Here is a 72,089-nt window from a genome sequence, read left to right as displayed (position 1 = left end):
TTCGGATTAATTTACACTGTTTTTCTATTAAATTATTATTATAGTTTATTTTTTTCGTTTTTGATTGTAAATTAATTTTTTCTTTTCTGTTTTCAATTAGTTCTTAGTAGGTATACAACACGGGTTCTAACCCAGGGGCAATGAGGGGGGGGGGGGGAATCGGGGGTAAGGGGAGTGACGTCACGCGGGGGAGGGAGTCTTATCAGCAGATAAGCTTATCTTATCAGCTCAAGTTACCTGATAAGGGGCTCAGGTTACCTGATATGTTTATAAACAAAAGATAAACATTCCAGCGATATCTATTACAAGATAAGATAAGTTTGTGCAATATCTATTACAAGATAAGATAAGCGGCGTCTTTGTGCGATATCTAAATTTTCTCTGAAAATGCAAGATAAGATAAGCTTGTACGATATCTATTACAAGATAAGTTTATTTATTACAAGATAAACGGCATCTTTGTGCGATATCTAAATTTTCGTAGAAAATCCAAGATAAGTTTATTTATTACAAGATAAGCTTGTAAGATATTTAAATTTTCTCTGAAAATCCAAGATAAGATAAGGTAAAAAATTCTGGTTAATCAAATTCTACGAATTATTAATGGCTGCTGCTTGGTGAGCGCCGACATTCAGATATCTATTACAAGATAAGATATCTATTACAGCGATATCTAAATTTTCTCTGAAATTCCAAGATAAGATAAGGTAAAAATTCTGCGAATTATTAAGAACAAAAGGACTGCCACTAAATCCATGCTTGAATCTGAGCGCTGACAATCAAGCGGGTTGATACGTAATCTATACGTATATTTCTAAAAAATATCAGTGGGGGCGAACGCGTTGCGACATGTCTTCGCAGGTTGTGACGGACGGGGAATCTATGTATTTCTATCAGCGGGTAGATATCGCAAATATTTCTTGCAAATTAACAATCGTTGAGAGTTGATCAAGATATATAATAAAAGAAGGTTCAGACATATCGTCGCTGCCTCGAACATTACAATCGACCGTGGATGCGAACGCATATTGACAGTCCAGCGTCGATGATCAGGGATTGCAGCGAATGTCAGCGAAAATAGGCTGAGGTTACAAGTGTAATAAGTGTGAAAAGTGACAGACAATAAAAATGGAGAATGCAGTAAAATCATTCAGGTATTATGAGAATATCGAGATATAGTATAATCATCTCCAGGAATGTGATCATGGTGAAAAAAAAGATAACCCGTTTTGTTTTAAACGTGAAAAGAAGAACATTCCGGTGACTTCGGTTGTACAATTGTTAAGAAATCGCGAACTTGGTGTGCAAAAACCGCATACAAGAGATGTTGCCGATTTTCTGGAAATTTACAAAGACATTTTAAGAGTGACTGGTAATTTATCTAAATGCACCAAATCGTCTAAACGACACAAGCGAGTCGCATGTTTTCAGTGTCGCTACAAAAATTGTGCCAATTATTTTACTGTAGAAAACCTTTATTTTGGTAGCATGGATATGCTTTCACCATCGACGTCATGTAAATCGCAATTATCTGAATATGATACAGATTCGGATCAAGAAATAGAGAAGTCAGATATGAGAGGAAACCGAGACCATCACCGTCATTGTCATTGTCATCATCGTCAGATTACTTGTCGCAACCTATTTATTTGCTTGATTAAATAGGTGTACAACATATGCAAAAAGTAGATATGTATATGTCTTCGCGGAAGATGTAAGAGACATGTCTTCGCGGAAGGTGTAAACATGACGATAGTCAACTACTGAGCAGCCGCTATTTTTTGTTTCGGCGAAGATCATCTTTCGGAGATAATTGCAATTGCGCGTTGAAGAACAAAGGGATAATCGGGATATATAATGAGGACCGATGCCGCTGCCGGGTCATAGTACGGTGACATTCGCGAGCATATTAGTGAGCATAGTGAATGAATTGTACAAAATGGAGAATGGCGAGCGAGACTTGGTGGTGATCTCTGATGACGAGATGGAGGTCATCACGATCTCTGATGACGAGATGAAGGTCATCACGATCTCTGATAACAAGATGGAGATCATCACAATCTCTGATGACGAGATGGAGGTCGTCACGATGTCCGACGACAGCGACAGCGACAGCGACGACGAGATGTACGACCCCGAATATGACAGGGAGGTCAATATCATCTTCAATGATATTGAAGAGATGGATATTGATGTACCCATCGTTGAAGAAGACAATGGTGGCGATGAATTAGAAGATTTCCAACCACTGCACGACGATGGGTACGACAGTGGAAATGGTGTTCGCGAGGTATACCACTCACGTACGTTAGACGTACGGGCCATCGCAACCCTCGACGTAGACACGTGGGTATACATTATAATGGCATATGTCTCGCCATGGGGGTCAGTAAGAATCTGCATTCCCTGTTTTATGAGAAACAGGGAAAGATTCGCGACAATCACACTCATCCAGAGGCACGTGACGATGCGGTACAGAGATGTACCGCATCTTCACTGCATTGATTGCCAGGAAAGAGTATTCACACTTTTCCTGGCCAACTTGTGCCCAATATGTCAAGGCTGTGAGTATATATACATATGTCAAAATATAAAAATAGTACAATAATTTATTATATTTCTATGTGCAGGTGCCGAGGCACAGTCTGACAGCGATGGTTAACGCGACCCCCTCTCTCGCAGTCGCCGCATGGATACGGCCCGCTGGCTCTCTCTCGCCGGCTCTCTATCCGCACCGTTGAATCCCGAGCCGCCGTACCTCTCTCGCCTCCGACTTTTTTTTTATATTTATTTTTATATATTTATATATATATCGTTTTATATAGTTTTACATTAGGGGTGCGAATGGTTGGTGTGGCCACAGTGAGGCACGTCCTGCTGAAGGACGTGCATCTATAAAAAACTGTGAAGAGCCGAGCTGCATACGAACAGCAGCTCAATCAACCAACAAGTCCAATCCTCTAGCGTCCTAGTCGCGCATCCCGGGCAATGTGACTTTAGTCATAGCAAATAGAGATGAGCGAAAGGCGGAACTCTGGCGCCTAAAAACGAGAGCAATCCAGCTAAGGGAAGGAAAACCCCGACAGAAAAACCATGGAGGAAAGCGACGGGAAACCACTTCCATTACCCCCATCCCAAGAGAATCACATGACTGCGTTCAACTCGAAATATTCCGGAGGTTTAAATAGTTCCCCAATCGGATCTCCGGGGGGAACAGATTTGAGCGAGGTCAAGTCGGCAGATATACGTAAGAAGATCAATATAGGCACATGGAACGTGCAAAGTCTATTCGAAGCAGGAAAACTAGCCAATCTAATCCAGGAAATGAAGAGACTGGACATCGACATAATGGGAGTAGCGGAGACTTGGTGGCCAGATGCAGAAGTGTGTAGTACTGGAGGAGGCGCGTTCTATTATTCAGGCAATCAAGACAAGAATCATCGAAAAGGAGTTGGAATTATTGTGTCAGATCGTTTTAAGAATTGCATCATCGACTTCATACCATACTCAGATAGAATAGCGCTGATAAAGATTAATGCCAGGCCAACCAATTTAAACATTATCCAGATATATGCGCCAACTGCTGATGCACCGGATGAGGAGATGGAAATATTCTACGAGCAAATAAAGGAAATGTTGAAGCTCACCAAGAAACATGATATGAATATAATTATGGGCGATTTCAACTCTAGGATAGGAAAAGAGAGATATGAGGATCTGGTGGGACCATTCGGATTGGGAATAAGAAATGAGAGGGGCGAACGCCTGGTGCAATTCTGCCAAGAAGAAGATATGAGAGTTACTAACACATGGTATCAATTACCACCCAGGAGATTATATACGTGGAGATCTCCTAGAGACAGTCCGGAGAACATAAGTCGCAACCAGATAGATTTCATACTTATCAATAAACGTTTTGGATCCTCAATTAACAGAGTAAGCACTTATCCTGGAGCGGACGTGCCCTCTGACCACATACTACTACGGGCAACTATCAAAATCAAACTAACAAAGTATGTAAAACCAGTCTCAAAGCGAGGAATTGCCTACAAAAGGCTCAAACAAGGAGACATAAAAGCTGCAATGCGCCATGAGATAAATAACAACATAGAGGAGATGTTAAGCTCGAGAAGAAATGAGCACAATCCAACCAAAATATGAGAAGAGTTAAAAAATGACATGATAAACACCGCAAAAAGCCATTTGGGATATCGAGAGAAGAACCGAAGGCAGAACTGGATGACGGACGAGATCCTCTCGCTCATGGACGAACGACGGACATATAAGAATCAAGCAGACCCACACAAATATAATGAAATGCAGAGGGAAATAAGAGCCAAGATTAGGACAGCAAAGAACATGTGGTTAAAGCAGGAATGCGAGGAAATGGAAAAGTTACAAACCCTGCACGATGATTTCAATCTACATAAAAAACTAAAGGAAATAGCCGGAATATACCGTAAAAGGACTTTTTCTGCAATAGTCGATGAAAATAACAACTTAGCCAACGACATACAAGAAAAAAAGAAAATATGGGAAAAATATGTAGGAAGCCTCTTTGCAGACGAGAGACCAGACAGACAAATGGAAGCAGACAGTGACAACCTCACGGGTCCACCGATCATAATGGAAGAAATTAAAAAAGCAATAAACACCGCAAAAACTAACACAGCAGCAGGCCCAGACGAAGTGCCATCGGAACTACTAAAGTTACTGAATGAGAAGGGATTAGCACTTCTCCTGAAAATTTTTAACAAAATATACGACACAGGAATATATCCTGAACAGTGGCTTTCCTCAACTTTTGTTCCGTTACAAAAGAAAAACAAAGCGAAAAAATGCACAGACCACAGGCTAATAAGTCTTATGAGCCATACCCTATAATTAATTATTCTTGAAAATCTTACATCAAAGAATTTTTAAAAAGTGCGAGGGAAACCTCAGCGACTCACAATTTGGGTTCAGACAAGGGTTAGGCACGAGGGAATCAATAGTAGCAACACACGCCCTGATGCAAAATTGTTATGACCAGAGGAAGGATGTATGCCTGTGCTTTATAGATTATGAGAAAGCGTTCGACAGAGTTCAACATCATAGACTTATGGAGGTTCTCAGAAAAACAGATATAAATACAAAGGACATTTAATGTATTGAAAGCTTATATTGGAATCAAAAGGCACGAATCAGGATTGACGGAGAAGAAACCAACGCGGTTGAAATCTGCAGAGGTGTCCGACAAGGATGTGTTCTCTCACCCCTTCTGTTTAACCTATACTCTGAGGTTATTTTCCGAGAGGCACTCGAGGATATTGAGAAGGGCATAAAAGTAAATGGAGAATGACTAAACAATATTTGATACGCAGACGACACAATGGTAATTACAGACAACATGGACGATCTAGAACAACTTCTTGACATAGTAGGACAGCACAGTAAAGACATGGGATTGAACATCAACATTAAGAAAACAAAATTCATGGTTATCACCAGAGAACCGGACAAGTTCAGAAACGCTAGCTTAAAACTAGAAGGCAGACCGATAGAACGAGTAAATAGATTTAAGTATTTGGGAACGTGGATGTGCGAGGATTGGACGTCGGAGATGGAAGTAAAATGCCGAATAGAAATGGCTCGCAAGGCATTCATGAAATTTAAAAAAGTCTTTACCAATACGGACTTCAATCAAAATCTGAGAATGAGATTCATTAGGTGCTACATATGGCCGGTGCTTCTATATGGAATGGAGGGATGGACACTGAAAGTTTCTGAAATGAATAGACTAGAGGCCTTCGAAATGTGGGTCTACCGCAGAGTCCTAAAGATACCGTGGACGGCGAGAACCACCAATGGAGATGTCTTGAAACGATTGGGCAAGGATCGGGAAATATTGACTACAATAAAAAGGAGGAAAACGGCATACTTGGGCCAAATTATGCGTAATACAAAGTATGAGCTGCTACAAAGAATTATACAGGGAAAGATCGAAGGGAAAAGAGGATTAGGACGCAAAAAACTGTCTTGGCTTCGAAATATTAGACAGTGGACAGGACTGCGCACGGTGGAGGAGTTGATCCATGTGGCGAGAGACGCAGAGAGGATGCAGAAAGTGGTCGCAAACATTCATTAGTGGATAGGCATACGAAGAAGAAGAAGATAGTTTTACATAATTTTTATTTCATATATCTTTTTATATTTAATAAAATTAGTAATTAGCTCTGTTAAATTAATAATTGTAATCAAAGAAGGGCTATAAGAGCTATTAAACATAACAAGTTGTCAATTAATATTAAAAAATATAACAAAACTTCATTTGAACGTAGCAAGAAATAAATAAGAAGTAATCATTTATTCGCATTTTAACGAAATAATATATACATAAGAAATACACATTAGAGCGAACGTTTCGGCTGACATTTCGAGCCTTCCTCAGCGCAATACAAATATTATATAAATTGAAGTGTAATATTGAACATTAAAGACGGCAATCAACGATGTCAAGATAATAAAAAGTCAGTTTTTTGTCTCATTACATATGTTTCTAAATAAGTCATCGCGTGTGACAAGTGCAAATTTTTGATACATACTGAGATCGAGCGACAGTGCCATGTAATCACTGTGTATAGGCCTCCTGATTTATTGGTCAAGGGAGATATCTTGATTAAATCGTCATATTGAAATGTTGTTAGACATTAAATGGAGATCTAAATAGATAATATTCAATTATTCACTATACTTTTGAAAAATAACATGCACCGTACACTCACTCAAATAAAATTGGCGATTATTTAATAGAAGTTACAAGTATCAGACGCGAGATCTCATAGACACAGTTTTTTTCCAAAAACAAAAGTTTACTAAAGACAGAACGTCTTTACCGTCTCAACTCCCAATCACAAATGAGGCAGTAACTCGGTGTTTCACCTTTATTATACATATCAAGGTCTGTTTGCAAACCCTGGCAATTTTGGCAAAGAATCTATAATATTATTGTATATATCAGGCAAAAATTCAGTGTCGTTTTGTAGATTCAATCCATTAGTTTGTCTTTTTATATATAACATTTCTGATATAAGTCTTTTATTGTAAAATGGTTTTTTATCTAAAATTATTACCTCATCCCAATCAAATTCATGAGAGAACTCTAATCTATGATCAGTAACAACTGATTTATTGGAACACTTTCTGTTAATATGTTTTTTATGTTCAGTTATCCTAGTATTCAGTTTTCTGCTGGTTTGACCCACATATGAGGCATCACAGTTTTTACAGTTAATTTTATAAACTACATTCGTATTCGCTCCTTTAGGTATTTTGTCTTTGTGTGTTTTAATAAATTTACCTAATTTATTCATGCTCATGTAGGAGAGTCTAGTATCGACTTTTTTTGTAATACCTATCAATTGTTCAGTAGCCTTTGGTAAGTAAGGCACAGTAAAAAACAAATGAGAATCCTTCGACTGATTTTGACTGTTGTTGTTAACATTACTTCTAGTATAAAAAAGAGTTTTGAGTCTATCGTTAATAGTGTCAAAAATGAATTTTATCGGGTAATTATTATTTATTAAGATGTTAATAATCAATTCTATATTATCCTGGTGAAATGAAGGATGAGATAATAAAATTACCCTATCAATCAGACCGATGATCGTTCCTCTTTTTTGACATATAGGGTGTTGTGAAAGAAAATTCAAGTATCTTCCAGAAAACGTCGGCTTTCTAAACCAATCACATGTAATTTTATTGTCTTTTGATATTAACTTGATGTCCAAAAAACTCAAACTATGGTTTTTTTCTTTTTCCATTGTGAATTGAATACGCGGGTGTAGCGAATTGAAAGTGTTTAACGTATGTTCAATATATTTATTAGGTACTGACAAAATAAGGTCGTCGACATATCTGTGGAAAAAAACCGGTTTATAGTTAAGTAGGTTCAGAGCTTTAGATTCCAAATCTTGTAATACTATATCAGCGACTATGGGAGAAAGAGGGAAGCCCATCGGAGTTCCATAGGTTTGTTTGTATATGGTGTTATTAAAAGTAAAAAATGTAGAGTTTAATATTAAACTAATGCCATTTAGAAACTCTGATTTATTAAGACTGCAATTGTCAGAGATGAAATGCCATCTCTCAGATAAACCTTCCAATACTAAGTCTATCGGTATATTAGTAAAGAGTGACACAACATCCAATAAAATCAAACTCGAGTTATTTTCTAATTGTAATGTAGAAAATTTTTCTACCAATTTAAAGCTGTTTTCTGTATGGCTACTCGCTTTTGGAATACTTTTTATTAATACGATCAATTAAAATTAATATCAATCAAAATTAATATTTGTCGCTAGTGGTGAAAATAAGCTTAAACGACTTGACTACGACGTAACTAGCAATTTTATTTGATTATTTCACGACGTTTCGACCATTTGGTTGTGGTCCTTTTCAAGTGAAATTTCTACAACATAATGTTACACAATATTTTTTAACAATATATTTTATCAGTTCCTATACGCTGTTGACGTAATTCTTACTTCAACGAGTTTTCAATTTAACGAGCAGTATTATGAACAAATTTATGGAAGCCCTATGGGATCCCCTCTATCACCGATACTAGCTGACTTAGTAATGGATGACTTGGAAACAAATTGTTTAAATTCTTTAAGTTTTAAAGTTCAGACTTAGATATGTGGACGACATTTTTGTTATTTTACCTAACTCTAAAATAAATGAAATTTTAAGTACATTTAATAATTATCATGAACGTTTAAAATTCACACATGAAATAGAGACCAATTCTTCTATTAATTTTTTAAATTCTACAGTTATCCGCAATGGGAATAAATTGACAACTAATTGGTTTAGGAAACCTACATGTTCTGGCAGATACATCAATTTTCTTTCGAGTCATCCTATTAAGTACAAAATTAATACGATTTACAATTTAGTAGACCATGCAATTTTACTTTCTAACGAACAATTTCATAATACGAATATTGAGATTGTAAAGAACATTTTAATTAATAATTGTTTTCCGGATCATATTATTAATAAGTATGTAAATAAAAGAATTAATGTACTGAAGAACAACAGGAATGGTAACGGTCACAATGCGGATAATAACGACAGTTTGAGTAACGATTTAGATAATAACGTTAATGTGAATTCGGCTCAAGATAAGAATTATGTAATTCCACTCCCATACGTTAAAGACGTTAGCGACAGTATTAAAAGGTCACTTAATAGTGCTAACATAAATGTCGTTTATAGTTTGCCAAAAAAGTTGAATAGGCTGATAAAACGAGGTAAAGATTTAACAACTAATGATATTAAAACGAATGTAGTTTACAAGATTAACTGTGAAAATTGTAATGCATCATACATTGGACAAACAAAAAGACATTTATGCACTTGTGATTACATGGCACTGTCGCTCGATCTCAGTATGTATCAAAAATTTGCACTTGTCACACGCGATGACTTATTTAGAAACATATGTAATGAGACAAAAAACTGACTTTTTATTATCTTGACATCGTTGATTGCCGTCTTTAATGTTCAATATTACACTTCAATTTATATAATATTTGTATTGCGCTGAGGAAGGCTCGAAATGTCAGCCGAAACGTTCGCTCTAATGTGTAATTCTTATGTATATATTATTTCGTTAAAATGCGAATAAATGATCACTTCTTATTTATTTCTTGCTACGTTCAAATGAAGTTTTGTTATATTTTTTAATATTAATTGACAACTTGTTATGTTTAATAGCTCTTATAGCCCTTCTTTGAATACACTTTTTATATTTGTTTTTTTTCATTATATATTTTTATTTTATAAATTTTAATACATTTTATATAATTTTATTTTATATAATTAATATATCTTTTATACTTTTATATATTTTTATATATCGTTTATACATTTTTTATTTTATACATTTTTAATTTTTATTTCATATCTTTTTATATTTGTATCTTTTTATTATATATTTTTATTTTATAAATTTTAATACATTTTATATAATTTTATTTTATATAATTGTATATAATTAATATATCTTTTATACTTTTATATATATATTTTTTATATATCGTTTATACATTTTATATAATTTTATATAATTGTATATAATTGTATATAATTTTATTTTATATAATTGTATATAATTAATATATCTTTTATAATTTTATTTATTTTTTATATATCGTTTATACATTTTTTTATTTTTTATATATCGTTTATACATTTTTTATTTTATACATTTTTACACACACACTCATATAAATGTAAATTTACTCATATTTTATAGATTCAAAAAATATTATTATCAAATAAGTGTATTTATTTTAGATTAAAATGTCCTCCTTACCTCTTGTTCCCTTTTAAATTATAAGACAATATATAAAGAAATTATTAAAAATTATTATAAATTAATTTAAAAGCTCTCCTATGAACGTCCCTATTGCATGCGTCTCTCTCACACGCCTCTCTTTTCTCCTTCACATCTTCTCTCTCGCGCTCGCGTCTTATTTCGCCGTCTCTCTCTCTCTCCTTCACATCTTCTTTCTCGCCGCCGCAGGCTTGAGCCGCCGAATCTTTCTCGCCGTTACTTCGCCGTCTCTCTCTCACTCTCGAATGCGTGCGTCTTCTCTCTCGCGCTGAAGCCCGTCTTCTTTCTCACTCTCAAATGCGTGCGTCTTCTCTCTTTCACTCTCGAATGCGTGCGTCTTCTCTCTCGCGCTGCAGCCCGTCTTCTTTCTCTCTTAATGAGACGGTCCCGTGCACTTCGTAAGATAAAATTATCGATTTTCTCTCGCCGCGTCAACTTTGTAGGATAAAAAATATCGATTTTTTCTCGCTGCGACAATGTCTTTGACACGATAATTATCTCTCGCAAATTATGTAATGGGTTGCGCGCAAATAAAGTACACCATGATATATACATATAAGTATTTATTCGTTTTATATTTAATACATAATTATATATAAAGTTTTATTACATATTAAGAGGATGCCGGAGGTCTACTTTTACCGGCCGAACCGATTATATTTTGCCAACACCAAAAAGTTTTTATTGCGTTAATAGAATAACAAATGCTTCTCCACGATTAAAGTTAATACAATAATAAAGTAGGAAGCTGTCTGAATTTGTGATAAAAAGACAAAAAATTTTTAAATACGAGTTTTTTTTCTGGCTTCTCGCGTCACGTCATAACAATATTTGCTTGTATAAAAGTTTTACAATTTATACGTACAAAATAAGACAACTTCCTACAAAAGATTGCATAAAGGAATATTAGTGAGCTTGCACAGAAATAAGTTTAGAAGTCTAATAAAAAAGATCTTGGTTGTGGAATATTTTATTCACATGTGTATGTGCGAAATGACATTTGGGAATAATACAGAGCAGAAAATTAGTTGCGCGATGTCGCGATAGATGGAGCTGCAATCGTGCAGTTAGACAAGGACAGACAGTCATATTATCATCGTCTCTCTCATGCTGTCTTGTCTTCTGACCACGGTGTGTATACGACCGTGCTTCTGACACACTCTCTCTCTCTCTCTCTCTCTCTCTCTCTTTCTCTTTCTTTTTTTCTCTCAAATTGCTCGTTCATAATTGTATGCGAGTGATTTGAGAGAGAGAAAATATGCTTTCTAAAAATTAAAGTATGTAGGTATAATATGCCAATATTATATATATGTGTGTATATATATATATATATATGTATATATATATATATATATATATAATTAGACGTAAAAGCTTGATTTGATTTACTAATATTTATCACGAACATCTGTTTAAAAGAGTTATGCCGGAATATAATTCTGTGATATGATCTATATTAATTTGATCAATTTTTTTTAAATAATATAGTAATAAATATTAATAAATATAATAAATATTAATTAATAAATATTAATAGATATTAATAAATTTATAATTTTATAGTATATAAAACTGAAGATATAAAGAAAATGGAATACAAATAAATATTTTTTTCCGTCAAGCTATCACTACATTTTGCACATGTCTAGTGGATTTTAGTAATTATCTTAATTATTTTATATCATATTAATATAATCATTTTTGTTATTATATTGACTTTTAATTTAATCATCCCTTTTATGAATCAAAATTTTGCAATGTAAAAAGACGAACATAACGTTGAATAGTAAATCGTAAAAAAATTAAATGTGAACTTGTGTGCATGTATGTGTATTGCTATTTTTCATAAATATTAAAGTGATCGCAAATTTTGTTTGTAACAGCTCTTTTCTCAAAACTCGACACATAAGCCTGAATAATACCTTTTTTCAACAATAGAAACTATATTATAGTGAATAAAGGAATACGCAAAAATTTTGTATAATGATATGTATTATGTATTATACATAATTATTCAAAAACGTTTGTTACAACATTTTATACTTTTCCGTCTTAAGAGAATATATATATTTATTAAACAAAGTTGTATATTGTACGTCCTGTTTCCCTTAAAATATCATAGAGATTAATTTAATAATCTTGTCACATTCTGTTGTAATTAAATATTCGTTATTATTAAGTCAATTACAATCGTGGTCATTTTAATATAATTAATTTTCAATTTTCACTCCTTTACAATTGATGCTGATTTTCGTTGGCCTACTGAAATTCTTCATTTCTAAGTGCAGCCAAAAATTTGCCACATATATGCTAGCATGGTTCGGTGATAGCAGAGTGTATACAATATTTACTAGTAAAACCTGTAAGTTTTTCCGCGTATTTATATTTTGTAGCAATCAAGCAAATATGATCAAATTTCTCAGCAGACAAATTATATTCCTTCAACAATCGTTGATTATTTGCAATGCATGACGTGACCTGATCACGCTGAAAAAATATTAGTTATAAAACAGATGTAGTTCTTATTAGTTAATTATGTATTGCAGAATCATGCAAACGCAGCAAGACTAAAGAATATAATATAATAAATTGAATAATATAATTGTTCAATAAAAAAAAGATACCACTGAATTAATGTCAGCAGAAGGCTCTTGATGTAATTGGACTTGTCTGATGATATTACTTAGTGAAAGTCTTTCACTAAGTTAACTGGTCGCGAGACACTACCGTGTCTCTTGATTATATACATGTAACATAGCAGTTATATTTTGTGTTTACTGGGTGCATTTTCTTTACACCAAATTGGTCTCATTATTATGTGCATAAAAATAAAAAGTATGATAACGTAAAACTGAATATTTTACAAAGATATAATTTTATGTCAAACAATTGCTTCGAATCTTTATAATTCAAAAAGTACTTCATGAAAAAATGTTTTATTATAATACTTTGGAAAGCTGTCGAGATAAACTACAAGAATATCTAATAAAAAATAAAGGATTTTAATTTAAAAAATTAATATTAATAAGAATATTTGTAAGTCAGCTCTCCAATTGTTTTTAAAAACTCCATATTCATCTCGACTAAGAGCCAAACGCGATGTTATTGCGACAAATTAAGATAAGAAAATTTTTGGAAACTGAGGAATTTGAATCCTATGGTTGGGATCTCAGAAATTCCCCTTGTTCCTTCTCTAAACATCCCCTGTAAGAAAAAGACGAGAAAAATATTGGTCCGAAAGTCGGCTGAATCGGGAATCGAACCCGAGACCTTCCGCTTGCCGGGCGACTGCTCTTCCAACCGGCAAGCGGAAGGTCTCGGGTTCGATTCCCGATTCAGCCGACTTTCGGACCAATATTTTTCTCGTCTTTTTCTTACAGGGGATGTTTAGAGAAGGAACAAGGGGAATTTCTGAGATCCCAACCATAGGATTCAAATTCCTCAGTTTCCAAAAATTTTCTTATCTTAATTTGTCGCAATAACATCGCGTTTGGCTCTTAGTCGAGATGAATATGGAGTTTTTAAAAACAATTGGAGAGCTGACTTACAAATATTCTTATTAATATTTGTTGCGTTTGGACCAGGTACGACGCCTTGGTGGGGGGGTGGGGGGTTATAAACATTGAGAGAAATATTGATTTGTAAGTGTCTGAATAGCTCAGTTGGAAGAGCAGTCGCCCGGCAAGCGGAAGGTCTCGGGTTCGATTCCCGATTCAGCCGACTTTCGGACCAATATTTTTCTCGTCTTTTTCTTACAGGGGATGTTTAGAGAAGGAACAAGGGGAATCCCATTCTGAGATCCCAACCATAGGATTCAAATTCCTCAGTTTCCAAAAATTTTCTTATCTTAATTTGTCGCAATAACATCACGTTTGGCTCTTAGTCGAGATGAATATGGAGTTTTTAAAAAATTAAGTTGACCTATAAATGATCTCAAAATTTGACATCTAGGTAAAAATCAACACCTTTAGTATTTTTTTCATAAGACCACTATTTTCGGAGATAATTGGCCATTGCTAGACTTTTGAATCACCATGTACTGTGACGTGACGCTTTTGGAGCGCCGTCACAAGGGCGAAAAACCTGATCGGGTAGGACGCGGGGATCTGGAGCGCCCCTCATTTCGGGGAGGGTGCGATCCGTTTCTTTTGTTTTATTTTATTTTTGCGAGAATCGCAATTACACGCAGCATCGGCCTGTCGAGAGCGACGGCGACGGTCCGAGAGAGCCGGAGAACATTTTGTGAAGCAAGAGGAAGAGAGACGAAAGATGCCGGAATACCGCAGCAGAGAGAGAGAGAGATGGGGCGAGAGTGAGAGAGCACGGGACCTCGCGCAGATAAGTATCGAGTGGTCGAAATTCAATTAAATATCTCTCGCGCAATATTCATGCGATTAACATCTTCTAGAGTACCGAGAGAACTCTGAGCCTTATCAATCCCGGGGCCGATCCTGGAGAGAGACGACGGAGGGCCCGGCCAGCCTACCGCCTGTTCCCCCAGGAGAGAGGCCAGAGGAGCAAACTCGGAGAAACATCCTCTCGTGCAGCGTGGAACATACCGGCGAGAAATTACCCCAGCTAGGGGGAGAGTCAGGGAGACACTAGGACCCCCGCCATCGACCCTATCATCGATGGAATGCGCGAGAGATCGGCGCGGCGCTTAAGGTACCAAGGCGCGCGAGGCCCGGCTCTTCACTGTTCAGTGTGCCATAAGCCAGAGAGGGTGCCTCCAGATCTCAAGTTGGGCGACCAGAGGACCAATCTTCACGTCAAATACTGTAAGCCGCCTCTCGGGTAGCCGTACGTAATTGTTGGTTGGTGCCGTGGGTATCGAGAACATAGAGTAATTACCGTGAGTATTGTGTCCTCTCGTATCGTATCGTTTTGTGTTAGAGAGAGCGGTCTCTCTCTCTCTCTCTCTGAGTATCGTACCGCGGGGCCAGCCGATTTCGAGTTTCGCGAGCCGAACCCTCTCCGAAAAAGTGCCGCCGACAGTCAATCGTTCCGAGAGCGAGAATCGTAAATTCTTGTGTGTCGATATATTCAAAGTAACGTTAATTATATATTTGATCATTAGATTTTCGGAATTTGCGTGCAGTCGTTCTCCGCGATTGTGTTAAATATTTCAATTTTCGAGCGGCGAGAGAGTCGTGCGAGAGAGTCACGAAATTATCGTTATCTCATTGTTACCTTTTTTTTGTATACCGCGCCGTGTCTTGAATTATATTTACGTGACCTCTGTATATACCGTGTGTCCGCGATAATAAGTTTGAACAGCACAACGTTTACCGATTTTTCTTTGTGAATTCCGTTCGTATAATATTGTCGCGCAATTGTTTAAAGAATTTAATATTGTTATAATTAATGAGAATGTAATAGATCGATTTCTTTATACCGACATATCCGCCTATATATTAATATTATATTTTTCCATATCGCTAGCCTCTATGTTAATGTTTGTTATATAATTATATTGTCCATTTATACTTATTACATGTAAAATTGTTAGTCCTAAGTATTTGAAATATATATATGTCTATTTATGTCAACATGTGTATATCTCACTAACTACCTCTCTCTCTCAACCATAGACTAACATCCTATAGACCCGCGACTCACTGCCGAATTTTAAAGCTACTTTAAGTACCGTTTTCATTAATATCGTGGCGCATTTACATGCGCCTGGCGCCCAACTTTATCGTGAATTACCGAAAGCACTGAAGTACGAGTAATTAACTCTTTTGTTACCGCTTTTTAACGTTTTATTGTTTGAACTAGTAGAATATTTAAATTGAACGCTCCCCTGTCCAAACTTGGCGTTTCGGAGCAGGAAAAGACGTTGCAGTACATATTATATATATGTTTGTGCATGGATATATGCATCTATATACATGTATACGAGGGCAGTCCGATAAGTACTTAGCCTTATCGCCCGATGGTGCCAGTATCGCAAGAGAGTTTTACTATCGTGTAGTACATTCTCGTAGACGGCTACTGTCAAAATTTCAGCCAAATCGGACTCGTAGTTTTGTTTTGACCGCGTGTGGAAGCGGGCGTGTCCGCGGATTTTAGAAAAATGGAAAAAGAGCAATATCGGTCGGTGATTCGATTCTTGTTTTTGGAAGGGAAATCTCGCAGCAAAATAAAAAATGTCGAAATGAAGAATCTTTGATTTCGCTGCGCGATTTTCCTTCCAAAAATAAGAATCGAATCACCGACCGATATTGCTTTTTTTCTATTTTTCTAAAATCCGCGGACACGCCCGCTTCCACACGCGGTCAAAACAAAACTACGAGTCTGATTCGGCTGAAATTTTGACAGTAGCCGTCTACGAGAATGTACTACACGATAGTAAAACTCTCTTGCGATACTGGCACCATCGGGCGATGAGGCTAACAAGTAAACCTACGGAAGTGTCACTTTCCGATTTTTCTGAAATTTGAATATGTTATAATACATGAAAAACTAAGGGAAACGTATTTTTTTTTAGCTGCGGAAAAACATATTTAGGGGGTGAAATGACCCCCCCAAAATAGGGGGTAAAATGGAAAAATTACGATATCTTTGAGATCAGTGAAGCGATCTTATTGATTTTTGGTATGAAAGTATCTTTTGATAGAAGACGAAAATCGGCCTAGGTATGTTGGAAAGGGAGTGAAAATTAGGGGGCTAACTACCCCTAAAGTGACCAATTTTTTGGTGCAAAAAATCAGTTTTGATCTAATCGAAGTGAAATCTATTAAAACTTCAAAAGGAAAGCTAATTAAGGAACATGTATTTTTTGTTTTTTTTTTATATATAAATATTTGAGGGGTAAATAATCTATATATTGCCGTGCTCGTTTGACATTGCGCATGAAACACCTTGTGAAACTATATTTTTGAACTGTTCGATCTTTATAATATATTGGTTTTTGAAGTCGCTGAATCCGAATCTGAAATCAGATTTTCAAAATTCAATATGGCGGATCCAATATGGCGGACAAAAACTCTAAAAATTACTTGAATAGGCAGTAACTCGACATGCGACTTTCAAAATACAATAAAATCAACTTATGACATTTATTGTTAGTTATGTGAAGTGAATTAAACATGTTAAAAATATTAATTGTTTATAACCGCCGGCGTTAGCGTTACCCGAGATGTACCGCGCGGAGGTCGCACGGTCGGATTTACATCTCTTCGGGGTGCTTGATTAGAGTGAGTCCCCTTGCCTCTCACTATTTTCTGTAAGTGTGTCAGAACACGATTCATTATTAGAACGCTTATGTACAGGTAACGAAAGATTGGTTTTTGTTATTTCAATTTTGTTATGTTTTTGTCGTTTTAATTTTATTATTTTGTGTTTTTATTTCATTAATTTTTTATTATTACTGTTATTTTATAAATGGCTGATTTGACGATTAAATCATTGTTTGAAAATTTTGCATACATGATATTCTTTAAAAAAATGTATTATGCACAAAGATTTTTTGCACCAAGCACATTTTATTACTGCACACACATTGCAGAACCCGCAAGATGTCTCACAATTTTTAAAACAGAAGTCAACAGGATTATCAAATTCCAACGGTTTTTCTTTTATATACCCACTTTTATATCATGAGTATTTAATGAGATTTTGAAATCGAGGAGAAGCAAACTGATTGTGTATCAGCGATTACAGTTTAATGACGTTATTTCGATGGTGCAAATGTCATATTGACAGTTGTGTAAAATGACATTATCTGAAAAATACCTAACAAAATTCTTCCAAGGTCGAAAGAAAAAGACATCTAGGGGTTGAATCATCCCCGTTGTACCAGCAGGAATGGTTTTAATTAGAACAGATTTTTCAGACGTTGATAAAGTATTAAGCATTTGTGCATTCTGTCCACTCCAAGAATCTAACAATAGAATATTTTCATTGTTAGTTGATGGCAGGAAAACCTCTTTAAATCATTCTTGGACTATGTTTGACGTTAATTTACCTGATTTAGAAGCAAGTACATGGACATTTTCAGGAGTGAATAAATTCTGTTTTATTCTCGGGTCGAATATACCATCTTTTTCTTGGAGTACAATTAACAACGGAGATAATAAAGTACCATTAGCAGAAATAAGAGGTTGAATAGTGTAACTGTGAGTCATCGAATTTAAAGATTGCGCCAGTGCTTCGATTTTTAGTTCTCCTTTAAATGACAGAGTGCGCCCAGTATGCATCTCTAAATTAAATCCAGATTGATCAGTATTAAATACATTACATTCCCCTACTTCTGAAATAAGTCTGCTTATATCATCAACGAATTCTGTAGCTTGTTCTTTAAGTTTAACTTGATCAAGTAGAGAGTTTTGCGTTATAAACTTATTAACTTTTCTTGACACAATCTTGTACTTTGTTTTAAAAGTGTGAAGCCATTTCGATGATGCTGTGAATAAATCAGGCGAAAGTGAAAAGTTATCTCGAGCTTTTAAAGCCCATCTACGAATATCAACATCGTGAATTGTTATTGACTTTTCAACCGCTTCTTGAAATTGGGATATAACAAATTCAGAAATTTTCTTCAATTTCTCATTCCTAGTTCCACCTTTTTCAAGTTGAGCTTCCCAACGATATAACTGACGCTTTGATTTTAATCGCCTAAATTTACTTTGAACGTTTTCAAATTTTGCTCTTCTTTTTTTTCCTGATTTCCAATATTTAATGACTTTTCGTTTATATTCATCATCAACTTCATCATCTTTGGAAAAATCTAACTGTAAGTCAAAAGATGTTTCATCCGCAAAATCAGAAATGTCGTCATCTGTGATTAAAATAGAACCTTGAATATCATTTTGATCTTTAAAAATTAAGGTTTCATGTGTTTCTACAAAAAAGGCATCATTTATTGAATCTTTTATTAGAGTTTCTAATTGAAAACTAAAAGTCCTCTCATCGTCGTTTACAGCAGATTCAAAATCATACTGCGGTTGATCAAACGCTTCTTGCAAAAGCCGTATAATATTTTTTGGATTTATAAGTAGGTATACTAGGCGGGTTCTAACCCGGGAGCGATGAGGGGGGGTGCGGGGCGGGGAGAGGGGAATCAGGGGCGAGGAGGGTGACGTCACGCGGGGGAGGGGGTCTTATCAGCAGATAAGCTTATCTTATCAGCTCAGGTTACCTGATAGGGGATCATGTTACCTGATATGTTTATAAACAAGATAAGCGGATATCTGTTACAAGATAAGATAAGCGGATATCTGTTACAAGATAAGATAAGCGGCGTCTTTGAGCGATATCTAAGTTTTCCTAAACAAGATAAGATAAGCTTGAGCAATATTTAAGTTTTCATAAACATGATAAGATAAGCGGCGTCTTTAGCGATATCTAAGTTTTCCTAAACAAGATAAGATAAGCTTGAGCGATATTTAAGTTTTCATAAACAAGATAAGATAAGCGGCGTTTTTGTAAGGTATCAAAGTTTGCAGATAAGATAAGCGGATATCTGAGTTTTCGTACAAAATCCAAGATAAGCGGCGTCTTTGTAAGGTATCTAAGTTTGCAGATAAGATAAATTCTACGAAGGGCTGCCGCATGAATCGAGCGCCGACAAATATTTATTACCCCAAGATAAGATAAATTCTGCGAATGGCTGCCGCTTAATCCAAATCCAAGCTTGGATCGAGCGCCGACATTCAGATATCTATTACTAAGGGGGTTGCGTTTCTTCATCTAAATTTTCTCCGAAGATAAGATAAAAATTCTGCGAAGAACTGCCACCGATTCAGGCTTGGATCGAGCGCCGACAATCAAGCAGGTTGATACGTATATTTCTAAGAAATATCAGCGGGGGCGAACGCGGAATCCAGGCTTCACAGGTTGCGACATGTCAATCCGATCCGACGTGTCAATCCGACTCGAATGAAATGAAAAGTAACGGGCGGCTTTATCTATGAATTTCTAAGAATTATCAGCGATATCTAAGTTTTCGAATCCAAGATAAGATATCGCAAATATTTCTTGCGAATTAACAATTGCATCATCGCACGAACAAAGGGATGGATCGGGATATATAATGAGGACCGATGCCGCTGCCGGGTCATAGTACTACTGGCGAGCGCACGCTCTCTTCATTCGGGGTGCAGAATGTTTGTAATACTATCAAGTGCTTCCGACATTCTCAGTTTAAGTGCCGAACAGTTACAATATATTCCGAAGATTATTTTATTGCAAAAGTGTGGCTATTTTATAGAGCATTTGTGGGACAAGCTTCCGGAGCACATCAAAACGGATCCGGAGGTTCAGACATATCGTCGCTGCCTCAAACATTACAATCGACCGTGGATGCGAATGCATATTGACGGTCCAGCACCGATGATCAGGGATTGCAGCGAATGTCAGCGAAAATAGGCTGAGGTTACAAGCGTAATACAGTGCGAATAAGTGCCAGACATTAAAAATGGAGAACGCGGTAAAAAATCATTCAAGGTGTTTTGAGAATGTTGAGAGATGGTATAGACATCTCGAGGAATGCTATGATGAAAAAAAAGATAACCCGTTTCATTTTAAACGTGAAGCGGTGACATCAGTTGTACAATTCGTAAGAAATCGCGAACTTGGTGTACAAAAACTGAATACAAGAGATGTTGCCTATTTCCTGGAAATGCACGAAGACATTTTAAGAGTGACTGGTGGGTTATCCAAATGCACCAGATCGTCTAAACGACACAAGCGAGTCGCATGTTATTAGCGTCGCTACAAAAATTGTGCAGAATATTTCACTGTAAACAACCTTTATTTTGCCGACATGGATATGCCTTCATCATCGGTGTCATGCAAAACACAATCATCTGATTATGATTCGGACCAAAAAATAGAGGAGTCAGATATGAGAGAACCGAGGCCATCATCATCGTCGTCATCATCATCGTCAGATTACTTGTTGCAACCTATTTATTTGTCTGATTAAATAGGTGTACAACATATGCGAAGAGTAGATATGTCTTCGCGGAAGGTGTAAACATGCCGATAGTCAACAGCCGCTATTTTTGTTTCGGCGAAGATCATCTTTCGGAGATAATAGCAAATCTTTCGGAGATAATTGCATCATCGCACGAACAAAGGGATGATCGAAGTATATAATGAGGACCAATGCCACTGCCAGGTCATAGTACGGTGACATTTGCGAGCATTTATTAGTGAGCGAGTGAATAGTTTTTTTGCGATAAAAAATGGAGAACGCAGCGCGTAAGAGTGAGAGCAACGATGAGATGATCACGATCTCAGACGATGAGATGGAGGTGATAACAATTGCTGATGACGAGATGGAGGTCGTCACAATCTCTGATGACGAGATGAAGGTCATCACGATCTCTGATAACAAGATGGAGGTCATCACAATCTCTGATGACGAGATGGAGGTCGTCACGATGTCCGACGACAACGACAGCGACAGCGATGTTGCGATGTACGACCCCAACTATGACAGGGAGGTCTTAGACGATATTGAGGAGATGGAGGTCGATATCGTACCCATCGTTGATGAAGACCAAGAAGAGGATGATAATGATGACGAAGAAGAAGAAGAGGAGGAAGAAGAGGACGAATTGCACGATGATGGGTACGATAACGAAAACGCTGTTCGGGAGTCGTGCCGCTCGCACATGTTGGACATACGAGCAGTTGCATCTCTCGACGAACACACGAGGGTATGCACTGTAATGTCGTATGTCATGGCATACGTCGCACCATGGGGGTCAGTGCGAATCTGTATGCCCTGTTTTATGAGAAACAGGGACAGATTCATTACGATCACAACCATCGAGAGCCACATGACGGCGCGGTATATTGATGTACCACATCTGCGTTGCGCCGATTGCCGGGGGAGACTATACATATTCTACCTGACCAACGCATGTCCCACCTGTCAAGGACGTGAGTATATATATATAATATGTCAAAAATTTGAGTAATAAAAAAATTTATTATATTTTTGTGCACAGATGCCGAGTCTGATGACAGCGATGGTTGATGCAACCCCCTTTCTTCACATGGATGCAACGCGCTGGCTCTCTCTCTCGTTGGCTCTCTCCGCTCACTCTCGCCGTCACCGTACATAAGGATTATTTTACATTTTTTTATATATTTTATATTTTTTTATATTTTTTTTATATTTTTTATATATATATTTTTTTTATATTTTATATTTTATATTTTATATTTTTTTATATTTTACATATATTATTTTTTATTTTTTATTTACACACACAGTAGAGAGGATTTGGAGTCGGTAAATACCGCGGAAGTGACGAACCGTGGGGTCCTTATCTCTACTGTAACACATGTACAAGTACACACGCACATACACATACATATGAGGTGTAAATCCGACCGGCAACCTCCACGTGGTACACCTCGGGTAATGCCAATGCCGGCAGTAATGTAAAAATTATGAATAAAATATATATTATTAATATACAAAAATTGTATTAATTTAAAAATGTTTCCCTCCCTCGATATCCTTATAAAAAATAATGTACAAAAAAATAATAAAAAAAAATGTACAAAAAATAATGAAAAAAATAATGTACAAAAAATAATGTACAAAAATAATGTACAAAAAAATGTACAAAAAAAAAAATAATGTACAACAAATAATGAAAAAAATAATGTACAAAAATAATGTACAAAAAATAATAAAAAATATGTACAAAAAATATGTATAAAAAAATAATGAAAAAAATAATGAATAAAAAATATTGAATAAAATATATATTTTATTAAATTAAAAAAAAAATGTTTCCCCTCCTCTCCTTCGCATCCCTCTCCCGCCGAATCTCTCTTGCCGCTTAATTCAGGCGCGAGCCGCCGAATCTCTTTCACCGCGAGCCGTCGACTCTCTCGCCACAGCATCTCTCGCCGCTTAATCCAGGAGTGGATCCCGAGCCGCCGTACCTCTCTTGCTCTGACGGGAGAGCCCGTATACCGCCGCAGCATCTCTCTCTCTCTCTCTCGCTCCGACGGGAGAGCGCGTATACCGCCGCGCGCTACTTCTCTCTCTTGCTCTGACTGCGCGCTACCTCCTTCTCTCTCAAATGTGTGCATCTCTCTTACTCTCGCGCGCTGCGTCTTCTCTCTCGAATGCGTGCGTCTTCTCTCTCGCCTCCGACCTTTTTTTTTTATTTGTATTAATTTTATTTTATACTATTATACTTTTATATAATTTTATTTTAATACATTTTATATAATTTTATGTTATTTTATTTTTATATTTGTATCTTTTATTATATTTCTATTTTATAAATTAATATCCTCCTTACCTCTTGTTCCCTTTTAAATTATAAGACAATATAAAGAAATTATTAAAAATTATTTGAAAAGCTCTCTTTTCTCCTTCGCGTCTTATTTCGCCGGCTCTCTCGCCGTACCTCTCTCGCCGCCGGCCCGAGCCGCCCACCCGCTTTCGAATGCGTGTGTCTTCTGTCTCTTAATGTCGCGTGCGTCATGTAAGATAAAATTATCGATTCTGCCGCCGCATGGATGCGGCCCGTCTTATCTCGTAAGATAATAATATCGATTTTTTCTTACTGAAAACAGGCTTGGATACGACAATGTCCTTGACACGATAATTATCTCTCGCAAAGTATGTAACGGGTGGCGCGCAAATAAAGTACACCATGATATATACATATAGGTATTTATTCGTCTTATATTTAATACATAATTATATTTAATACATAATTATATATAAAGTTTTATTACATATTAAAAACTAAAGCCACCAGCTCACAATGGACAAGTTGGTGCTTGTTGAAGGCGTCGCTAGCGCGTATCGCATTCGGCAATTCTCTAGCATCCGTTACAGTGGATGCAATATTGGAGAATTGTGTATATTTGATATCGACCGTTGCGATGAGCCTCGTCAATTGATCGAACATTATTTCGATGCATGAATCGAGCTCGAACATACGACGTAACGTCGATTCGACCATCATCATGCGCACGTCCGCCGATTCGAGACTTATGAGCTTAGTGTCGTTTATCTTGTGAAAACGTACTGTTAGCGGCCCGACACTTATGAAATTATACACATCGTTGCTGGGAGAGTCATTGTTCAGATAATTGTGAATAGCGTGACGTTGCTCGTAGAGTCCTTTCCACGTTTCAAGAGATAGTATTAGCTGTTTTCCTCGATGATCTCCTATGGCGATCTCCACGTAACTCGGCGGATCCACTTTGATGCCGATTTCGAAAAATTTGAATTCCGTGGCCGTTAATGCGTATCGTCTTCCAAGTATACGAACCGCACGAGGCTCCAGCGAAACGCTGTAAAAATTAGATAAAAATTATAACTCGTAAAAAATATAAAAAAAATAAAAGTATATAATATAAAATATAAAATATATAAAATATATAAAATATATATAATATAAAAAAATTATACTTACTCGTCGCATTTCTTCTCGCACGTTTCATCATGTCTCGGCATGTAGTAATTCATGCTGCTTCTTTGAACCGAGGGTATTAAAAAAAGTGAACCGTCAGTCAGAACAGTCGACGAGAGACTGATCGTATAAAAAGAACTAATAATCGAGTAACGATCATTTTTAAAATATTAGGAGAAGGGGATTCTTAGAAATATATCAGGAGGGAAAAACAAATATTTAAAAGTAGTGGGGGTAAAAGAACTTCTTAGAAATACGATTGCGTAAGAAATTTTTTAAAATATTAGGAGAAGGGATTTCTTAAAAATATCTGATGAAGGAAATAACAAAAAGTGGTGAGAGTAAAGGAATTTTTAGAAAAACGATTGCGTGAGAAATTTTTTAACATATTAGGAGAAGGGGTAAATCGAATTCTTAGAAATATATCTGGAGGGAAAGACAAATATATAAAAGTAGTGAGGGTAAAAGAAATTCTTAGAAATATCTGGTGAGGGAAATAACAAAGAGAATAGTATGTAAACAATATGTTTATTAAAAAAAAAACGGATAATCGTCGGATCCAAGCCTGGATTCTGCGGCCGACCACTAATTAAATAATTTAAATACATTTTGTAACGCGCAATTTTTTACATGTTTATTACACCGTAGAGTATATGTGGGATTTAATTTATTTAATGCAGGCACTTCTTCATATATGGCATCCAAGGTCTCAATGATGAAACTGCTGCTCGCATCGTCCACTATTTCAACCAGCCATTCTCGCTTTTCGAGTCCTTTTACATACACGAGAGAGGACTCCTCGTCCTCTTCGTCTTGTTCATTTATGCCAATGATAGCTGCCGTGATCAAGCGCTGAGTCATGCAGTATGGAACATTTCCATCCTCCCATTGCAAGCTGTGATGATGCTGAGTTATCCATGAGGCCTGGCGCCTTTCCGACTTTATAAACACGCTCCATGGCACAGGGCATGCGAAGAAATAGTGCGACAGGATATATCCTCTTCTCAGGATTGCCGCTTCCATGTGTGTGAAGTTAGCATCAAAACTGTCAGCATCTCACAAATAAACGTCAAATGTTCTTGCATCCAGCATAGTTCTACAGTTCTTGATAAGTTTTAACAATAGTTCCGTCGAATTGACTATTAATATATAGATTTGACGAAATGAGATGCCAACTTCCAAAAACACCTTATAGCATCTCATCATATTTCAAATATTTGGTCACAAAGCAGTAATATTCCGCAGAGTTCTATCGCTTACACACATTCTGTCAATAGTTCTGTCGATAAAACACCAAAGAAAATAATTTGTCATTACAAAACGAATTTACGTACAGGTGTAAGATGCGTTTCGATAGTTCTGTCGATTCTAAAACAGTTCTGATATTTTTACATAGTAAAAAAATTAGTTTCTAAAGAGTTCCGAGCAATGGTTGCTTGAAATTATTTACGAAAAATTTTTTACTTGCGCGCGAGATCGCATATACGTGTATAGATGTGAGATGCCGGTCGATTTTCAACAGTTCTGTCGATTTTAAAATAATTCTGATATTCTTACTCAAACAGAGAATTATTTTCTAAAGAGTTCCGAGCGATAGAGGCTTGAAATTATTTACAAAAAATTTTTTACTTGCACGCGAGACCGCATATACGCGTATAGATGTGAGATGCCGGTCGTTTTTCAACAGTTCTGTCGATTTTAAAATAATTCTGATATTCTTACTTAAACAGAGAATTAGTTTCTAAAGAGTTCCGAGCGATAGAGGCTTAAAATTATTTACAAAAAATTTTTTACTTGCATGCGAGACCGCATACAGGGTTTGTCCGGAAAGTAATGCGTCGCATTTTTTTAAAAAAGAATTTATTGATCGCATAGGTAAAACAACTTAAAATTGTTCGAAGTATGACCCTTCTGCGTCAATACATTTTTGCCAACGCGATTTCCATGCGTCATAAGATTTCTGGAACTCCTTGACTGGGATGCTGTTCAGGGAGGCCGTCGAAGTAGCTTGTACGTTGTCAACCGACTCGAGCTGTTGTCCTTTGAGCTCCCTTTTCAGCCGAGGAAATAAAAAAAAGTCCGCCGGGGCCAAGTCGGGACTGTAGGGCGGCTGCGGCACCGTTGCCACACCGATCCGGGTCAGGTAGGCCGTAATAACAAAGGCGGTGTGAGCCGGCGCGTTGTCGTGATGGAGTTTCCATGAAGCGCGGATCTCCTTTCGGACGCGGGCGATCCTGTGATTCAGTCTCTGAAGCACTTCCTTGTAAAATTGAGCGTTGACAGTCTGGCCGGGGGGTACGAATTCATGGTGCACTATCCCCTTTGCATCAAAAAAAACAATGAGCATTGACTTCACCCGGGACTTGCTCATGCGAGCCTTCTTCTGGCGCGGCGACGACGTCGTGTGCCATTCCGCACTCTGCCTCTTTGACTCCGGATCGTACTGAAAGACCCATGACTCATCCCCAGTGATAACGTTGTTCAGGAAATTGGGATTATCTGCACAGAGTTGCTTGAGTCTTGTCCAGCTTCACGCAAAACTTTATCGCATAGCGTTGCTCTATCGTTCTCTCCATCACAAGTTCGACGCGACCACTAAGCAGAGGTTCACAGAATAAGCCGTCCTAACCCTCCAAGCGCATGGAAACAATTGAGCGACCTACCGTTGGAAAGCTAAGGGTACCCCCCTTCCTTCCCAACCGGTCCCATCGCTCTGCGATGTATAGTCGCGTCACAAAAAAATGCGACGCATTACTTTCCGGACAAACCCTGTATACGCGTATAGATGTGAGATGCCGGTCGATTTTCAACTAGTTCTGTCAATTTTAAAATAATTCTGATATTCTTACTTAAACAGAGAATTACTTTCTAAAGAGTTCCGAGCGATGGAGGCTTGAAATTATTTACGAAAAATTTTTTACTTGCGCGCGAGATCGCATATACGTGTATAGATGTGAGATGCCGGTCGATTTTCAACAGTTCTGTCGATTTTAAAATAATTCTGATATTCTTACTTAAACAGAGAATTAGTTTCTAAAGAGTTCCGAGCGATAGAGGCTTGAAATTATTTACAAAAAATTTTTTACTTGCACGCGAGACCGCATATATGCGTATAGATGTGAGATGCCGGTCGATTTTCAACAGTTCTGTCGATTTTAAAATAATTCTGATATTCTTACTTAAACGGAGAATTAGTTTCTAAAGAGTTCCGAGCGATGGAGGCTTGAAATTATTTACAAAAAATTTTTTACTTGCACGCGAGACCGCATATACGCGTATAGATGTGAGATGCTCCAATTGATTTTTGTGCTTGTATTTTAAAATTTTCTATGTATTGCATGTTTTGATATTTTATTTGTCGGATTTTCTTACTCTTGGCACTACCCGGAACCAACGACGGGGACGTGGTAAGATTTGGCTCCATTTTTTTCGTTTTTTTGGGGTTTTAAAAATTTTTTTGTTTTTTTTTTAATTTTTTTTATTTTTTTTTATTTTTTTTTTTTAGTGTTATTTTATGCTTTAATATTTTATAAATTTTTTTAGCTATCTTAAAATTTTGCACTGAAAGATCACGTAATAAATGAAAAATAAAATTCACGTAATAAAACAAAAATAAAATTCACGTAATTAAACAAAAATAAAATTCACGTAATAAAACAAATAAAATCACGTAATAAAACAAATTATAATATTAATTGTACCATTAGCAATAGTAATTTCAGTAAAAATAATAATAGTGATCTTTTCATAAGTCTCATATTTAATCTCAGATCTGAAATGCAAGAGACCTGCTACCTTTGTATCATCATACAATCCCTTACTGTTTTTCGCCTGAAAATATATAAAAAATTAAATGTGGTTGGATTTTTTTGTTTGGATTTACGCTCTCACAAGTTGGTCCAAGATCATTGTATTCATGCCAGTACAAACCAGATTTGGCATAACCAATATAATGCCCCGGCTTCCAACCTACAACCCCGGCTAATATGTATATTCTGTTGTGAACAACGACGGTTTGAGCTATTGATCCAAGAGTGTGATTAAGAATTTTGTTTGGGATTTTGTATCTATCATCTGTTAAAACTGTTGTGTCAATAATTATGTGCGGTCCGTATTCATTTTTGTCCTCAATCAGTGTAGAACATTTTAAGCATGTACGTTTAGTTTTGTGTCCATCGTCTATTGCTTGTTGCATTATACCAAAGCCTTGGGACAGTATAAGGTCCACGTTAATATTGAGGGTAATGTTTTGTCTATTGAAATTATAGCCGCATTGGCAGAAAACTTCTGTTTTATAGCTTGGCAGGTCACTAAAAAGGTACTGTGCTAGATGGACTACATTGCACTCAGCATCTAACCGTTTTATTGTTCTTGTGAATGATTCGACTTTAAATAATCCTATGTCGGAAAGTATTTGTGCTCTTTTTCGGTAATCATCCGCCATTAGTTTCTGTTTATCTGTAAGTATTTTCATAGCTAATTGTGCGGTTTTGTTCGCTGATTTATCAATTATTTCGCGATAAATTTGATTTGATGCTATTGCACTCATAACAACTTGAAATAAAGAGTCAAATGCGCAGGTGTTTCGTACGTTGAGCCTAAGCTTTCCGAGAATTACGGGATTACAAAATAAGCCATTTTTAAATGCCGGCTGCTTTGATACCTTTGTGTTCTTGATAAATTCCCATTCCGGACATTTATCCAAATATGAAGGCTTTACTCTTTTCTTTATCGGAGAGTTATTTAATTCAGCAGTACATTTTAATTCGGCTTTTCCACGCCAGTTTTCGCATGTATTCCATATATTACAATCATTGGCTGTACTTGAACGTATATCAATGCTGTGCATGTCCAAATCACTTATCGATTTTTCATCAGCATCGTCGTTATTAGTAAAAGTAGAAACTTTACTGTTAAAATTGTTTGTCGACTGTGTATATTCATGTTGATTTACTGGTGACTTATCATTTTTTTGTGATATGTGGCTTTCTTTATATCTTCCGTTTTCCAAATCTTTTTCTGATTTATTAACGGATGATATGCTTAGCACATCTGTTGCAGAATCGATTTCGGATTTTAGAAAACTGTGGATTTCTGATTTAGATTCGTCTCCTTGAGTGATCATTCTATTCTTTAAGTCCGTTTCATTTTTTTCTGATAAATCATGTTCGTTTGAAGCCAATTTTATTTTCCCATCAAGATAATCAAGATGTTGGAAAACGAACTTGTCAATACGCATTGGCAATTTAATGTTAAAAGCTCGATGTTTTATATCGGCAAACACGGATTCAACTGACGCAGACGTTGCGATTATCGAACTATCTTCGAAGAAGCGTCGCATAATGCCAGTCCATAGTGGAATATATGGTAATAAACGATTTATCAAACAACGAGCGAATTCGGGATTGTAACATCCGTTAATTATGTTTCCGGTATTCGATTTTCTACCTATATTCTCCGCATTAGAATATATTTTATTCGTCCATATCTGCCAATCCGAATCAATGATGTCGTCCTTCTCATCACTATTCTCTTCAAAATCTTCATTAGAATTTTGGGCACTATCTTCGTCCTCTATCAAAACTATTCCCTTAATCATGTTATTGAGAGATTGAATGCATATATCAGCTGGTACAGGCGTTCCATCACTCGTATTGCCAATCGTTTCGCTTAACGCCACAGCTAACATCGACTCTATAAAATCTGTTAATTTGTCGAAATCCTGCATTTGATACGCTTGGGAAATACAGCGTATGTAAAATCGCCGGGCCGCTATTATCTTTTTATCCAAACATTTCCACCGAGACACCATTGAAATAAAATGACTCACGTCGAGTCTTACATATGCCGCTGGTAATACCGATGAACCCTGTACAGTTACATCATAACATTTTTGCAAATAGTCACGCAAATCGGAACATCTGCCGAATACTTCTGCAACAGCATTTACTAAAGCTCGCCCAAAATCACACACAACTATAGATGGTCGTAGCATATTTTTTGTTAAAATGAAACGTAAAAAATGGGCAATTATGAACGACCTTTGATCTGCAGAAACCATCTGAAAAACTGGCACACTGCCTTCCTTTGTTACAAGCATGTACTGATACAAAAACACGTGCGGGTCGCTCTTCGTTATCCGTGTCGCTATACTTCCTGTTGCATCGATTGTTAAGATAGCATTTCGATTTTTTTTACACCGAGAAGTATATATTTGTTGTTGTTCTGGCGACCAATAGATGCAATAAAATTTTAATAAACTTATACTATGGATACAACCCGCATATTTTCCGCATTCCGATTGATGGAGCAGATTTATAAGAGGATTTATGAACTCCAGTCCATGTAGCTTTAATAATTGATTTCCTTTGCTTTGCGTAAGGTAGCGGTATTCGGAATGATTGCAAGATTTTTTCCTCCAAATTTTTTCAAACGTCTTGCCTCTTCGCGTTGGAAAGTAATTGCGTCTTTCCGTTGTTGAATTAATTGATTGGCGATTTTTTCGCGACGTTTGCCTCTCAATTGTCTTTTTCGTTTTCCAGTATGGATGTGCGGCCAAATATTTTCTATGCGACAAGTGAATATCACGTCAACATCATCCATTGGGGACTTGTGTAATAGCCCAGTTAATTTGGCCTTGCATTCCGTACAATAACCAAAAAATCTTGCAAAGCATTTAGCAGTTGCTGCTGGTGTTATTAAATTATTTTTGAATGAGAATACACAGTCAATCAATTCATGCTGTTGATATATTCGCTCTGCAATAATATCAGCCCATCCTTCTTGAAGTTTCCAATAAACTCGCCCACTAGAAATTTTCTTTTTTGGACAAATTTCCAACCACTTTTGGGGCGATAGAATTAATTTTATTTTTTTGGAAAAAACGCTCCCCGATGAATTGGAAATGGAACCAACATTATTAGAATCATCGACACTATCGCTTATATCGAAACTTTTTTTACCCTCTGGTTTTATGTTATGTGTCGTCGTAATTAAAGTTTTGAACTCATTGCGATCTTCATTTACAATTGTATATACGTGACGTGGTTTAATATGTGAACCACGTAACGCCATACGATTAGCAATCAACCGATAAACAGAGTTGGATGGAGGTAAGATTCTGCCATTAATATCGAGAGTTCGGCATTCATTCTGCAATAAAATTTCTTTTAATATCAGTTTATCGTACGGCATTTTATCAGTTTACAACAGATATAAAATGTATATTAGAACTAAAAAGTATAATAAACTGATATTTTTCAATTCAATTCAACTGTATTAATTAATTACGTGAATTGAAGCATACAAAGAAGTAATTAGGAAGAACATTGAAGATAATGTTTTAATAATATTGTATAAAACAATCTCAGAACATCTCGACAGCTCACGGACACAAGTATTCTGTGTACGGTGAATCTATCAAATGTAAATTAGTAAATTTAACATATAGGTTACTTTAAGAGAGATAGTGAAAATGAGACTCGTGGGACGAGTGTTCTGTCCGTAAGTCGAAGCAGAAAAAAGGAATCGCGCCGCTGTCCGTAAGTCGAAGCAGAAAGAAGGAATCGCGCCGCCGCGTCGTGAGTGGAGGGGCGCGCAAGCGTACGTTGGCGTACGATACGTCCGAACGGACGGTCCAAATGCTTCTGTCACTTTCTACGCGTAAATAAGACCACACGCGCAAGTAAAAATTTTTCGTAAATAATTTCAAGCCTCCATCGCTCGGAACTCTTTAGAAACTAATTCTCTGTTTAAGTGAGAATATCAGAATTATTTTAAAATCGACAGAACTGTTGAAAATCGACCGGCATCTCACATCTATACACGTATATACGGTCTCGCGCGCAAGTAAAAATTTTTTGTAAATAATGAGACTTATGAAAAGATCACTATTATTATTTTTACTGAAATTACTATTGCTAATGGTACAATTAATATTATAATTTGTTTTATTACGTGATTTTATTTGTTTTATTACGTGAATTTTATTTTTGTTTAATTACGTGAATTTTATTTTTGTTTTATTACGTGAATTTTATTTTTCATTTATTACGTGATCTTTCAGTGCAAAATTTTAAGATAGCTAAAAAAATTTATAAAATATTAAAGCATAAAATAACACTAAAAAAAAAAAAATAAAAAAAAATAAAAAAAATTAAAAAAAAAACAAAAAAATTTTTAAAACCCCAAAAAAACGAAAAAAATGGAGCCAAATCTTACCACGTCCCCGTCGTTGGTTCCGGGTAGTGCCAAGAGTAAGAAAATCCGACAAATAAAATATCAAAACATGCAATACATAGAAAATTTTAAAATACAAGCACAAAAATCAATTGGAGCATCTCACATCTATACGCGTATATGCGGTCTCGCGTGCAAGTAAAAAATTTTTTGTAAATAATTTCAAGCCTCCATCGCTCGGAACTCTTTAGAAACTAATTCTCCGTTTAAGTAAGAATATCAGAATTATTTTAAAATCGACAGAACTGTTGAAAATCGACCGGCATCTCACATCTATACGCATATATGCGGTCTCGCGTGCAAGTAAAAAATTTTTTGTAAATAATTTCAAGCCTCTATCGCTCGGAACTCTTTAGAAACTAATTCTCTGTTTAAGTAAGAATATCAGAATTATTTTAAAATCGACAGAACTGTTGAAAATCGACCGGCATCTCACATCTATACACGTATATGCGATCTCGCGCGCAAGTAAAAAATTTTTCGTAAATAATTTCAAGCCTCCATCGCTCGGAACTCTTTAGAAAGTAATTCTCTGTTTAAGTAAGAATATCAGAATTATTTTAAAATTGACAGAACTGTTGAAAATCGACCGGCATCTCACATCTATACGCGTATATGCGGTCTCGCATGCAGGTAAAAAATTTTTTGTAAATAATTTTAAGCCTCTATCGCTCGGAACTCTTTAGAAACTAATTCTCTGTTTGAGTAAGAATATCAGAATTATTTTAAAATCGACAGAACTGTTGAAAAACGACCGGCATCTCACATCTATACGCGTATATGCGGTCTCGCGTGCAAGTAAAAAATTTTTTGTAAATAATTTCAAGCCTCTATCGCTCGGAACTCTTTAGAAAATAATTCTCTGTTTGAGTAAGAATATCAGAATTATTTTAAAATCGACAGAACTGTTGAAAATCGACCGGCATCTCACATCTATACACGTATATGCGATCTCGCGCGCAAGTAAAAAATTTTTCGTAAATAATTTCAAGCAACCATTGCTCGGAACTCTTTAGAAACTAATTCTTTTACTATGTAAGAATATCAGAACTGTTTTAGAATCGACAGAACTATCGAAACGCATCTTACACCTGTACGTAAATTCGTTTTGTAATGACAAATTATTTTCTATGGTGTTTTATCGACAGAACTATTGACAGAATGTGTGTAAGCGATAGAACTCTGCGGAATATTACTGCTTTGTGATCAAATATTTGAAATATGATGAGATGCTATGAGGTGTTTTTGGAAGTTGGCATCTCATTTCGTCAAATCTATATATTAATAGTTAATTCGACGGAACTATTGTTAAAACTTATCAAGAACTGTAGAACTATGCTGGATGCAAGAAAATTTGACGTTTATTTGTGAGATGCTGACATTTGAGACGCTAACTTCACACACATGCCGCTTCCTTCACGATAAATCGTTTGTTTAGGATAAATCCTTGCAGGTCGACAAACGTTGGTGCGGACATGATCTCTTCGATGTGAGTCAGTCGAGAGGTATTACAATACTCTTCAGACATCTTGCATCATCATGATTATGTATCCTCCTTCTCTCTCTCTCACGCGTAGTTGTGTAAACATTTTTAGGTGATTTTGCGCACAACGTTGGTCAACGGGTTGTACTGGATCACGCGATCGTGCATGATGAGACAATATGCTGTGGTATTATTAGGTATATTCTCCTCGTACGGATAACATTCCAAGTTCAGATAGAGTTTCACGTTGGTTAATTTACAGTTGTCGAATCGACTCGTATCCTCGGACATGTTTTTCCGCCCTGTCTGCAGGGCACAAATTACATATCGCGGCTTTTCCAGTTGAGTCGCCGTCTTAATGGCCCACGAATGCTTGGTCGTACGCTGCAATAGAGAAAATTCGTATAGATCCCACAAGCGGAAACCCATGCTGAGGTAACGTTCTCTTTCCAGAGCGCGCAGCATCGACAGCTTCTTAATCTCGCTCAATAACACGTGTAGCATTCGCCATTGTATCTTGAATATGTTGATCGCAGGCTCCAGTGCAGAATCTCCATACAGACAATTATTGTCGTTGCACGCTCGTATTAAGATCAACTCATGACGCGCATTAATAACCACGCGTTTGTAATTCTTGCAAAATCCCAGCAACATGTGCAGCGGCACACAAAAATTAAAGTATCCATTCACAGTAGTTGGGCTATCCCAGCCTGCATTTCGCATAATCACGCTTCTATCGGATGACATTGTTACATAGTTTTTCAGCAGACTTGTTATTCCCACATTCCTGTTGCGATCAATCTCCACACTATCGAGCTCATAGCGAATTTCGTCAAACATGAATGCGACGAAATTATTTCCCAGCGCCATATTGGATCTCTCAACTGGATGATTTATCCGCAGTTCTCCCTCGATGTAGAGAAAAATCTCATACGGCAACGTATATAAATCCTGTTGTTGTATGGGTATTCTTATTTCGTCGCTGTATCCAAATGTTGTGTTGGCAAACGGGTTGTATGTGTAAGTCTCAATCTTGACGATGCGATCGTCAAAGACTGGCTCTTCCTCGATGTTGAGAATCTCAGTCATTGTTCAGATGGCGCGCACCGCAAATCCCAAAGATTGTAAAAACGGAACGTTTGACGACGTGAGTCTCTTCTTCGCGGCTGATTTGATATTAGCGAATGATGTTGCCGCTGGCCTGATTGTGTTCTTCGTGTCTTTATTCAACACGAGCATCCCGTCGCACGAGGGTGGCCCGCCGTCGTACGTGCAATCTAACTGTTATCTCTTTACCTCGAAAATCGAGCAATCGTCCTTCCTGGTCAGCAACGCGTAACACTAAATCAGTAATGCTCCGTACGAAGACCGGCAGGTAAATGATCTGCGCCGGCGTTTCCGATATCTTATATCCTGGTGGTACCCTCGGTTAAAATTCATGTATCGTGTGAACGAGTTTATCGTTGCTGTATGCACCCGCGGTCACGTTACACTCTATGCGGATAATGTTCACATTGATAATATTAATCGCCGTTCGATTTGTGCCATTTTCGCGGTTGCAGTATACGATTCGAAAATCCCAGCAGTGATCCAATGTTGTTGGGCATGCTAAAGTTTACTCTGTAGGCACACTTGATCTCGCTTCTCATCGTATTGTGATTAGCGCGGAGTACGATTGGGTAACTTTATCGTCGACACTTTTATCGCTAACAGCATTATGTTTTCGAGAAAGTGCACGTTTCAAAAATTCATGTATCGCTTGCAGCTCGTACGATCCCTCGGGAATCGTAATTTCCGCGTCGTCTGTGCCGTAGTAAAATTTATTATTCGAGGAATTCACATTCGATACAGTGTGATAAGTTTCAAAATCCGTCAAACCGAGCTCGTAGTCCGCGTCGCTCAAATCTATGGGCGGAAAGTAGGTCGCCGCGAGGACGCTACTCTTCCCAGTCAATGTTAGTGTTAGCGACATGTTGACAAAGCTGAGTTAAATAGCGCAATGTCAGTCTTTAAATTTGCGGCGAGAAATCTCGGAGAAACTGCAAGCACAATTGTCCACAGATACTCTGATCATACGTTTGATAAAAGGTGTAATTGTATTCCAATTTCGGCACATTTATATATCGCACCAATTCCTCGGGTGGTCGAAGATTGCCAAAACTGTCGAAATAGATTGCGCGATTTCCCCTTTTTGCATATGCTACCCAATGAGTGCCAGGACCGTCTGTGTTGTCCAGATTGACGATACCGCTCTCATTTTCTCGCGCGCCATTTATTGGTAAATTATTGCGCATAAATACATCTTTAAAATATGGAATGTGCATACGTTTTGCAAGTTGTAGCAATTGCACATTTGTAGTTACACCTTGCGGCATTTTTAACGTTTTTTTTTTCGCTCCTCCATATTTGTAAGGGGCGAGATACAGTCCGCGGCCTTCCATGGCGCGATTGTGGCGTAGTATCTCTTGCAACCGACGTTGCGCGGCTTTATTGTCGTTCACCGCTTTTGCTACGCCAGCCGCTCCGCCGACCAGGGATCCGAACGCGCCCAGCATTGGTAAAATCGGTAAAAATCCACCTCGTTTCGCTGCCGAAAGTATCCTTCTCTTCTTCGTCCTCTTTTTCGTCCTTTTCTTCAAGCCCATGCCAAGCTTGGTCTTGGCTTACATCGCTGCCCAGACAACTGCGGCCGCGGCTCTCTCACCGAGACTCGAGTCTTTCGCGACGATACGAGTTTTCGCTTTTTCGGTGAGTACCTTATCCGCCGCGTGTCTCTCGGTGAGTTTGCTGCTCCGAGAGTACGCTATATCGTGTTCACGACACGCCGCGTCTAATGGGTTGACGCCTTGATCACCTCTAGCCAAACGCTTTTTTAAACGAGTTCCTGGGCTGCAAAATTGATATCCGGGAATATGAAGCTCGACCGGAAGTGCGTTTATCGCACGATTTAATACACCTGTGCTTATTTTCGCTGACATCCGCCGCAATCTCTAGACAATATTGAGCAAAGCGTGAGTCCGCGCAGACAAGTGAAATCGACTCGTCGCGTCAAGTCACCGTCGATTTTTCCGGTTAAAATTTTTATCGCCGCATTTACAACTCTCACGTCACAGCGTACCCGATTAAAACTTTTCTGTATTTTTTTTACCCCTTCCTTCTCTTCAACTTCCATTCGTCGACAAGTTTTACAAGAAGAAAATCTTACGATGTTACGAAAAGAAATAGTCAGTTTTCTTCGAGACACGCACGTTGACGGTTTGTGAAAAGCTTAAACCTCGCCTACAAAAAGCGTAGAAATTTTTCATCACAACATGGATATAGTCATCGACATACAAGGCTTCCGCGATGCGGACGAGAAGTTTCTACCTAAGGAAATCGCGGTTGTCGCGATTGTCGACCATTGGATTATGATGGCTCCGTATCCGTTTGGAAAATTACTCGAAAAAGTAAGGCGGCAAAACACATGGCTCACGCGAAATTACTACGGTATCGAATGGTTCGACGGCAAAGATAATTCAAAATATTTTACGTTGCGTTTACGAGAAATTATAAGATACTCGAGGCACATATACGTCAGAGGCAGCGAAAAAGCATATTACGTACGGATTCTACTTTCCGAAAGATATATAATTTAGAAGATATTTCTCCAGCATTCACAAATCTAACGGCGGAGAGAGAGTGCGGACAATATTGCACGCACGGATTTCGAAAAATTTTTTATTGCGCATTACATAACGCTTACAAATTAAAGTGCTGGCTACTGGAGCAAAATAATAGCGGCAGCAGTAATATTCTCAGCGTTAGCCAACCCACTAGTTGTAGTTCTCTCGAAAATTTTCAATCGAGCAGTGACGACAACAACGACAGCGGTCACGTAAGCGAGAAAACCTGCTACGGTAAAAATTACTTTATTAGCAGCGTAAATGATAACTCTGTTCTAATTCATAATATAAAAACTCGAGCAAATAGTATAATAGAAACAAAAGATTTGTCAAGCGTCGACTAGTCAATTAAGAAAAAAGAAGAAGAAGAAGAAAGATTTACGGAGCGCAAATCGTCGTGCAGAAACGTTACAGCGGGAAAAGTAAAAACTGAAGTTATTCAAATAATACCAGGATCCACGCGTTTATCTTCGCGTCAAAAAAATGAACTCTTGCGAAATTCTACGGGCATTGCGTCATATCGATGTCAAGCATGCGGAAGTTTATTCTGTCGACAGAGTTCCGAGGGTGTGGACGAGGTCGACGGCTATCGTCGCTAATACATACGATTATAATAGTCCTGGTGAACACTAGGTCGCCTTCTTTTTCGACAAACATGGAAAAAGCATCTACTTTGATAGCTACGAACTACCTCCTCTGGAACCAGGATTTTTCCTTCGACTTCGACAAAACTCCGTCATTCATTGTAACGTCCAGACAAATTTCAAAATCTCAATCTTTTTCAAAAACTTCTTTAAACATTCTTTAAACTATTAGTCATGACAATCTTTGACCTGGTGAACACTGAGTCGCTTTCTTCCTCGACAAACATGGAAGAAGCATCTACTTTGATAGCTACGAACTACCTCCTCTGGAACCAGGATTTTTCCTTCGACTTCGACAAAACTCCGTCATTCATTGTAACGTCCAGACAAATTTCAAAATCTCAATCTTTTTCAAAAACTTCTTTAAACATTCTTTAAACTATTAGTCATGACAATCTTTAGCCTGCATGAAAGACTGGTAATAACGGATATTTAATCACACATATAATTACTCATAGGTTAAAACATGTCTTTTTACAAATGACAATGAGAGTAGCAACCTACTTTTAAATAATAATATTAATATCATAAAAAGCATAATCAACAAGGGTGCTCTGCTCTTGATCATTCGTTAGGAAACATAAATAAAAGTTAGAGAATAAGCGCGCCTAAGTAAGACAACGAATGTATGTTCTAATTTCTGAAACACCTTACATACTGTATGCGACTAAGCCTCTGTATATCTTACACTATACTTGCGAGCCCCTAAGCGCCGTACACATTGCATGTCGTATAACCCCTTATATCCGTCATACGCTCTAACCCCTGAGTGTCTTATACACTCCATACAGCCACGAATATGTAGGAGTATTCTTTAGGCGTCACTTCACTGACCAACACACAACACTGACAAAATCTACAATACCGATTACCGACATTAAGGACAGAATAACTAACTTACCTGCCTAAGATGAATATAGAAATCGACATTACCGACCAATGATAAAACAAAAGCATCAATTTACATTCAACTAATAAATAAGAATGTAAGTTGACGTAAATCAGATTAATTTATTATTTACTTTGGAGTAAAGATACTTAATTATGATCAATTAAAATTAATATTAATCAAAATTAATATTTGTCGCTAGTGGTGAAAATAAGCTTAAACAACTTGACTACGACGTAACTAGCAATTTTATTTCATTATTTCACGACGTTTCGACCATTTGGTTGTGGTCCTTTTCAAGTGAAATTTCATCAATTAAACCGAGGTTAACATAACATCACACCGGTGTTATTTGAAATCGAAAGTTAAACGTTAAAAGAGGAACACGTCCCATCGTTATGATGTTAAAAGTTAAAAGTTAAAAGAGGAACACGTCCCATCGTTATGATGTTTCGTCAACGACGTCGTTAAAAGTTAAAAGTTAAAAGTTAAAAGAGGAACACGTCCCATCGTTATGATGTTTCGTCAACGACGTCGTTGACGAAACATCATAACGATGGGACGTGTTCCTCTTTTAACTTTTAACTTTTAACATCATAACGATGGGACGTGTTCCTCTTTTAACGTTTAACTTTCGATTTCAAATAACACCGGTGTGATGTTATGTTAACCTCGGTTTAATTGATGAAATTTCACTTGAAAAGGACCACAACCAAATGGTCGAAACGTCGTGAAATAATGAAATAAAATTGCTAGTTACGTCGTAGTCAAGCTGTTTAATACTTAATTATCATTTTTAGAATTATGAAGAAAACTAAAGTAGTTGGTTGATTTACATTTAACTAATAAATAGGAATGTAAATTGACGCAAATCAGATCAGTTTATTGTTTACTTTGAATTCGTGATTAATAAATAAAGGTACTTGATTATTATTTTTAGAATCACAAAGTGGTTGGTCAATTTACATTCAGTTAAAGAATAAAAATGTAAATCAAAGAAGATAAAATCATTTTATTTTAGTTATACAATTTTTGTTTTTATCTAACGTTAAATTCACAGATTATCGACCAAATAACTTTTAATTTATTTTAACGTTGAAATATGAAATAATTCAAAGTAAGTTGATAAACAATATTTAATAAATATATATTGATAACAATATTAATATTTTATAGTTGTTTTACAATTATAAAAATAGCGAAATTAAGTTTAAAAGATCTCAAATGTATAAAATACATATATATATTTTATAAATTAAACTTCGGCTTGTATACAATTAAAATATGTGATATAATAAAAGGCCAACTTAACGAGCTTATATGATATTAATTGAAAAAATTTTTTTATTAATTTACGTCATAATATACAAAAGTTAAGATAAACGTTTCGACTGTACGACAGTCTTTTTCAATATCCTGCTAATATGTCAAAAAATTAATTTAGTCATATCGACCTTCTTATAAATACAACATTTATGAGATTATCATATGACGAACGCAGTACAAAATTCATGTTTGTTGGCTTGAGTTAGAGCGTCAGATTTATGTATGTCATGCTGTTATATTATGTAACGACACTGTGAACAAATTAATATATCCGCTCAAATATTACATTTTAGATTTTTAATAAATAGTATTAACTTACTTTTTTATAATATAACTTTTATAATATATTACTTTTTATATAATATAAACTAGGTATAGATATATAAACTAGGATTCTTGAAACTATAAATGTTAATATAAGGTTTTACTATCGCTACGTCGATGATATCTTGCTTTGCTTGCCGGAAGATCAAGTCACATATCTAGTAGAAAAATTTAATGATTGTCACGATAGATTAAAATTCACAATAAAAAGAGAGGATAACCGTAGCATAAGTTTTTTAGATATCTCACTCAAAATTATAAATAACATAATATATATAGATTGGTTTCAGAAAAAAACATTTTCGGGTAGAACACTCTCATATCATTCAAATCATCCTATATGCCACAAAAAAAGTGTAATATATAATTTAGTAGACCGGTCAATATTATTATCACATCCCCGTTTTCATAGTAAAAATTTAACATTAATCATAGAGATTTTATTGAGCAATAGTTATCCTCTTGATCTCATTTTCTCAGAAATCAATAATAGACTGAAGTTCCTTATTGTTAATAGATTAAACAAAGAAATGACTCAAGATATAAATAACGAAATCATAAATAATGACAATAATAAAAAATTCATAGCGATACCATATATTGAAAGAAGCTCGGAACTAGTAGCATCAGAATTAAAGAAATCAAATATAACAGTAGGATACAGATGTCTAAAGAAATTAAACAGAGTCATAAAAACGCAAAAAGACAGGGATAAGCTCCAAAATAATTCGGGGGTCATATATAAGATTTCGTGTAATAATTGTGATGCTACATATGTAGGACAGACGAAAAGACAATTAGGTACAAGAGTAAATGAACATAAAAATAATATTAGATTAGATTCAGCAAGGCACTCGGTGGTTTCTGATCATATTGTAAAATTTACACACAATTTCAATTGGAACGACACAAAAATCCTAGATTATGAAAAGAATTATTATAAAAGGTTGATATCAGAAATGATATATATTAAAGAAGAAAACAACAGTATCAACCTAAAAAAGGACACCGAGCGTCTTGACGGTTCTTATTTTGATATTCTAAAAAAATTGTCTACGTCATCTTAAAAATTGGGTATATATACAGCGCGCCGACATTGTAAGATACAGATATCGATTTGTTTTTTAAAAAAGTACACATTGTGATTATGTTAAATAAAAAAATATAATTTTTTAAAAAAAGTGTTATGTTCGTGACAAAAAAGTAAGTTAATACTATTTATTAAAAATCTAAAATGTAATATTTGAGCGGATATATTAATTTGTTCACAGTGTCGTTACATAATATAACAGCATGACATACATAAATCTGACGCTCTAACTCAAGCCAACAAACATGAATTTTGTACTGCGTTCGTCATATGATAATCTCATAAATGTTGTATTTATGATAAGGTCGATATGACTAAATTAATTTTTTGACATATTAGCAGGATATTGAAAAAGACTGTCGTACAGTCGAAACGTTTATCTTAACTTTTGTATATTATGACGTAAATTAATAAAAAAATTTTTTCAATTAATATCATATAAGCTCGTTAAGTTGGCCTTTTATTATATCACATATTTTAATTGTATACAAGCCGAAGTTTAATTTATAAAATATATATATGTATTTTATACATTTGAGATCTTTTAAATTTAATTTCGCTATTTTTATAATTGTAAAACAACTATAAAATATTAATATTGTTATCAATATATATTTATTAAATATTGTTTATCAACTTACTTTGAATTATTTCATATTTCAACGTTAAAATAAATTAAAAGTTATTTGGTCGATAATCTGTGAATTTAACGTTAGATAAAAACAAAAATTGTATAACTAAAATAAAATGATTTTATCTTCTTTGATTTACATTTTTATTCTTTAACTGAATGTAAATTGACCAACCACTTTGTGATTCTAAAAATAATAATCAAGTACCTTTATTTATTAATCACGAATTCAAAGTAAACAATAAACTGATCTGATTTGCGTCAATTTACATTCCTATTTATTAGTTAAATGTAAATCAACCAACTACTTTAGTTTTCTTCATAATTCTAAAAATGATAATTAAGTATTAAACAGCTTGACTACGACGTAACTAGCAATTTTATTTCATTATTTCACGACGTTTCGACCATTTGGTTGTGGTCCTTTTCAAGTGAAATTTCATCAATTAAACCGAGGTTAACATAACATCACACCGGTGTTATTTGAAATCGAAAGTTAAACGTTAAAAGAGGAACACGTCCCATCGTTATGATGTTAAAAGTTAAAAGTTAAAAGAGGAACACGTCCCATTGTTATGATGTTTCGTCAACGACGTCGTTGACGAAACATCATAACGATGGGACGTGTTCTTCTTTTAACTTTTAACTTTTAACTTTTAACGACGTCGTTGACGAAACATCATAACGATGGGACGTGTTCCTCTTTTAACTTTTAACTTTTAATATCATAACGATGGGACGTGTTCCTCTTTTAACGTTTAACTTTCGATTTCAAATAACACCGGTGTGATGTTATGTTAACCTCGGTTTAATTGATGAAATTTCACTTGAAAAGGACCACAACCAAATGGTCGAAACGTCGTGAAATAATGAAATAAAATTGCTAGTTACGTTGTAGTCAAGTTGTTTAAGCTTATTTTCACCACTAGCGACAAATATTAATTTTGATTAATATTAATTTTAATTGATCATAATTAAGTATCTTTACTCAAAAGTAAATAATAAATTAATCTGATTTACGTCAACTTACATTCTTATTTATTAGTTGAATGTAAATTGATGCTTTTGTTTTATCATTGGTCGGTAATGTCGATTTCCATATTCATCTTAGGCAGGTAAGTTAGTTATTCTGTCCTTAATGTCGGTAATCGGTATTGTAGATTTTGTCAGTGTTGTGTGTTGGTCAGTGAAGTGACGCCTAAAGAATACTCCTACATATTCGTGGCTGTATGGAGTGTATAAGACACTCAGGGGTTAGAGCGTATGACGGATATAAGGGGTTATACGACATGCAATGTGTACGGCGCTTAGGGGCTCGCAAGTATAGTGTAAGATATACAGAGGCTTAGTCGCATACAGTATGTAAGGTGTTTCAGAAATTAGAACATACATTCGTTGTCTTACTTAGGCGCGCTTATTCTCTAACCTTTATTTATGTTTCCTAGCGAATGATCAAGAGCAGAGCACCCTTGTTGATTATGCTTTTTATGATATTAATATTATTATTTAAAAGTAGGTTGCTACTCTCATTGTCATTTGTAAAAAGACATGTTTTAACCTATGAGTAATTATATGTGTGATTAAATATCCGTTATTACCAGTCTTTCATGCAGGCTAAAGATTGTCATGACTAATAGTTTAAAGAATGTTTAAAGAAGTTTTTGAAAAAGATTGAGATTTTGAAATTTGTCTGGACGTTACAATGAATGACGGAGTTTTGTCGAAGTCGAAGGAAAAATCCTGGTTCCAGAGGAGGTAGTTCGTAGCTATCAAAGTAGATGCTTCTTCCATGTTTGTCGAGGAAGAAAGCGACTCAGTGTTCACCAGGTCTATTATAATCGTCTGTATTAGCGACGATAGCCGTCGACCTCGTCCACACCCTCGGAACTCTGTCGGCGGAATAAACTTCCGCATGCTTGACATCGATATGACGCAATGCCCGTAGAATTTCGCAAGAGTTCATTTTTTTGACGCGAAGATAAACGCGCGGATCCTGGTATTATTTGAATAACTTCAGTTTTTACTTCTCCCGCTGTAACGTTTCTGCACGACAATTTGCGCTCCGTAAATCTTTCTTCTTCTTCTTCTTTCTCAATTGACTGCTCGACGCTTGACAAATCTTTTGTTTCTATTATACTATTTGCTCGAGTTTTTATATTATGAATTAGAACAGGGTTATCATTTACGCTGCTAACAAAGTAATTTTTACCGTAGCAGGTTTTCTCGCTTTCGTGACCGCTGTCGTCGTTGTCGTCGTCACTGCTCAATTGAAAATTTTTAAAAGAACTACAACTAGTGGGTTGGCTAACACTGAAAATATCACTGCTGACACTATTATTTTGCTCCAGTAGCCAGCGCTTTAATTTGTAAGCGTTATGTAATGCGCAATAAAAAATTTTTCGAAATCCGTGCGTGCAATATTGTCCGCACTCTCTCTCCGCCGTTAGATTTTTGAATGCTGGAGAAATATCTTCTAAATTATATATCTTTCGGAAAGTAGAATCCATACGTAATATGCTTTTTCGCTGCCTCTGACGTATATGTGCCTCGAGTATCTTATAATCTCTCGTAAACGCAACGTAAAATATTTTGAATTAGCTTTGCCGTCGAACCATTCGATACCGTAGTAATTTTGCGTGAGCCATGTGTTTTGCCGCCTTACTTTTTCGAGTAATTTTCCAAACGGATACGGAGCCATCATAATCCAATGGTCGACAATCGCGACAACCGCGATTTCCTTAGGTAGAAACTTCTCGTCCGCATCGCGGAAGCCTTGTATGTCGATGACTATATCCATGTTGTGATGAAAAATTTCTACGCTTTTTGTAGGCGAGGTTTAAGCTTTTCACAAACCGTCAACGTGCGTGTCTCGAAGAAAACTGACTATTTCTTTTCGTAACATCGTAAGATTTTCTTCTTGTAAAACTTGTCGACGAATGGAAGTTGAAGAGAAGGAAGGGGTAAAAAAAATACAGAAAAGTTTTAATCGGGTACGCTGTGACGTAAGAGTTGTAAATGCGGCGATAAAAATTTTAACCGGAAAAATCGACGGTGACTTGACGCGACGAGTCGATTTCAATTACATTATCAAATTCGGCGTAAACAATACAGTTAATTGTTTCGGTAAGTGGCTTTTCGAATCGTACTTCTAATCGTAAACTGCCATGTCTCACGAGATTCCAATGCCCGGCGCAATTTGCAGACAAATCAAGTGTGAGATCAAAAGCGAAAAGCGTGTATCCCTTGGAATAATCGTTTCTACTTATAGAATTTCCCTCATTCAAGAAATGGATACCTGTTCCCGCGAAGAGTGTTTGATAAGCTTTGACGTAAAGCGGTTCTTCCGACAAAAAAATCGGTTGTAATGGCCTACTGGAAATTTGCATATCGTCGACGTACAGAGAGAAGAAATTTATACCGTAATTTTTAAAATTAAACGGATTTAATTTTCTATTTCTATTAAATGCTTTATTATTAACGAATCCTACTATTATTTGTTTCGATAATTGGCCTAGTATTACATTATCTAATGATTCACCCGCAACGCTACTGTGAATCGTGAATGTTTTAACCTCGACTCTCGTAAGCGGATACTTGGCCGTAACTTTACTCAGCATTCTAGCCAGCGCAAGTAACACTCCAGAGCTTATTTTCGCTCTTCTCACTAGTAAGCTAGCATTGAGAATATGTATTTTCGACGCATCGTTATTTTCCATGAGGCAAAACGAATCTTTCGAGCGGACGAGTCTCAGACGTACTTCCACACCGTTAATTAAGAATTTGTCTTGATTGAAGACGTCGCAATGGAGATCGTATAAGATCTATCGCTCGCCCGCCTCGAATGTAATGGGCGCGTCTCGCGAGAGCGGTATTGTTTTTCGACTCTAGCGAATCGTCCATATGACTTGGTGTATCAGCGTTCCATAGACATGACGTTAGATGGGAAGTTTTTGCGGGTGAAGAATAATTTAACAATTCCTCGATGTACGCGCGGTACGTGTAAGCGTTGTTTGGAGGTGACACGAGCTTTTGATTGAAATACACGTCGACCTGATTTAAGATGGAATGCAGTAGATGATTTACGGGGCCTGCGACTCTCTCCGTGCCAGCGCTGCCGCTCGTTCCTGTCGCCTGATTTCACGCGCACGCAAAGACTCAGCAGGGTATGCGTGAGATCTAGATATTCTTCTCCGTGTCCCGGGATGACGAATTCTATCGGTGAATTGTCCGAGAGAGAGGTCACGGGTTTGTAATGAATCCATTGCGAATTCTCGATACTGGTTTGCGTAGGCGGTAAAGAAAAGAGATCGAGCTCACTCTTTAAGCACTCGCTTGAATATGTATGAAGAAAAGACATACTTATTCTCCGGCGATTGTTTCGTCGTCGTCGTCCTCGTCATGGTTAAATGTGAGCGAATTAAAATATCGTTATTTAAGAAAATATGTCGGATACGGTACGTTTCTTGCCAATTTTACGTCGTTTTGCCGATGTCTTGAGTCTTTCTACACCCGCACGGGTTTTCCTCGTCCTCTTATTCTTCATAGATTTTGTACTCTTCTTCTTCTTTCTCGTTTTGATTTTCGATGAATTTCTCTTACTCGCGCGACGACGTTTAACGATGCGCTTGTCGTGCCCGGCAAAAGGAAAATGCGCTACGTGCATTTTCGTATCTGCTTTATATCCCGAGCCTTTCATGAGACTAGTTATTTTTTCTTTAGCTTGTCTTTTGAGTTCGTTACGCGAACTTCAACGCGTTCTTCAAAACGATGTCTAGTCGTTACCTTAAGCGGCGTACTATTTTTTACATCCTCTATTATATTAATACCCACGCGTAAAGCTTCTTTACTAACAGCCCGCGCGGCAACGCCTAGATAAGGCAGCACGCGTCTGAATAATCCTCCGAGAAAACTCTCGATACCGTGCCTGCGTTGATAGGGCGATCCGACGAAAACTCGGAATTCCACCACCGCGAGCTCCTCCCAATCTGTAATTCGTCGTAATATGTCGAATAATAATCCATCGACAAAGAACGAACAAATTTTTTTTTCTTTTCTTTTCCCTTTCTCGTTTTCTCTGTCATAGACAGCGAATGTTTTTACGATATCTATTAGATACGTCTAAAGTGCAATGTCACCGTCAGCGTCCCGAATTCGAATGGTATACTTTGTCTCAGATGATCTCTTATATCTATTTCTATCGTACGGAAACACGTTTGACGCAGCGTGATGTATTGAGCGGGCGAGAAATGTTTTATCCGAGTTGATGCGAACGCGTAATCATTTTGCGAGTCGAGCGCAACTATTTGAAGAAGAGGAGACTGTACGTCGCAATGGTATAAGGTTCGCAAATGTCACAATAAACAAAGAGTTTGTCGGAAATACCGCGCAATAAACTATCCGGTTCGTCGGCTATTAACATTCGTGTGAAAGTGAGTTCGTAAAATAGCAGAGAATGCATTTTTTTCATCGTAGATCCACAACGGTAAAATGTTGGGTATGACGGCGCTACTTTCGATTTTAACGAGCTTTTCGTCGTCGTCATTATATTGAATCTTTATACCGATTTCGTGATAAAACCACGCAGGCAATGAAGTAGGTACAGCGGGCTCGCTATTGAGTTGAACAAGATCGTTACATTTAATGTGTATATCGAAGTCGAGTATGCGACGCAGTTTGTCGGAAAAACTTATATAATGTATTATATTACAACCATTTTCTTTACAGTTAAGTTTGATGAAAACTTTACCAATCACGAAATCGCCATAATGAAAAACGATATGCGAATCGACAGATTTAGCTGCAAAATTTACACCAGCAACAATATTTTGCATACTCGAGTACTTGAGGACCCGCGGGTACTTGAGATCTCATAGCCGTAACTGATGTATTGTTTTCGTCGATATCGATAAATCTGATTATTCCTTTATTATCGCGTATATGTAAAAAAATACACGGGAAATGAATCTCCGTAAGCGCTACTTCCCAACGCCCGTGCAATTCTATACGTTGGGGTAATTCGGTGGTCAAACACGTGGTTGTATTTTCCGGGAAGTAACGTATGCTACTGTTGCTCGGGAGAATCATATAAAATTCGTTCTCCCTCATTTTTTTAATTCAAAGATCTTAAACTTGAAGCGAGTGTCCAAGAGTCGAATTTTGAGGGATATCCTTACCAACTAACTAGCAATTGTTTATTGTTGCCGCGACTCCTGCTTTTTATTATCCGCTCGACGATAAATTTTTCCTTTTGCAAATCTTTATTGACCGGAGTTAATTCTTGTTCCTAAAATATGCCGTCTATATTCTCACCCGCTAAATCGCTTAATTCGTATACGCGAGGTTTTCTCCATTCGAGAACGCGGTGAATTCGAAATATTTCCTCGCTCCACTTTGCCTCGTATTCTTTCTCAAAGACTACTTTTGCCTTACTGACACGCACGAGATCTCCCTGATTGTATTTAGCCTTTTGTTTATCGCTGTGCTTTTTTTTCTTCTCGATGTTGTTGTCGTTGTCGTCGTCGTCATTGACTTTCCATCGCCGATTCATATTTTCACGCGCGATACGGGCATTTTCCCGCGTGACGGCAGCGGGTTGCATTTTAATAGAGGTATGTCGGGTATGATTATAAGAGTGAACGATATCCTGTAAAACATCGATGTAACGTCGCGTATTTTTATGAGTAAAATAACGCCACATCCGTTCCTTGAGTGTCCTATTAAAACGCTCAACTACAGCTGCTTTAACATCGGGATTACGCGCCACGCAAAAACGAATGTCTTTTTCTTTTAAGAACTTTTGTGCAGGTTGAGCTATAAATTCTTTACCTTTATCCGTCTGCAGGTAGACGAGTCGACGCTCTTTGTTTCTCAAAAGTATACGTTGGAAGGCTTTTGTCACGCAGGTAGCTGTTTTGTCGCGTAATGGTTCTACCCAAACGAACTTACTAAAAACATCGATAATAACGAGTAAGTAAGAATATCCGTCTTATAACTCTTGAGATTACGAATATCGATTAAATCTGCTTCCCATAAATCGTCGATATTTGACACGTTTTAATGTAAACGTGGAAATTTTCGACGCACCGAACGATGTAGCGTAGATGCATCCTGAGATTTAAGCCATTCGACGACATCGTTACGCGTAAAATTCGGTTTAGCAGCTCGAGATAAATTCTCCGTTGCGGAATAACCAGCGTAATGCGAGGGAACGTAATATAATTTTTCGAGTTCCATTATTATAATTTACGCCAATGAAATAAACCCTTTTTTTTCTCAGGCGATGAATTCCCGTCACTTAATGTTTTATTATTGTCACTGTCGTCAGTGACGGATAAATACACTGATTGTGAGTCTCCTTCGGTCTCGTCTAACTTTCGTCTGAACGATCTTGAATGCGCGAGCGGAATTTTCGAAGTGGAGCTTCCGCGCAGTAGTGACTTTTTAATACGCGGAGATCTACGCGAGTGCATAGTCATCAAATCACGATTTCCTATAAGGCCGGATGTCATTCAGCAATTGAGCAAACTGAATTCTTCCGACTGCTTTCACCGTTTTTCTCTCGCGTATCGCTTCGTTTATAAGATCGCCAATTTTCGACCCTTCTACAACGACACCGTCTATAGTCACGAGTCCGTGTTTATCCCAGCTAATCTTCGATGACGGAATTTTTAGCAAATATTTCAATAGCGTGTTTGCTTTAGAACGATATGTTCGCAGTATGCTGCTGAGTATTTCTTTGATCTTTTCCGCGGATTGTGCACGTTTCTTCCCGAAACTACTTTCGCTAACAGCACCGCTACTGCTGATCAAAATATTATCATGAGTTTGTATTTCCATAAAGTCGTCATCTGTGCGCGACTCGATATTTTTATCCTGATCGTCGTCGTCGTCGACATTAGTAACGTCATCGGAGTTATTGCGCATATTGTCACGTAAGCGCTTTTTCGCTTCTGGGACAAAATGAAGATAACGCTGAAGTACTTCTTTATACAATTTCCATCTTTCGCCTTCATCGCGGGGAGTCGCAAGGTTAATAATACGCCACATTTCCGCGTCAAGTCACGATAAGAGAATTCCAGGAGTTCGTATGCTAAAATTATTATTATTATCATTTTCCTCATTCGTTATCGTTGTATTTTTTTTTTTTGGCAAATTATTCATTAATGTTTCCGTTATTTCCGGCTGTATTTGACGTTGTTGCATTTGCCGCATTCTTTCGAGATTTTCCGTAGAAATCAATACTATTTTTTTCGCTCGCTCCATTTTTCCGTATGACGAACGAACGTGTTAAATATTTTTATAACTTTTTCTAACCCAGAGAGAATCAATATTTAAAGCGCTATATATTTTTTATTCGCCGATAATTCTGGCTAATATAGCGCTTAACAATGGAGCAATAAGGTAGGGTAAAAAACCTCCGCGTTGTACCAACAAATTTCTTTTAGTTTTCCAATTGCCGCGTCTTACTGCAATGCGTCGAAGGATAGATTTATGCTTGGCTAAACGTGACTTTTCATGATTTTCGAGCGATACATTTCCCTCGAGCGTATTATAAACACACTATTGAATACACTTTATCAGATTATTGTCAACAGTACGTAAAAACAACGTCTTTCGATTTTTTTTTATATAACAAAGAGTTTTCAAAAAGCAGACGTTTCTCTCGCCGATAGACCGCCTGGCGAACTTTATGGCGGACGAATTTTTTCGACGACGTCGACGTCTCTCTTTGTTATCCTTTTCTTCACGTGTTACCATTACGATAAAATTGCGCAATTGACAAGTCTCACGTATAAATGCAGCCTTTTTATACGTCCTCCGTTACTGCTCTATTTATCGATCTACGAGAAATGTAGACGTAATGTGTTGTATCGTTGGGAAAAATACACGTGCGAAATCGATATTCGTCTGGAGTCGATTGTTTCAGATCGAACAATAAATACCCGTGAGGTCGTAAGGTAGCATCGTAGTATGCTTCTTCCAGAAATTTCGGATCGTCTGGGTATACTTGACGCGCGAGATGGCGAATTTGAGCGCGATCGCGCGGATTTTTGAAAACTATAATTAGCGTTGAGAGATATATCCCGTTGCCCGCGGCCTTGATGGAAAAGATTTTGCGAAATGAGTATAACGCTGAGATTCTAATGGTGGCTTTCTTTAGTAAATAGATCTACGATAGTGTCGCACGATGACGATTCTCTCATAAGGTCGTCGATTATAACTAATTTTGGAAATAGCGGATCGCTTGAATAATCTTCCGGACGCGGTAACCCCTCGCGAAATTCGATTATATTTTTCTTCGATTTTAACAGAGTATTACCGTATCCGTTCCTATGTATATCATTTGTAACTTCTTCTTTATTTTTACTCGTGTCGCATTGAAGACGTTGATACGCATCTTGCCATTCGGCGTAATAAAATAAAATTCTCTCGGATCGAACATCGGACATGTCGGATAAGTGCCGAAGAAAAGTTTTCACAAAAATTGTTTTTCCGCATCCCGTAGATCCGCAGACGATCGACGTCCACGGATGTTTCCAGCGCGCGTCCATTTCGCAAAATTATTAATTTAGGTTATATTTGCGAGTTCATAAATGAAAAAATTGCTGCGTAAAATTTAGTAATTATTACGCACGCGTGTGAGTGCGTGTGTGAGAGTGTAAATGCATGAACGAATGTGTGTATGTGTATGTGTGTGTGTGTGTAAATATATTTAAAAATGTACGCAAGTGTCACGTGTTTTTTTAAAAATATTAAAGAGAAGGTTTGGCGGGGAGAGAATATAACCTTATCTTTACGCTCCGGGGCTTCATCCGCGGCAGCCACATGCTCGCGCCAGCGTTTTCTTACACGCATACGAGCGAATACCGCGGCGAATTTTAACCGATACGTTGCCGCGGGGTGACGCGAGTAAGCATTTTTGCGGAGGTGAGCTCGCACCAGCGTTTTTCCGAGCACCGCTGCTGATGTACGCGGTGCTTTTCCTTATGCTATTCGCTTGTGACGGGAATAATAAGCTCGTTTTTTAACGCTCGAAAATCAAACTACAGTGCAATGTTCTACTCTCGCAGTAAAACTCAAGGAAACAATATTATAGAAGGAGGAGGAGAATAAAAGAAAATGTTCAGATTTAAGATAGAAACAGTTTTATTTATTAGTGATATTTTTTAAATAAAAAATTAATAAAAAATTATTAAATCATTAAATTAAAACGTAAGTAATTTTACAAATACAATGTTAAAGTAAACATCTAAAAATGTTAAGTTATTTATTTGCGCTTGTACATTACGTTCAATTTTCTAATAATTGCCTTTGATAGTAAGTTTTATAATTTCACAATCAATGTAAGACAAGAGAAGTTTTAATTCCATTTCGTTAATTAAATATCTCGCAGTTGCATCAACAGTATCGACTATGAAAACTAGCTACGTCAAATGTGTATCCACGCATTTTCTAATATGTTCCAAGCCGAGAAAAGTAGTTTTCTGCATCACTATTGCAGCTGCGTAAGTCTTTCGTTTTTTCAACGGCGGTTGAGATTCTTTTTCTTCTTCTTCTTCTTCTTCCGCTTTATTTTCCGTTGCATGATTCTTGTTTTCCTTGTATGCCATCAGTACAGCCCTCGCTCCGTAAGCAGTAGTGAAAATGATCGAAATATTCTCGATAATAATAGGATCTGGTTTAATCTTTAGATTTTTTTCCAAGTATAGATTCATATGTTCCATATTGATTTAAAACTGACGTCACGTGTTGACGTCGAAACAAATTTCTTCGGCGTAATTGCCCGTTAATTAACAATCGGCATGAAGCCGCCATCGTTCTTCGACTGCAATCCAACATGTATCTTCTTAGTGTGAGAAGAATTAAGTCCGTACGTTGTCGATAACAATAAGCAACGTTGTTCGTGACTTCTGGCGTTATCGATGTCGATGCCGTCGTTGTTAGCTATCTTGCGAATATCGCGATTGCGATCGCATTTCGCAAAGCCGGATACTTCCTTGCGCGTAACCATTGTTTTCACTTGTAAAATTTCATGAATAGTCAGGACAACCCGGTAAAATGGCAAAACTGTGAGGAATTCTTTCTTCGTGCCTTAAACTTGTATTTCTGTAAACTTGAAGTCGAATGAATGCGGAAGAACTTGTCGATTCGCTTATATTACCGTTCTCCCTCTCTCGCAAAAATTTAAAAAATAATAGTGGGAAAGACGTATTTTACGTGAAAAATTATGATTTTTCATGTTCAGACTTGTACGCGTTAAATAAAAAATTTCTAGAAATATTTAGAAATTTCTAGAAACAGGATCATGTAACGCGAGAAGAGGACAAAAGAAAAATCTGTGTATGTAAGTGAATAAACGAAAAATCAATTTTTCATGTCAAATCAAATTCTTATGTTTAAACAAACATGTATTAAACAAAAAGAAAACGCTCGGAAAATTTGATTTGAAAATATTTTATATTTTTTTAGAATATAGCAAGGGATTTACGAGTTCGAGAACGCCTGAATAGGATAAAAATTGGAGTATCAATAAACTTCGTCAAAAAAAAAAGGTCTGAGATTTAATACATGCACCGAAATATGACGGGATAAAAAATCAATCCTTTTGATTTTTTGTAGTTTATTGTATCTCGTAAAATAAAAAATAAATTATATTTTACGATTTTCCGAACTGCACTGAGAAAATAGTGGTAAAACTTAATAACACCATCTGAAATATTTGCCAGAAAGGAAATTGACGCTCGCCAATGAAATAACTAAAAATTTTTCTGTCACGCCTATTTGTGAAAAAAAAGCACATTCCGAAGGTAGGTAACAAATTAAGAAATATTTTAGTTTTAAGAAACACCCAGAATGTAAGAAAAGTATCATCCGATAGGTGAGTAAACTAGATTAAGAATACTCCTTGCCCCCTCCTTCGTGAAAAACGAAGAAATCGCTAGCGAGAAAATTGAAATTTTTTTTCGATTTTCCCGCTCTTTCAAAATCTAAACGGGGAAAAATGTCGAATTTTTCGACGGGGAGTAAAGTATAAATATCTCACAGTACAGAAGAAAATGTGCATTTTAAGTTCGACATTGTCCGAGATACTTGTCAGTTTCTCGAACGTACACGTTTGTGTTATTGTCACGTGTTGCGAGTTAAGTGCAAGTGAAAATGTCGGCTCAGAAAATGCTGATATCGACGTGCATACATTTGGCAGCAAATTTATCGCGGGAGATAAAGCCGGAGACGTATCTGCCCCGCCTGTCAGAAGATCGGGATAATAACTATTAGGAGACGCGGTAGTGTCTCCGGCCATGTTCAAACCCTAAAAGACCTTAAAAGACAAGTCTCCTTATCCTGCACCATCAAAGTCCATTTTTTGGAGGTGTAGAACTACTAAAATATAAAAAATTTTGAATTGCACGTAATATAACCTGAAAGGCGGCATCGCCACGAGTAATTTGAGCCAAGAAAAAATAAAATCGGTCAAGCCGTTCTGGAGATACAAGTGGTCAAAAAGTGACGTTTTTCATGAAAAATGAAGTAACGTCGTCTTCTTCTCTGTCCGCTGACATCATCAGGATTATATATATATATATATATAAATCTCTTCTCACCTTTTACTCACACCTCCCTCAACTTCCACCCCCCCCCTTTCCCTCCCACAATTACTCGTAATTCCAGAGTTCCAATTTGTTAATATCGAATAATGTATTTGTTTCAAGTAATGGCAGTAGAGTCAAATACATACCTACGTATATGCAGTTTTCGCTGTTAATTGTACTTGAACGAAAAAAATAATTAAATGATTTAAATATAGCACATTTTAAATCAAGAAACTTATATAATCGAACTCTGTTTAGGAAAAGGTAGAACATTTCATTTGCCTCTGCCTTTACAAGAAACATTGGATAAGGTATGTCCTCCGGAAGATCCTATAAATTTGAATCACGAGTTGCACATTCTCGTTCGAGGTATACCCAAGAAATCTAAAGTGGTTTGGGAAAATTTGGTAGATATTAATAAAATGTATAAGGCTTTACAATGGTTGAAAGAAAATAATCCTTATTACTCAAAAATTTGTCTTCCAGCGTCATCTGATGATCTATTAAAGGATAAGTTGCAGGAAACAGAATATAGGATTGTCGATGAGGAAAGCGACAATGACGAAATAAATGAGATGGTTGAGGAATTACCAGCATTGAATTTGTACAATGTACAGCAAAACAAAAATAATAATGATCAAACCGTTTTAAAACGTACGGCTTTTCTCACACAAATCACTGAACATTCGGATATTAACGATCAGTATACAATATACCCAATACACGCGAAAAGAATCGATAACGAATCTGCATTGAAGCTTTATCAAATGGTGAAAATTGAAGATTTTCCAATGGATAATCGTTATAAATATCTGGATGTCATGTGTTTCCCTGATTTATATCCTGATGGTGTCAATGGACAACGAGAAGATAGAAACTTTGCATTGCCGGAATATTTATTTATTAGAACACGATTGATGTCGAAACATAGTAGATTCAGGTTAAATCTGCAGTATCTGTTCTTCCTTCTCAATGATGCTAACTACCGACAGTTGAAAAGTGGTATCTATTATACGATGATGGTTACTAACCCACGAGAGAGATACACTGCTGATAGATACTTGAACGAATTGAAAGGTTACCAATTAGAATCAAATTTAATGAGTATTTTCGCAAAATTGAGAAATACGGATCAATTTTGGCGACAACCGTCCAATAATGTAAAATGCATGACTTTGCATTACGGTCCACCGACGTGGTTTTTGACTTTGAGTCCTAGTGAATGGAAATGGTCCGATTTGGGTGAATATTTACGAGATATGAATCCCGATAAAGAGAAGTTAGGCATCAGCGAACTAATCGCATACGATCCTGTAAGTACTTCTAGATTCATGTGCATAAAATTCAAAGCCATGATTGATTTTATTTGTTTGTCCGATAATCCAATAGGAAAGGTTATTCATTACTTCTGGCGACTGGAATATCAACGTAGAAGTATCCAGCACATGCATTGTATGATTTGGATAAAAGATGCTCCAGTATTAGGAAAATCGCCGGATGAAGAAGTTGCTACGTTTATTCAAAAATACGTAACGTGTGAAATTCCAGATGAAAATGTTTCGCCAACGTTGTACGATACGGTAATAAGTGATCAGAATCATAAACATAACTCGTATTGCATGCGTACGAAAAAAACTGAAACTAATATATACAGAAAGTGTCGGTTCGATTTTCCTCGGCCAGTTACTGAGAATTTCGTTTTAAGAAACTTTATCACTTCGATAGTCGGTAGAAAAAATTTACGCAGTAAGAACAGATTGTACAATTTTCCTCGCAAGGAGTCGGAAAGGTTTATAAATGATTATAATCCGTCTATCAAATTAGCCTGGGAGGGAAATATGGACGTACAATTTATTAGAGAAAAATCAGAGTTTTTAAACTCATATTTAACAAAATACACGACAAAGTCGGAAAAATGCAATACAGACTTTGAAGTGATAGATTCGAATAAGTCCTTGGCATCGAAACTGTGGAATTTTGCAATGCGTTCATTAAATAACAGAGAATGCGGTGCTTTAGAAGCTGCGGATACACTATTAGGGAATCCCTTGTACGGTACGGATAATGATACCATGGTCAAATGGATCGATGTTAATGAGGTGAGAAATAGAAAAGTTAAAACATTTAATGAAATTTAAGTTCTCGATGAAAATTCTATGAATATTTACTGTTCGTCACTCATCAATGATTACTATCCAAATAGACCTCAGGAATTAGAATCATTGAATTTGTACGATTTTGCCAGATTCTGGGAAATTACGAAACAGATGTCAAATAATGATGAAGTCAAGTGTTACAAACTGGCATCGGGTTTATTTTAAAAAAAACGAAAAAAGGGTTATTTAATTAACCATTATCGATTTAATATAAAAACTGAGCCCGAAAAATACTTTTACTCGCTGCTTCTTCTGTTCAAACCATGGAGAGATTTGAGTGAACTCAAAGGTACATTTCAGACTTACACGGATGCCTTTAAGAATTCAGAGTCTGTTTTAACGAAGGCAATGAAATATCACAAAGGCTCGAAGAAATACAGAAAGCTTTTGAGAACGTTGCTGAATTAATCGAGAAGCGCGAAAATGATCTGAAAACAGCAGACAGAGACAAATCCGATGACGATGAACTGGATTGTAATCCGATAGAAGCTGACGACGCGATGAAAGATCTGGAAGATTTTGGTAAGATTGACGACCCGATTGATTTATCGCAAATGATGTCGCAATTGAACGAAGACCAGAAAAGAGTCTTTGATGGAGTATGCCAAGTTTTACAAGATAAGAATCAGATTCTGCGACTGTACGTAAGTGGCGAGGGTGGTACAGGGAAAAGTTTTCTAATTGAAACGATTAAACATTGGATCAGAATAAATTTGGAAAAAACGACTGCCATATCTGCTCCCACGGGTATCGCAGCATTCAATATCGATGGCTTGACAATCCATAGAATGTTTCAACTACCCATTAGTCATGAATCTACACCAAAATATACGCAATTGTCAGACATGGTCTTGAAAACTTTGAGAGACAAATTAAAGAATGTCGAATTATTTATAATCGAAGGAATTACATGTAACAATGCAATGATGGATTTAGGAACGACTGTATTCAGTGATGGTCAAGCCTATGTAGGTTTGTCACGAGTAAGTAAATTGGAAGGCCTACATTTGATAAATTTCAATCCAGCATCAGTTAAAGCAAACTCGAGAGCCATTGTAGAATATAATCGACTGAGATCTATATTCAAATCTGAACTGCCACAAATCAATCCGTCCGAGAAAAAGGTTGTGAAAATGTACGATCGTCGATGGGATATCCCTAATATCATTGATGATATGCAGAATTATGATTGTGAGGAACCAGAAAGTATAGTTACGTGGAAAATATATGGCCTTTGCAATAACGATGCTGTTTCGTGTTACGCTAATGTAATATTACAATGTGCGTTTCATTGCGTACGTATTAGGCAACAAATACTGAAAAATAAAGCATCGAATGCATTGATTGATGCTATCTGCGCGTATGGTAAACGTAAATATTGCAACATTCAAGCGGTTAGAAGATCTGTCGGAAAACGCTTCGAAGAACGAACACAACAAGATGTTTCGGAATTTTTTACGGCTCTAATGTCGACGTATTCCGACATCAATGATGTATTAAAAGTCGAATTAAAGCACGTAACATGTTGCTCAAATGTCAAATGTAATTACAATGTAACTAAGCTGGAAAGCAGTAGTTTGCTAATATTACCTATACGTTCGACATTAAAAAGGAAAAAAGGTGTCACTCTACAAAGTTTGATTAATGTAGAATTTTCTAAATGGGAAACGATAAACGGCAATTGTAACAAATGTAAGGGCACCGTGTAGAAAAAGAAAACCGTAATCGAATCAACTTTATCCGTCGTAGTAATACAGCTCAATTTATATACTTTTGTAAACGGTGCTTTTAAAAAAATTATCAACAATCGGATTACCGCCGTGCCGACGAGTAATATCACGATTAATAAAAAAAAGTACAAGCTAATAAGCGCTATATTTCACGAAGATGAAGAAATGAATCGTGGTCACTACACGTGTATGTTGAGAGCTGACACAAAATCGGAATGGTATTACTCTAATGATATGGAAGTGTTCAAGAAAAAATGGCCCAAAGGAGCACAAGGGGCATACATATTGTTCTTAGAACAGATTAAATAATGGCGCTATAAAGGCTGCCGTAAACGCTACATTAAAACATCAACTGTTCTAGCGCTGTATAAAAGTTGCCGTAAGCGCCAAAATAAAATATCGGCTGCTCTGGCGTTTTATAAAAGCTGCTGTAAGCGCTGCATTAAAACGAGTGCAATAAGTTTCTAATTTGACCTAGGCTTCATGACATTTCAAAAAGTATCATCAAGAAACAAATTATCAGACAGAAATATGTATGTCGTGTTAAAATCGGAGAGACGAAGAAAAATATATGGTTGCGTTCTCACGAGAATGGGCGATGGAGGGGCCCATTCTTTATTTTCAATATTCATACAAGAATATAAATTCATTCTGTTGCAATTGAAATAAATGTGCAATGTATCGTTAAAAGTTATTACAATTATACAAACATTTACATATATGATTAAATAAAATATATATGTATACTATAATATAATTATATATTTTATATATGTACATATATACCATATATTTCAATTATTTTGAACTGTATTGCATAAATTGTTACTTATGTATACAAAGTTATGTGATAAGAATCGAAAATACATATATTTGTGATACTTGAATTACTAGAAAGCTGCTCTATATATCTGTACTTTAAAAAGTAAGTGATATCCTAAAAAAATCATAAAAATGAAAAGGTCAGGCCATGTTCAAAAGAAGGTACTCAAAAATTTAAACGATCTAATAATAAATTATCACGAAAAGTAATTGATATGTTATTCAAGGTGCCAGTTCAAAGTGAACATACGTAAAGTGTATATTATCTAAATTTAGTAATAATATATTACCATGAAAAGTAACTGTGATATTTTATTCAAGGTGCAAGTTCACATTGAATATACATACATATAAGTAAAACTGATTACAATTTGATTCTAGAAAATAAGTGCGATATGTTATTCTTAGTGCACAAAATATAATAGTCGTTTATAGAGATTTGATTTGAAATTCATACTAGTCCGTACAATGAAAAATAATTGCTCGTAATGCCAGAGTACCAATTTGTTAATGACTCAGAAAAATAACATGGCGGCCTGCTCTCAAAAAACTTTCGATGGGTAGAATAAATAATTGAAATAAAAGTTGTGAAAATTGTATAAATTAAAAACCTTCAATCTTTCTTTAATAAAATTTCGAATTTTCGTATCAACTTCCGATTTGTGTTATACCGTATTTTCAGGGAGTAAGTTATTGATCAGAAAACTTTGCCTTGTTGCTCGAAACGGGTGTATATTAAGTAAAATTTATAAATGTACAGTTCTCAGGTCAACTACAATAAAGCTATACGCTTAAAAAGTTTACTGATTATTTGTCGTAATATACAATAAAAAATTACATATTAATTATTCAAGATACAAGTGAGAAATAAATATCATTAAAATATACAAAAAAAATTTATCAATTTGACTCTGAAAAGTAAGTGACATGGTTCTCAAAGTGCAAGGTTTCATTTGACTTACAATTTTCTTCAGAAACACAGAAGAAAAAGGTATTTGTATATAGTTTTGTATATTCACTTCGTTGTGTGTGTAGAGCTTTTAAAAATACGTTGAATCCTTATTCTAATCTAATCTTCTTCTAATGTAATACTTTTCGTATTTCAAATGTTGTAGTAATTATTCTGTAAGAGCTTTGACATTATTTCTAAATGGACATCGAGAAACATCATAGTTTTTTGAGAGCAGGCCGCCATGTTATTTTTCTGAGTCATTAACAAATTGGTACTCTGGCATTACGAGCAATTATTTTTCATTGTACGGGCTAGTATGAATTTCAAATCAAATCTCTATAAACGACTATTATATTTTGTGCACTAAGAATAACATATCGCACTTATTTTCTAGAATCAAATTGTAATCAGTTTTACTTATATGTATGTATATTCAATGTGAACTTGCACCTTGAATAAAATATCACAGTTACTTTTCATGGTAATATATTATTACTAAATTTAGATAATATACACTTTACGTGTGTTCACTTTGAACTGGCACCTTGAATAACATATCAGTTACTTTTCGTGATAATTTATTATTAGATCGTTTAAATTTTTGAGTACCTTCTTTTGAACATGGCCTGACCTTTTCATTTTTATGATTTTTTTAGGATTATATTTTCGAGAAATTCGCGTATTCGATCTCAAACTCCTTACTCGGAGTTCTGTACATATTGGGGCATTTCGGAGGTGATAAGGAATTATTGAACATTGCCGCCGAAGTTATATCGTTTCGCAAAGATTTGCGGCACGAAGAAGAGGATGTTGGCGGATATGCCGCCTATCTGCTGGCGAACCAACGAAGAATGGAGATAAGAGGTAATTATTTTATATACTTTTAACGTACCGGTGATTGAATTATAAGCTTAAATCGTTATTAATAATCCGTAGCAAACTCTCCAGTAAATCTTGCAATAATTCGTCTCAAAAGAGACGAGCGGCAGAAGAGCTCGAGGCAGGACCCTTACGTAAGTTTATACGCGCGTAAATTATATAATTATTTGTAAAAATATATATATATACATATATATATATATAACAGTTACTGTTAAAAATTAAATATTTTAGGGAAAGCCCGAATACTGCCGGCGGAAAATCCGATTCCAATTGTTGTCGATATAGCGGGTAAGTTAACATTTTAGAAAAATAATAAACTATTTTAAAAAGAAATATAAAAAATATAGTAAAAAACTTAATGTATAAATATATTATTTCAGACCACGACGACGACGACGATGATGCTAACATCGATATTCCCGAAGCTAACGACGATGCCGACGACGACGATTCTATTATCGTCGTAAGCCCAGCGGATAGCTTAATATTTAAAGTAATTTTAAGGTTTAAAGTAAATTTAAGGTAATATTTAAAAAATATAGGTTTACAAAACGACTGACTTTGAATATACAAAGTAATATAAAACTTGTAAAATATATATGTATTATTTTTATAACAAAATTTCTAATAAATATTTTTATCGGCTCTCAATATAAAGAATATAAATATGCTGTTTTCTAAGTCGGGCAATAGAGCCAAAGAAACGAAAAATTAATTACTCGGAACTGTATCTCAATTTGAGATCCCAAAGTTCCATAATGTGTGTGAAGTTAGCATCTCAAATGTCAGCATCTCACAAATAAACGTCAAATTTTCTTGCATCCAGCATAGTTCTACAGTTCTTGATAAGTCTTAACAATAGTTCCGTCGAATTAACTATTAATATATAGATTTGACGAAATGAGATGCCAACTTCCAAAAACACCTCATAGCATCTCATCATATTTCAAATATTTGATCACAAAGCAGTAATATTCCGCAGAGTTCTATCGCTTACACACATTCTGTCAATAGTTCTGTCGATAAAACACCATAGAAAATAATTTGTCATTACAAAACGAATTTACGTACAGGTGTAAGATGCGTTTCGATAGTTCTGTCGATTCTAAAACAGTTCTGATATTCTTACATAGTAAAAGAATTAGTTTCTAAAGAGTTCCGAGCAATGGTTGCTTGAAATTATTTACGAAAAATTTTTTACTTGCGCGCGAGATCGCATATACGTGTATAGATGTGAGATGCCGGTCGATTTTCAACAGTTCTGTCGATTTTAAAATAATTCTGATATTCTTACTCAAACAGAGAATTATTTTCTAAAGAGTTCCGAGCGATAGAGGCTTGAAATTATTTACAAAAAATTTTTTACTTGCACGCGAGACCGCATATACGCGTATAGATGTGAGATGCCGGTCGTTTTTCAACAGTTCTGTCGATTTTAAAATAATTCTGATATTCTTACTCAAACAGAGAATTAGTTTCTAAAGAGTTCCGAGCGATGGAGGCTTGAAATTATTTACAAAAAATTTTTTACTTGCGCGCGAGACCGTATATACGTGTATAGATGTGAGATGCCGGTCGATTTTCAACAGTTCTGTCGATTTTAAAATAATTCTGATATTCTTACTTAAACAGAGAATTAGTTTCTAATAAGTTCCGAGCGATGGAGGCTTGAAATTATTTACGAAAAATTTTTACTTGCGCGCGAGACCGTATATACGTGTATAGATGTGAGATGCCGGTCGATTTTCAACAGTTCTGTCGATTTTAAAATAATTCTGATATTCTCACTTAAACAGAGAATTAGTTTCTAAAGAGTTCCGAGCGATGGAGGCTTGAAATTATTTACGAAAAATTTTTACTTGCGCGTGTGGTCTTATTTACGCGTAGAAAGTGACAGAAGCATTTGGACCGTCCGTTCGGACGTATCGTACGCCAACGTACGCTTGCGCGCCCCTCCACTCACGACGCGGCGGCGCGATTCCTTCTTTCTGCTTCGACTTACGGACAGCGGCGCGATTCCTTTTTTCTGCTTCGACTTACGGACAGAACACTCGTCCCACGAGTCTCATTTTCACTATATCTCTTAAAGTAACCTATATGTTAAATTTACTAATTTACATTTGATAGATTCACCGTACACAGAATACTTGTGTCCGTGAGCTGTCAAGATGTTCTGAGATTGTTTTATACAATATTATTAAAACATTATCTTCAATGTTCTTCCTAATTACTTCTTTGTATGCTTCAATTCACGTAATTAATTAATACAGTTGAATTGAATTAAAAAATATCAGTTTATTATACTTTTTAGTTCTAATATACATTTTATATCTGTTGTAAACTGATAAAATGCCGTACGATAAACTGATATTAAAAGAAATTTTATTGCAGAATGAATGCCGAACTCTCGATATTAATGGCAGAATCTTACCTCCATCCAACTCTGTTTATCGGTTGATTGCTAATCGTATGGCGTTACGTGGTTCACATATTGAACCACGTCACGTATATACAATTGTAAATGAAGATCGCAATGGGTTCAAAACTTTAATTACGACGACACATAACATAAAACCAGAGGGTAAAAAAAGTTTCGATATAAGCGATAGTGTCGATGATTCTAATAATGTTGGTTCCATTTCCAATTCATCGGGGAGCGTTTTTTCCCAAAAAAATAAAATTAATTCTATCGCCCCAAAAGTGGTTGGAAATTTGTCCAAAAAAGAAAATTTCTAGTGGGCGAGTTTATTGAAAACTTCAAGAAGGATGGGCTGATATTATTGCAGAGCGAATATATCAACAGCATGAATTGATTGACTGTGTATTCTCATTCAAAAATAATTTAATAACACCAGCAGCAACTGCTAAATGCTTTGCAAGATTTTTTGGTTATTGTACGGAATGCAAGGCCAAATTAACTGGGCTATTACACAAGTCCCCGATGGATGATGTTGACGTGATATTCACTTGTCGCATAGAAAATATTCGGCCGCACATCCATACTGGAAAACGAAAAAGACAATTGAGAGGCAAACGTCGCGAAAAAATCGCCAATCAATTAATTCAACAACGGAAAGACGCAATTACTTTCCAACGCGAAGAGGCAAGACGTTTGAAAAAATTTGGAGGAAAAAATCTTGCAATCATTCCGAATACCGCTACCTTACGCAAAGCAAAGGAACATTAATTATTAAAGCTACATGGACTGGAGTTCGTAAATCCTCTTATAAATCTGCTCCATCAATCGGAATGCGGAAAATATGCGGGTTGTATCCATAGTATAAGTTTATTAAAATTTTATTGCATCTATTGGTCGCCAGAACAACAACAAATATATACTTCTCGGTGTAAAAAAAATCGAAATGCTATCTTAACAATCGATGCAACAGGAAGTATAGCGACACGGATAACGAAGAGCGACCCGCACGTGTTTTTGTATCAGTGCATGCTTGTAACAAAGGAAGGCAGTGTGCCAGATTTTCAGATGGTTTCTGCAGATCAAAGGTCGTTCATAATTGCCCATTTTTTACGTTTCATTTTAACAAAAAATATGCCACGACCATCTATAGTTGTGTGTGATTTTGCACGAGCTTTAGTAAATGCTGTTGCAGAAGTATTCGGCAGATGTTCCGATTTGCGTGACTATTTGCAAAAATGTTATGATGTAACTGTACAGGGTTCATCGGTATTACCAGCGGCATATGTAAGACTCGACGTGAGTCATTTTATTTCAATGGTGTCTCGGTGGAAATGTTTGGATAAAAAGATAATAGCGGCCCGGCGATTTTACATACGCTGTATTTCCCAAGCGTATCAAATGCAGGATTTCGACAAATTAACAGATTTTATAGAGTCGATGTTAGCTGTGGCGTTAAGCGAAACGATTGGCAATACGAGTGATGGAACGCCTGTACCAGCTGATATATGCATTCAATCTCTCAATAACATGATTAAGGGAATAGTTTTGATAGAGGACGAAGATAGTGCCCAAAATTCTAATGAAGATTCTGAAGAGAATAGTGATGAGAAGGACGACATCATTGATTCGGATTGGCAGATATGGACGAATAAAATATATTCTAATGCGGAGAATATAGGTAGAAAATCGAATACCGAAAACATAATTAACGGATGTTACAATCCCGAATTCGCTCGTTGTTTGATAAATCGTTTATTACCATATATTCCACTATGGACTGGCATTATGCGACGCTTCTTCGAAGATAGTTCGATAATCGCAACGTCTGCGTCAGTTGAATCCGAGTTTGCCGATATAAAACATCGAGCTTTTAACATTAAATTGCTAATGCGTATTGACAAGTTCGTTTTCCAACATCTTGATTATCTTGATGGGAAAATAAAATTGGCTTCAAACGAACATGATTTATCAGAAAAAAATGAAACGGACTTAAAGAATAGAATGATCACTCAAGGAGACGAATCTAAATCAGAAATCCACAGTTTTCTAAAATCCGAAATCGATTCTGCAACTGATGTGCTAAGCATATCATCCGTTAATGAATCAAAAAAAGATTTGGAAAACGGAAGATATAAAGAAAGCCACATATCACAAAAAAATGATAAGTCACCAGTAAATCAACATGAATATACACAGTCGACAAACAATTTTAACAGTAAAGTTTCTACTTTTACTAATGACGACGATGCTGATGAAAAATCGATAAGTGATTTGGACATGCACAGCATTGATATACATTCAAGTACAGCCAATGATTGTAATATATGGAATACATGCGAAAACTGGCGTGGAAAAGCCGAATTAAAATGTACTGCTGAATTAAATAACTCTCCGATAAAGAAAAGAGTAAAGCCTTCATATTTGGATAAATGTCCAGAATGGGAATTTATCAAGAACACAAAGGTATCAAAGCAGCCGGCATTTAAAAATGGCTTATTTTGTAATCCCGTAATTCTCGGAAAGCTTAGGCTCAACGTACGAAACACCTGCGCATTTGACTCTTTATTTCAAGTTGTTATGAGTGCAATAGCATCAAATCAAATTTATCGCGAAATAATTGATAAATCAGCGAACAAAACCGCAAAATTAGCTATGAAAATACTTACAGATAAACAGAAACTAATGGCGGATGATTACCGAAAAAGAGCACAAATACTTTCCGACATAGGATTATTTAAAGTCGAATCATTCACAAGAACAATAAAACGGTTAGATGCTGAGTGCAATGTAGTCCATCTAGCACAGTACCTTTTTAGTGACCTGCCAAGCTATAAAACAGAAGTTTTCTGCCAATGCGGCTATAATTTCAATAGACAAAACATTACCCTCAATATTAACGTGGGCCTTATACTGTCCCAAGGCTTTGGTATAATGCAACAAGCAATAGACGATGGACACAAAACTAAACGTACATGCTTAAAATGTTCTACACTGATTGAGGACAAAAATGAATACGGACCGCACATAATTATTGACACAACAGTTTTAACAGATGATAGATACAAAATCCCAAACAAAATTCTTAATCACACTCTTGGATCAATAGCTCAAACCGTCGTTGTTCACAACAGAATATACATATTAGCCGGGGTTGTAGGTTGGAAGCCGGGGCATTATATTGGTTATGCCAAATCTGGTTTGTACTGGCATGAATACAATGATCTTGGACCAACTTGTGAGAGCGTAAATCCAAACAAAAAAATCCAACCACATTTAATTTTTTATATATTTTCAGGCGAAAAACAGTAAGGGATTGTATGATGATACAAAGGTAGCAGGTCTCTTGCATTTCAGATCTGAGATTAAATATGAGACTTATGAAAAGATCACTATTATTATTTTTACTGAAATTACTATTGCTAATGGTACAATTAATATTATAATTTGTTTTATTACGTGATTTTATTTGTTTTATTACGTGAATTTTATTTTTGTTTAATTACGTGAATTTTATTTTTGTTTTATTACGTGAATTTTATTTTTTATTTATTACGTGATCTTTCAGTGCAAAATTTTAAGATAGCTAAAAAAATTTATAAAATATTAAAGCATAAAATAACACTAAAAAAAAAAAAAAAAAAAAAAAATAAAAAAAATTAAAAAAAAAACAAAAAAATTTTTAAAACCCCAAAAAAACGAAAAAAATGGAGCCAAATCTTACCACGTCCCCGTCGTTGGTTCCGGGTAGTGCCAAGAGTAAGAAAATCCGACAAATAAAATATCAAAACATGCAATACATAGAAAATTTTAAAATACAAGCACAAAAATCAATTGGAGCATCTCACATCTATACGCGTATATGCGGTCTCGCGTGCAAGTAAAAAATTTTTTGTAAATAATTTCAAGCCTCCATCGCTCGGAACTCTTTAGAAACTAATTCTCCGTTTAAGTAAGAATATCAGAATTATTTTAAAATCGACAGAACTGTTGAAAATCGACCGGCATCTCACATCTATACGCATATATGCGGTCTCGCGTGCAAGTAAAAAATTTTTTGTAAATAATTTCAAGCCTCTATCGCTCGGAACTCTTTAAAAACTAATTCTCTGTTTAAGTAAGAATATCAGAATTATTTTAAAATCGACAGAACTGTTGAAAATCGACCGGCATCTCACATCTATACACGTATATGCGATCTCGCGCGCAAGTAAAAAATTTTTCGTAAATAATTTCAAGCCTCCATCGCTCGGAACTCTTTAGAAACTAATTCTCTGTTTAAGTAAGAATATCAGAATTATTTTAAAATCGACAGAACTGTTGAAAATCGACCGGCATCTCACATCTATACGCGTATATGCGGTCTCGCGTGCAAGTAAAAAATTTTTTGTAAATAATTTCAAGCCTCTATCGCTCGGAACTCTTTAAAAACTAATTCTCTGTTTAAGTAAGAATATCAGAATTATTTTAAAATCGACAGAACTGTTGAAAATCGACCGGCATCTCACATCTATACACGTATATGCGATCTCGCGCGCAAGTAAAAAATTTTTCGTAAATAATTTCAAGCCTCCATCGCTCGGAACTCTTTAGAAACTAATTCTCTGTTTAAGTAAGAATATCAGAATTATTTTAAAATCGACAGAACTGTTGAAAATCGACCGGCATCTCACATCTATACGCGTATATGCGGTCTCGCGTGCAAGTAAAAAATTTTTTGTAAATAATTTCAAGCCTCTATCGCTCGGAACTCTTTAGAAACTAATTCTCTGTTTAAGTAAGAATATCAGAATTATTTTAAAATCGACAGAACTGTTGAAAAACGACCGGCATCTCACATCTATACGCGTATATGCGGTCTCGCGTGCAAGTAAAAAATTTTTTGTAAATAATTTCAAGCCTCTATCGCTCGGAACTCTTTAGAAAATAATTCTCTGTTTGAGTAAGAATATCAGAATTATTTTAAAATCGACAGAACTGTTGAAAATCGACCGGCATCTCACATCTATACACGTATATGCGATCTCGCGCGCAAGTAAAAAATTTTTCGTAAATAATTTCAAGCAACCATTGCTCGGAACTCTTTAGAAACTAATTCTTTTACTATGTAAGAATATCAGAACTGTTTTAGAATCGACAGAACTATCGAAACGCATCTTACACCTGTACGTAAATTCGTTTTGTAATGACAAATTATTTTCTATGGTGTTTTATCGACAGAACTATTGACAGAATGTGTGTAAGCGATAGAACTCTGCGGAATATTACTGCTTTGTGACCAAATATTTGAAATATGATGAGATGCTATAAGGTGTTTTTGGAAGTTGGCATCTCATTTTGTCAAATCTATATATTAATAGTTAATTCGACGGAACTATTGTTAAAACTTATCAAGAACTGTAGAACTATGCTGGATGCAAGAAAATTTGACGTTTATTTGTGAGATGCTGACATTTGAGATGCTAACTTCACACACATAGTTCCATATATAAATTAATCTTGAAACTTACATATGGAGAAATAGGCGCAAAAAATATAGGTCCGAAAAGTCGCTGGAGCGGGAATCGAACCCGCGTCTTTCACTTTCCGGGCGACTGCTCTTACCAACTAAGCTATTCAGACCCTTTCGATCCTATATTTTTCATTTGCCTTTTTAGTAGATGTTAGTAAATACCGCCGTGATTAGCCCAAGGCGTGAATAAACTCAGAAATAAATATTTTTATCGGCTCTCAATATAAAGAATATAAATATGCTGTTTTCTAAGTGAATTCTGAATAGCTTAGTTGGTAAGAGCAGTCGCCCGGAAAGTGAAAGACGCGGGTTCGATTCCCGCTTCAGCGACTTTTCGGACCTATATTTTTTGCGCCTATTTCTCCATATGTAAGTTTCGAGATTAATTTATATATGGAACTTTGGGATCTCAAATTGAGATACAGTTCCGAATAATTAATTTTTCGTTTCTTTGGCTTTATTGCCCGACTTAGAAAACAGCATATTTATAAAATTTCTAATGTTATAATATTAATAGAGCGGGAAGAGGAACCAGAGGAGGAAGAAGAGGAAGCGCTTGAGGAGCAGGAAGAAGAGGAGGCGCTTGAAGAGCAGGAAGATGAGAAGGAAAAAGTAGAAGAAGAAGAAGAAATTCTCGAGGAAGAAGATTACGAGAGCGAAGAAGATGATCCTCGAGTAGAAGGTAACCAAAAGTATTTTACTTTTTCCAAAATTTTTATGTTTGAATTTAATAAATAAATTTAAATTTTTAGTAATGTTGTGTGCCTCGGGAGAGACACTTAAGGGTCGCGCCAAATTGGGATGGGAATCCGGGGCGTCAGGACTTGTCGGGTGTTTGTAGAGAAATGCACTACACTTTTTGTATTAAAATTCTTTATTCAACTTCAACCACTTGGTCTTTATTTTATTTCACTATCAATACACTGAGGCTTTACGAGTGTGCGGCACTGACTTTATATTACTCCGCGTATCGCGCACAACTGCGAGTCGATGCTAAGTGCGCGCGCGGTTAGCGAGATCGTGGTTAGAGCGATTATTTGTGTCTGCGACTGAGCGAGTTGTCGCGTCTCTACTCTCTTTTTATATCGTTGTTTTTGGAGTTTTCCCGATCGGAAGGGGTGCCTGGCAACAGGTTTCCCCGGTCGAGAATCTAGGTGCAAGCGAAGCAGATTCAAAGTCCTTCTGCTTTGCTTGCACGTTGACCAATTTCTGTTCCGCGTATATCTCGCATTGTATGCGTTTTTAACGCGGTCATTATCTGTCGTAATTCTGGTTTCGCGTATACCTCGCATCGTATGCGTTTTTTAACGCGGTCATTAGCTGTCGTAATTCCGATTCCGCGTATACCTCGCATCGTATGCGTTTTTTAACGCGGTCAGTGTCTGTCGTAATTGAGATTGCAATACGAGTACCCATTTCTTAATATTAGTTACTCTTTTAACAGTTATATCTATTGTATATCTTTGGGGGATATAACATCCCTCCCCCGTTAAAGAAGAAAAACGAAGGCATGAAGTTTTTCGCTTACAACTAAAGCTTACAAATGTTTATCCCGTTCACAATATAATTATAATCGTTTCCTATTTCCTAAAAACGCGTACTATTACTCCTTTTTAATATAGATCTAGGTACATCCCAGTCATCGTCGAGTATCGTCACTCTTGGTCTTCTTTTAATGTCTTTTCTATTTTTTACTTTCCAAATTATAATGACAATGATAAATATTATAATTATGATTATTACTAACCCGCTCGAGGTCATGGGATAAATAAATTGTTTTCTTGTATAAAACTTTTGTTCATTATCCTGTAAATCATTGTCTATGTTGTTTATTTTCGTTCGTAATTCTATTAGTTCTGCGTTGTTTTGTGTTAGATTATTTAATGTGTCGAGTATTCTCATGTCCTCGTCTTGTGACGGTGCAATATTAAAATTCGGTAAATATGTATCTAT

At 36.1% G+C, this 72,089-nt stretch overlaps 3 protein-coding genes and 2 pseudogenes across 3 annotated transcripts; 2 read left to right on the top strand and 3 right to left on the bottom strand.

Annotated features, from left to right (window-relative positions):
• Positions 1-3,093: 3,093 nt before the first annotated feature.
• Positions 3,094-4,161, top strand: LOC114933865 (protein CFDP2-like). Its single transcript, XM_029306437.1, has one exon. The coding sequence runs from the start codon at positions 3,094-3,096 to the stop codon at positions 4,159-4,161; it is 1,068 nt and encodes a 355-aa protein (XP_029162270.1).
• A 1,210-nt stretch (positions 4,162-5,371) lies between these two features.
• On the top strand, positions 5,372-6,127 carry LOC146724072 (uncharacterized). Its single transcript, XM_085480603.1, has one exon. The coding sequence runs from the start codon at positions 5,372-5,374 to the stop codon at positions 6,125-6,127; it is 756 nt and encodes a 251-aa protein (XP_085336729.1).
• Positions 6,128-17,791: 11,664 nt separating this feature from the next.
• On the bottom strand, positions 17,792-21,273 carry LOC146724071 (uncharacterized; annotated as a pseudogene).
• Positions 21,274-24,057: 2,784 nt separating this feature from the next.
• LOC146724070 (uncharacterized) lies at positions 24,058-24,888 on the bottom strand. Its single transcript, XM_085480600.1, has 2 exons — positions 24,793-24,888; positions 24,058-24,670 (listed from the first exon to the last, which is right to left on the bottom strand). Exons 1-2 carry the CDS (start codon positions 24,843-24,845, stop codon positions 24,103-24,105), a joined length of 621 nt encoding a protein of 206 aa, XP_085336726.1. The 5' UTR covers positions 24,846-24,888; the 3' UTR covers positions 24,058-24,102.
• Positions 24,889-53,254: 28,366 nt separating this feature from the next.
• Positions 53,255-54,087, bottom strand: LOC146724069 (uncharacterized; annotated as a pseudogene).
• Between the last annotated feature and the right edge of the window lie 18,002 nt (positions 54,088-72,089).

This window comes from Nylanderia fulva, unplaced genomic scaffold (genome assembly GCF_048542155.1).
Source record: "Nylanderia fulva isolate GAGA-0341 unplaced genomic scaffold, ASM4854215v1 Scaffold150, whole genome shotgun sequence".
NCBI classification, from domain to species: domain Eukaryota; kingdom Metazoa; phylum Arthropoda; class Insecta; order Hymenoptera; family Formicidae; genus Nylanderia; species Nylanderia fulva.
Note: the sequence above shows the minus strand (reverse complement) of the source record. Positions and strands in the feature narration are given on the sequence as shown.

Excerpts from the sequence above, each read along its gene's own strand:
- LOC114933865 (XM_029306437.1), top strand. The coding sequence starts at position 3,094 with ATGGAGGAAAGCGACGGGAAACCACTTCCATTACCCCCATCCCAAGAG.
- LOC146724072 (XM_085480603.1), top strand. The coding sequence starts at position 5,372 with ATGGTAATTACAGACAACATGGACGATCTAGAACAACTTCTTGACATA.
- LOC146724070 (XM_085480600.1), bottom strand. The coding sequence starts at position 24,845 with ATGAATTACTACATGCCGAGACATGATGAAACGTGCGAGAAGAAATGC. Across the intron at positions 24,671-24,792 it reads TGCGAGAAGAAATGCGACGA|CGTTTCGCTGGAGCCTCGTG; the intron begins GTAAGTATAATT and ends TAATTTTTACAG.